Source organism: Dendrobates tinctorius, unplaced genomic scaffold, assembly GCF_039654945.1.
Source record: "Dendrobates tinctorius isolate UK_male_01 unplaced genomic scaffold, ASM3965494v1 ptg000127l, whole genome shotgun sequence".
In the NCBI taxonomy this organism is placed as follows: Eukaryota; Metazoa; Chordata; class Amphibia; order Anura; family Dendrobatidae; genus Dendrobates; species Dendrobates tinctorius.
Genome location: NW_027361795.1, coordinates 21809856 through 21881944, shown reverse-complemented (window position 1 = coordinate 21881944; position 72089 = coordinate 21809856).

Genomic DNA, 72089 nt, shown 5'->3' with positions numbered 1-72089 from the left:
GCTGCGTCGCTGCTGCATCGCTGTGGGATCTTTCTGTATGAAAGCTCACTAGCGATCATTTAGCGATGCACCAGCGATCCTGACCGGGTCGGATCACTGGTCGGATCACTGGTGCATCGCTAAATGTAAAAGGGCCTTAAGTCTCCTCTCAGTCTTCTCTTTTGCAAACTAAAGATTCCCAAATCCTGCAACCTTTCCTCATAAGACAGGGTTTGCAGACCGGTCACCATTCTGGTCGCTCTTTTCTGAACTTGCTCCAGTTTGTTGATGTCTTTTTTAAAATGTGGAGCCCAAAACTGGACACAGTATTCCAGATGAGGTCTGACCAAAGAGGAGTAGAGGGCAATAATGACTTCACGTGATCTAGACTGTATGCTTCTGTTAATACATTCTAGAATTGCAGTTGCCTTTTTTGCTGCTGCATCACACTGTTGACTCATATTGAGTCTGGGATCTATTAGTATACCCAAGTCTTTTTCACATGTGCTGTTGCTTAGCTCTATCCCTCCCATTCTGTATATGCTTTTTTCATTTTTATTGCCCAGATGTAGTTCTTTGCATTTTTCCCTGTTAAAAACCATTCTGTTAGTTGCTGCCCACTGCTCCAGTTTATTTATATCTTTTTGAATCCTCTCTCTCTTCTGTAGTATTAGCTATCCCTCCTAGCTTTGTGTCATCAGCAAATTTAATCAGTTTACCCTCAATTCCATCATCTAAATCGTTGATAAAGATGTTGAACAATACAGGGCCCAGGACAGAGCCCTGTGGTACTCCACTTGAGACATTCTTCCAACTGGATGTGCAGCCATTTACGACCACCCTTTGGGTCTGATCACTAACCCAGTTATGAATCCACCTAACAGTTGCCTTGTCCATTCCTTACTTAGTAATTCTTTCAATAAGTATTGTGTGAGATACTTTGTCAAATGCTTTGCTGAAGTCAAGATAGACTGTATCAATAGTATTGCCCTGTACCACCCAATCAGTGATTCTGTCATAGAATGAAATTAAGTTAGTCTGACATGACTTATTAGTTACAAACCCATGCTGACTCTCTTTAATCACTTCATTCTTATCCAGGTACTGTCGTACATGTTGTTTAATAATTTGTTCAAAGATCTTTCCTGGTATAGAAGTCAGACTCACCGGCCTATAGTTGCCTGTGTCCACCTTCTTCCCCTTTTTGAACATAGGAAAAACATTTGCTCTTCTCCAGTCTTCTGTGACTTCTCCTGTTCTCCACAAATTTTCAAAGATTATGAAGAGGGGTTCCAAAATTTCTTCTGCTATCTCCTTCAGTACTCTGGAGTGTAATTCATCTGGACCTGGAGACTTGAATTCATTTAGGTTAGCCAAGTGTTTCCTCACTAGCTTTCTGTCTATAGATATCCTGGATTCTTCTATTCCCTTAATAGGACAGTGAAGAATAGTTGATGTTACATTTCCTTTCTGAGAGAAAACAGATGCAAAATAGGAATTTAAAAGTTCAGCCTTCTCAACATCCTGTCTTACCATTTCATCATTTTCATCATGCAAAAATCCTATAGCATTTTTCAAGATTTCCCATTAGTCCATGAGCCGGGCCAGATATTGGTACTACCCGGAGTGACTAATTCTCTTTGGTGTTTTTAGGTAGATGCATGTCTGTAGTTTATGTTTTGATATGATAGCCCTTGCACATCAGTAGCTTAACCCCTTCAGGCCTATTTGTACCCAAATGCCTAGGCCATTTTTTGTAAATCTAACCTGTCACTTCATGCGGTAATAACTTTGGGATGCTATCACCTACCCAAGCCATTCCGAGATTGTTTTCTCGTGACATATTGTACTTCATGGTAGTGCTAATTGTGAGTCAATAGATTTTACCTTTCTGCATAAAAAATTACAAAATACACGAAAATTTGGGAAAAATTCGCTATTTTTGAACTTTGAAATTCTCTACTTTTTACAAAAATGCTGATACCCCCATAACAGTTATTAGTTTACATTCTCCACATGTCTACTTCACATTGGCATCATTTTGGAAATGAAATTTTATATTTTTCGGATGTGATAAGGCTCATAGTTTTATACGCAATTTTTAAAGTTTACGACTAAATTTCCAAAACCCATTTTTCCAAGAACCAAGTCAGTTCGGACGTCACTTTATGGGTCTTGTATAACAGAACCCACCCATACATTACCCCATTTTGCAAACTACACCCCTCAAGGTGTCCAAAACGGATTTTCAAAACTTTGTTAGCCCCTTAGGTTTTGCACAGGAATTCAAGCAAAATGACAGTGAAATATCAAAATTTCAATTTTTTGGCAGATATTCCATTGTAATCCAATTTTACCTGCAACCCAGCAAGGGTTAACAGCAAACCCAAACCCAAAATTGGTTACCCCAATTCCGCAGTTTATAGAAACACCCCACATGTACACGTAAACTAAATTATGGGCGCGCAAGAGGGCTCAGCACAGAAGGAGAGCTAGGCGGTTTTTGGGATAATAGATTACACTGGAAGAAATCCAGTGGGCCATGTCGTATTGGAGAGACCCTGAGGTACCCCCAGAGTGGAAACCGCCAAAAGGTTACCGCATTTTGGAAACTACACCCCCTAAGGAATGTTTTAGGGGGTATAGTAACCACTTTGACCCAACAAGCGCTCCATTGGAGTTTCATGCACTTGGTTGAGGAAATTGAAAAGTACGTTTTTTTACCTGAAAAAGTCGCTTTAGTCCCACATTTTTCATTTTGAAAAGGGGGACCAGGAAAAAGTACACCCCACTTTTTATTCCCCATTGTCTCCCGAACACAGCAATACCACAAGTGTTGTCTAAAACCACAGTATTGGCGCATATGGGAGGGGAGGGGGGGATGTGTAGTGTAGTGTTTTTGGTTTTTTTTAACTTTCTTTTACACTTTTTGCATGCCTGCCCAGACTTGCTGGGACTTGTGGTACCACAAGTTCCAGCGAGTGCAGGCAGGTCCGGCCAGCCTGCACAGTGCAGCGATCGTCCCTGTATGAGACCCTGTGCTGACAGGATCTCATACAGGCAGAGGCGACACTGTGTCGGCCCTGCTACATCGCTGTGCCGTACTAGTACTGCTCTTGTCCTTTGGTCCAGGACGAGAGAGCCGTACTCGTACGGCGCTCGGTGCCAAGGGTTTTAATGTTTTTCTTTGTGTTTGCAGGTGTTTACTTACATATCTAATGGCATGATGGAAGTACCAGCGAGGAAGAAAGCACGGATCGACTGTATCATACACTGCTCTAATGATGACAGTGATGATCTGGCGTCCCTACAGGATTTGGACTCCTGGAAAACATTGCTTAGGACTGCAGAGATCAGACAGCATGATTCCGTCCTGGAAGCAGCTAAGGGCCTTGAAGAACGAGAAATACCACACATACAATATCACCGTAAATGTCGTAGTCTCTTTACAATGAAGAAGTCACTGGATTCTATCCTTGCCAAGGGTGTCAATGTCGAAACAGCAAGCGAAATCCCCAGGAGGAGGCTACCGAGGGGTACCCCCAGTGATAGCAGGGTGTATGCCAAAGTATGTATGTTCTGCGAGAAGTCAAGCAAGTATCTCAAAGGAGAAAAAACAAGGGAGCCAATCGTCCAGTGTGTTGAGCTACGAGCAGATGAGATGATCCGCAGAGCAACGATAAGGAAAGGCACACAGAGAATCCTTGGTTTACTTAGCAGAGACCTTGTTGCTTCAGAGGGGCACTACCACAAGTCGTGCTACAAACTATTCACAAAAGATGATTCCCAAGTGGCCTGTAGGTCTGGTGCAGCAGAAAATCAGGAAGAAAGCAAGGAAGTACGCTACGGAGAGGCAGAGAGAGAAGCCCTTGAGGAACTCTTCTTGTATATAAGGACTGAATTGTTCCCAAACCCAGAAGTACTGCCTATGATAAACCTCACATCTAGGCTTCAGAGATGCATGATGTCCCGTGGTATCATCAAACTGAAACCATCGACAAAGAAACATGTTCGCCGAAAACTTGAAACAGAGTTTGGTGAATCACTCCGCTTTCTCTCCGATGAGAAAGGTAAGCTTCTAGTCTATCCATATAGCCTATCAATGGACGTCCTTGCCCAGCAAGCACACAGCATGACAAAAGATCTGCAAGAAGCAAGAGCCGCTAACTCCGGAGATGTCGTAACCAAAGCAGCAATGCAGCTGAGGAATGAGATCAAGAAGCAAGATGTGAGTCAGCCATGGCCTCCCGATACAGATCAGAATGTCATTCCGGCGTTAGTCACTCAATTCCTGCAAACCCTGCTTACAGGAGATGGTGAGTGCCAAACTCCCTCTGAAAGAGCTCAACGTCTTGCCACATCCTTCAGCAGTGACTTGGTTTTTGCTGTTACCAATGGAAAGACAAAGCCACCCAAGCACGTACTGCTGTCCTTTGCAATTAAGTCTTTGACCGGCAATACAGAACTGGTTCGAACTCTGAATCATCTTGGCCACTGTGTGTCATATTCAACGGCTGAGGAGATCGATACAGCCCTTTGTATCCAGAAGTTGGAATGTTCAACGGATGACATCCCAATGCCAGCAAATATCTACCCTGGTGTGTTCACAACCTTGGCCTGGGATAACATTGACAGACTTGAGGAGACACTAAGTGGAGCAGGTACATCTCATAGAGTCAATGGCATCGCTGTTCAGTCCAATGTTGCATGCTCTGTGACAAAAGTCCCGCCAGATGTAACCAGGTCGAAGAAAAGAAGCATAATTCCGACAGAATTAATGCTACCAATATACAATGTTGGGTGGCGGGGAGGGCCACCCAGGATTGAGACTGCGAATGTTAACACTACTGAGGAGGTCCAGGATTCAAAAACCAAGAACCATATCTGGCTTCTGGCTAGAATGTCAGACCATGAGGATCAGACCATTAGCAGTTGGACTGGGTTCAACATCCAAATCCGCAGCGACATTGTAGTGGCCCAGGACACTGTAAGCTACCTGCCCACTATCAATGCTCCTGCAACAGCCATGTCCACTGTGAATGAAGTCTTGGAGCAAACACATGCCATCATGCAGACCCTGAAGCTTAACAGAATTGTGTGCGTGTTTGATCAAGCACTCTATGCCAAAGCTGCCGAGGTTATCTGGAAACAGGAGAAGTTCAAGAACATTATAATTAGAATGGGTGTCTTAAACACAATCTGTAATCTCCTCTCCATCATAGGTAAGAGATTTCAGGATGCAGGCCTTAGAGATCTGTGTGTTGAATCCGGTGTCATCGCTGAAGGATCAGCGTCTGGAGTGATGGACGGCCGGAGGTACAACAGAGCAGTGAGACTACACAAGCTGGTCTATGAAGCACTTATGAGGCTTGCATGGAAAAACTTCCTTCCATGGCTAGAAGAAAACCATGCAAGGGACCTTCACCATCTGGATGAAACACTGAAGAACATCACAAACTTTCGCATCAGTGTGTCGCAGGGATCCTTCGAAAAGTTCTTGGATAATGAATCTTGCACACTTACGCTGAAGCTCTTTCAAGTTTATCTTGAGACCTTCAGAAATGAACAACTCTCAGCATTCTGGATGTCATACTTGGACATGGTCGAGACCATGCTGGCCCTGGTTTGAGCTTCAAGAGAAGGCAACTGGATGCTTCACCTAGGAGCAATCCGACAGATGATACCGTGGTGTTTTGCCTATGACAAGGTCAACTATGCCCGATACCTAACCTATTACTATGCTACGATGTCTCGGCTGCCCATAGACCACCCAGAGGTCCATGAATACTTCATGAAAGGTGGCTTTTCGGTCCAGATCGGTAGCAAGAATCCTTTTGGACGGATTCCTGTGGACCAGACCATCGAAGAAACAATCAACAAAGACACCCAGACACCAGGGGGCACAAAAGGCTTCAGCCTCAAAGTTGGAGCTGTCGCCAGATTCTACCTGACATCGGAGTACCGCAGCATGTACTTGAGGCAGCTGAGGGCCCTAGTAGGCCAACAATATACTGACTTCAGTCATTCAGACCTACAGGTGTCCAGGATTAGAAGAGATGAAGCAGATGTCCGATCTTTTGTTGAACTGCTGGAGACTGGTTGGTTGAACCCCTTCAACAAAGAGCATAATGGTGAACTTATCAGTTTATCAACAGCGACTGCAGCACCACCAGATGTAGCCAAAGACCTTCTAGGGGCATACAGTATAGGAGAGGATGCATATCACACATTCAAGGATGAGCGTTTGGGTACTGATACGCCAACTACACTGTTTCATGACAAGATGACGAAGAACAATCTTATAACGTTCTGTAACATCAGAATGAAGACACACAGACAAGGCCTTGGCAAGGAGGTAATTTTGAAGGCTGACAGGAACCTATTTGGCCAGATGATACTTGTAGCTGAGAACAGAAAGCTACAAATGAGTGATGTCTTGACTCATCCCCTGGGGCCATTGCCATGGGCACTTTCCAACGGTGATGGGTCTATCCGCAAGACCAACAAGGCTGCCCTAGCAAGGGAGTTGGAGAGGAATGCTCCTCCTGCAGAGGTGATCCCTGAGCCCTCTGCAACCATCATTGATGGGATGAGCCTGGTTCAGAAACTGAAGGGAAACGATGCAACATTTGCCCAGCTAGCAGGCACAGCAATGAGTCGCGCTATCCATGAGGGTGCTAAGAGCAAGCGCATTGATATTGTCTTTGACGTCTACAAGGAGACATCCATCAAAGATACAGAAAGAGTCAACAGATATGAAGGCACAGGGATCCATTTCAAGAACATTCAACATGGGCACAACATCCAGCAGTGGAGAAAGCTACTAAGTAATTCCTCCAACAAGGCAAGTCTCATAAAGTTTCTGGTAGAAGAATGGAAGGCGAAACACCACAGGGAGAAGCTTGAGGAGAAGGAGATGTATGTCACATGTGAGCAGCTCTGCTTTAAGATCACCAAAGAACAGTGGGAAGAGGCTGCTGACCTTAAGTCAAGTCAAGAAGAAGCAGACACACGCCTCCTTCTCCATGCTCTTCATGCAGCAGAATCTGGTTACAAATCTGTCATCATCACTTCAGAGGATACTGATGTCATGGTCCTGTGTCTGGGCATGTGCCACAAAATCCCATCCCACCTGTTCCAGAAATGCGGTACACAGAACCGGACAAGATTCCTGGATATCACCACTCTGAGCAGAACATTGGGAGGCAGCGTGTGTGATTCATTGATTGGTATGCATGCATTTACAGGCTGTGACACAGTCAGTGCATTCGCTGGCCGTGGGAAGATGACGACACTCAAGCAGTTGAAGATGAACAAGACATACCAGGATGCCTTTCAGGAAGTTGGTCGTTCATGGGAAGTGTCTCCCGAACTCTTTGAGAAGTTACAGGAAATCACCTGCCACATGTACCTGCCAACTACCCAAACAACTGAGGTAAACAGGCTCCGGTATCAGCTGTTCTGTGCCAGACGTGGAGTGGTAGAGTCAAGTCAACTCCCTCCTTGCCAAGACTGCCTTTTCATGCATGCACTGCGTGCAAACTACCAGGCTGCGATCTGGAGGAGAAGTCTGCAGAGCCAGCCATTTGTTGCAAACCCAACAGACTGCGGTTGGATGATAGATAATGACGGAAAGCTTGTTGTCAAGTGGATGCGAGGGGCGCCAGCACCAGAAGCTATTATCCAGCTACTGTCCTGCAAGTGTGTGCGGTCATGCGAACTTCCTCAGTGTACTTGCCTCAGCAATGGCCTGAAGTGCACGGACATGTGCAGGTTACAGACATGCCAGAACAAGGGTATTGAAGACGAGCCAGTAGAACAACAGTCAGATTCAGAGTCTGATGTTGAAGATATTATGGAGTAACGTTATATAATTATACATACACACACAATATATATATATATATATATATATATATATATATACACACACACACACACACACACCTACACACACACACACACACACACACATTAGTATGGACAAGCCCATGACATGTTCAGTGTGTATTTACATAACTTGGATTAAATTTTGTTACAAATACTACATGCATTGTATTGACATTTTGGCATTTCCCCTAAATCGACCTTTAATCATTATTTTTTGGAAATATAGGTAGGATCTATTCAAAAGGTGAAAAATACCATTAACCCCTTTGCGCCGGCCGCCGTAGCGGTACGGCGAATCGTACCCGGATCATATGCCGGGCGATCGCCACGGGTCGGGAGCCGGTTCCCGGTGCAAAGTGGTTACTGTACCTCCTAAAACATTCCTTAGGGGGTGTAGTTTCAAAAATGGGGTCACTTTTTTGGGGTTTCCACTGTGCGGGACCTCAGGGTGTCTCCAAATGTGACATGGCCCCATAGATTTCTTACAGTGAATTTTGCCGCAGCTTCGCTTACGAAGCCTGCCGTGCGCCAATACTGTGGTTTTAGACAACACTTGTGGTATTGCCGTGTTCGGGAGACAATGGGGAATAAAAAGTGGGGTGTACTTTTTCCTGGTCCCCCTTTTCAAAATGAAAAATGTGGGCCTAAAGCGACATTTTTCGGTAAAAAACGTACTTTTCAATTTCCTCAACCAAGTGCATGAAGCTCCAATGGAGCGCTTGTTGGGTCAAAGTGGTTACTATACCCCCTAAAACATTCCTTAGGGGGTGTAGTTTCCAAAATGCGGTAACCTTTTGGGGGTTTCCACTCTGGGGGTACCTCAGGGTCTCTCCAATACGACATGGCCCACTGGATTTCTTCCAGTGTAATCTATTATCCCAAAAACCGCCTAGCTCTCCTTCTGTGCTGAGCTCTCTTGCGCGCCCATAATTTAGTTTACGTGTACATGTGGGGTGTTTCTATAAACTGCGGAATTGGGGTAACCAATTTTGGGTTTGGGTTTGCTTTTAACCCTTGCTGGGTTGCAGGTAAAATTGGATTACAATGGAATATCTGCCAAAAAATTGAAATTTTGATATTTCACTGTCATTTTGCTTGAATTCCTGTGCAACACCTAAGGGGTTAACAAAGTTTTGAAAATCCGTTTTGGACACCTTGAGGGGTGCAGTTTGCAAAATGGGGTAATGTATGGGTGGGTTCTGTTGTACAAGACCCATAAAGTGACGTCCGAACTGACTTGGTCCTTGGAAAAATGGGTTTTGGAAATTTAGTCGTAAACTTTAAAAATTGCGTATAAAACTATGAGCCTTATCACATCCGAAAAATATAAAATTTCATTTCCAAAATGATGCCAATGTGAAGTAGACATGTGGAGAATGTAAACTAATAACTGTTATGGGGGGTATAAGCATTTTTGTAAAAAGTAGAGAATTTCAAGGTTCAAAAATAGCGAATTTTTCCCAAATTTTCGTGTATTTTGTAATTTTTTATGCAGAAAGGTAAAATCTGTTGACTCACGATTAGCACTACCATGAAGTACAATATGTCACGAGAAAACACTCTCAGAATGGCGTGGGTAGGTGATAGCATCCCAAAGTTATTACCGCATGAAGTGACAGGTCAGATTTACAAAAAATGGCCTAGGCATTTGGGTACAAATAGGTCTGAAGGGGTTAAGCTACTGATGTGCAAGGGCTATCATATCAAAACATAAACTACAGACATGCATCTACCTAAAAACACCAAAGAGAATTAGTCACTCCGGGTGGTACCAATATCGTCAAAATTGGCTCTTGGCTCATGGACTACATCCTTCCTGGACATTTTTGTCCTTAAGGATATCCAGCCATTGGATCCCTCCAATTCTCTTTCTGAATCCCTTAAAATCTGCCTTTGTGAAATCTAACCTTGACATTTGATTCTTCACAGGTTTTACTCCTCTAGTTATCCAAAACTCTAAAATAGCATGGTCGCTACCGCCTAGGGTCCCAGACACTTTTACCTCCTCAACCATTTCCTCCCCGTTTATAAGGATTAGATCCAAGGTAGCAGTTCCCCTTGTTTTCTCCCCTACCTTTTGGAAGATAAAGTTGTCAGCAAGAGAGAATAAGATTTTCCTTGACCTGTTAGTTTTTCCTGAGAGAGATTCCCAATAAATGTCTGGATAGTTAAAATCACCCATGACAACTATGTCATATTTTTTGGAGAACTTGGCCATTTGATGCATAAAGAGTTCATCCATATCTTCAGCTTGTACAGGCGGTCTGTAATAAATGCCTACAATGGTGTCCTTTCCATTGTTCTGTCCTTGTATTCTTACCCAAACAGTTTCCACAGAACTCCCAGTCTCTGAAGCTTCAATCTCTGTGCAGATATATGCGTTTCTAACATACAATGCGACACCTCCTTCTCATTTATCAAGTCTGTTTCTGGCAAATAAGTTGTATCCTTCTAGCCTTGTATTCCAATCATGTGTATTGTCCCACCAAGTTTCAGTGATTCCAATGACATCATATTTCTTTTCCTGCATTAGTAGTTCCAATTCTCCTTGTTTGTTGCCCATGCTTTGTGCATTAGTATAGAAACAGTTTAGTTTGTGATTGGTTTCTCTTTCTCCAGTATTTTTATTATTTAGATTTTTTTGTCTTTGTTCTTTCCTCCCACTTCTAATAGCAGAATTCTCAATAGCATTTGTCAGTTGTATGGCTTTTTATGGCCTTTTCCTTCCCTTCCAACATTGTTCTAGTTTAAAGCTCTCATGATGAGTGTAGCAAGGCGACTTCCAAATACATGTTTTCCAGTCTTCGTAAGGTGCACCTCATCTCTAGCAAGTAGTCCATCGTATAGGTAATTCACTCCGTGATCCAGAAATCCAAATCCTTGCTGACGGCACCATCGACGTAGCCAGTTGTTCACCTGCAGAATCTTATTCCATCTCCTTGTTCCATGGCCATCCCCTGGGAGGATGGAAGAGAAGACCACCTGCGCTCCCAGTTCTTTCACTTTCTTTCCTAAGCTTTCAAAGTCACTGCAGATGGTTTCCAGGTCATTTCTTGCTGTGTCATTTGTCTCCACATGTATTAGCAGGAATGGGTAGTCATCAGTAGGTCTGAAGAGTCCTGATATCCTGTCAGACACATCTTTAATTTTTGCACCTGGCAGACAGCAAAACTACCAGCCTTACCACCACCAGCATGATCAGGCACATGGCAGCAAAGCACTTTGTGGGCCCAACCCCAGGCTCCAGGAACAGTGTCTGCGGGTGACACCACTGCTTCTTCCACTGTTGTGCGTGCAAGCCAATCCCCTGTCCATGGTGCATGCGCAGATGCCTCCTGCCCTGCACCTGCCATTGCCCACAGTCAAATAGCACCATCATAAAACATGTCCACGTCCTTGTCCCAGCACAGCCTTCCGTTGTCCATACTCCAATCATTGGAACGTAAGCTGAAATACGCAGCCAATGCCCCACAGGCCACAGTACTAAATTCACACATTTCTCGTCAGCTTGCGCTCGAAATGTTGCCTTAAATGCTCGTGGAGACAGAAGCCTTTCGCAACCTGATGGCGGCAGCCATCCCAAGGTACTCGGTCCCCAGCCGACACTTTTTCTCCAGCTGTGCCATCCCGGCATTACACAAGCACGTGTCCCACAACATTACCCGTGCCCTCAACAATTCAGTTACTGTGAAAGTACACTGGAAAAGTGCTTGTGGCCAGGGTTAATACATCTCACTGACGGCACACTGGGTTAACATAGCGGAAGCCAGGACCCAGTCAGACCTTCGGATGGAGCACATCCTCCCGAGAACAAGGATTGCGGGCCCTACGTCCATCAGGGTTGCCCCTACATTGTATAGCTCCTGCACCTTCTCCTCCTCCTCCTCTTCAGCCTCCATCTCCGAAAGGAGCACATCAGTCACAAGCTGGAAGCACTGCAGCACTGCCAAAGCTAAGCGGCAACAGGCTGTGCTAATTTACATAGTAGACAAGCCGCACAATGCTGAAGAGTTGTTGACAGCTGAAAGAGCAGGTAGATGTGTGGCTGATACTGTTAAACCTCCAGCCAGGCATGGCTGTGTGTGACAATGGTAGGAACCTGGTAGCGGCTCTGAGGCGAAGCGAACTGACACACGTAACAGGCCTGGTCCATGTGCTTAACCTTGTTGTTCAACATTTTCTAAGAAGCTACCCAGATCTGCCAGATCTACTGGTGAAATTACACCACCTGTGTGCCCATTTTAGAAAGTCAACTACAGCTTCAGCCACCCTTGCTGTGCTTCAACAGCGATTGCAGATTACTGCTCACCGACCAGTGTGTGATGTCTCCATGCGTTGGAACTCTACACTGCATATGTTGGAAAGGATTTGTGAGCAGAAGAGGGCAGTTGTTGAATACCAGCATCAACAAGGCCATCATTATTCAAGTTTGACTCCACACATAAGACCTCAGGAGTGGACATGGATGTCAGACATATGTAACATCCTCCAAAACTTTGAGGAGCCAACCAAGATGGTAAGCGGCGAAGACATCATAATTAGCATCACCATCCTGCTTCTCTGCATTCTGAAAAGCTCCTGCTCACAATGAAAGAGGATGCATTGCAGGCGAAGCAGGGGAAGAGTCTTGAGGAGATCAATTGCATATTCCCAGTGCCTTCTGGGATAAGTGAAGAGTCTCCGCGAGCTCAACGATCACTGGGTTTTGGCCGTTGCAGCTGAAAAGAGGAAATCGGAGAAACCGCGCGCCGATAGGCGCGCGAATTTTGGCTCATCTTTCATCTTTTTAAGAAATCTCAAGATGGAAGAGGCCAGGAGCCATTTGGTGAGCTGCATTTCTTGCTACATGTTCACAGATTTACCAGTGGAAAAGCCAAACTTCACATGCCACAAATGCAAGCTTGTGACCCTGTTGGAGGAAAAGTTGCAAAATCTCGAAGAGAGGTTAGCTACGTTGAAGATCATTAAGGAAGGTGAAGAGTTCTTGGACAGAGCAGAATTATCTCTTCATGTTACAGAAAGAGAAGAAATTCGAAGTGCACCTGAAGAAACAGAGGAATGGAGACATGTGACCCAGAGAAGCAGGAGGATCAGGAGGCAGTCAGCACCCATACTGCTCAGAAACCAGTACCAGGCTCTCACGCAGGAAAACGATGAAGAAATACATCAGGATAAGACTTTGCCAACAAACAGCAACCTTGTACGCCTTCAGAGTCCTCCTGGATGGAGAAAGAAAAATGTTGTGAAGAAGAAACGGAGAGTGGTGGTCATGGGGGATTCCCTGTTGAGAGGAACAGAGGCCGCTATCTGCAGACCGGATATAACTTCAAGAGAAATGTGCTGTCTTCCAGGTGCAAAAATTAAAGATGTGTCTGACAGGATATCAGGACTCTTCAGACCTACAGATGACTACCCATTCCTGCTACTACATGTGGGGACAAATGACACCGCAAGAAACGACCTGGAAACCATCTGCAGAGACTTTGAAGACTTAGGCAAGAAAGTGAAAGAACTGGGAGCGCAGGTGATCTTCTCTTCCATCCTCCCAGTGGATGGCCATGGAACAAGGAGGTGGAATAAGATTCTGCAGGTGAACAACTGGCTACGTCGATGGTGCCGTCAGCAACAATTTGGATTTCTGGATCACGGAGTGAACTACTTATACGATGGACTACTTGCTAGAGATGGGGTGCACCTTACGAAGACTGGAAAGCAGGTATTTGGAAGTCGCCTTGCTACACTTGTAAGGAGAGCTTTAAACTAGAACAACATGGGAAGGGAAGCAAAAGACCAGAAAAAGCCATACACCTGACAAATGCTACTGAGAACTCTGCTATTAGAAGTGGAAAGGAAGAACAAAGACGAAAGAATCTAATTAAAAAAAATATTGGAGAAAGAGAAACCAATCACAAACTAAAATGTTTCTATACTAATGCACAAAGCATGGGCAACAAACAAGGAGAATTGGAACTACTAACACAGGAAAAGAAATATGATGTCATTGGAATCACTGAAACTTGGTGGGACAATACACATGATTGGAATACAAGACTAGAAGGATACAACTTATTTGCAAGAAACAGACTTGATAAACGAGGAGGGGGTGTCGCATTGTATGTTAGAAATGCGTATATCTGCACAGAGATTGAAGCTTCAGAGACTGGGAGTTCTGTGGAAACTGTTTGGGTAAGAATACAAGGACAGAACAATGGAAAGGACACCATTGTAGGCATTTACTACAGGCCGCCTGTGCAAGCTGAAGATATGGATGAACTCTTTATGCATCAAATGGCCAAGTTCTCCAAAAAATATGACATAGTTGTCATGGGAGATTTCAACTATCCAGACATTTGTTGGGAATCTCTCTCAGGCAAAACTAACAGGTCAAGGAAATTCTTATCCTCTCTTGCTGACAACTTTATCTTCCAAAAGGTAGGGGAGAAAACAAGGGGAACTGCTACCTTGGATCTAATCCTTATAAACAGGGAGGAAATGGTTGAGGAGGTAAAAGTGGCTGGGAACCTAGGAGGTAGCGACCATGCTATTTTAGAATTTTGGATAACTAGAGGCGGAAGACCTGTGAAGACTCAGACCTCAAGGTTAGATTTCAGAAAGGCAGATTTTAAGGGATTCAGAAAGAGAATTGGAGGGATCCAATGGCTGGATATCCTTAAAGACAAAAATGTCCAGGAAGGATGGGAAATCTTGAAAAATGAAATTCTCAAAGCACAGTTGTTAACAATTCCGAAAAGAGGGAAGAATAGGAAGCATTTAAGGAAACCAGGATGGATGAACACAGAACTTAAGCACATGCTAAAAAGGAAGCAAAAAATGTTTATAAAATGGAAAGAAGGAGGCATATCTAAAGAAGAATATAATGCTGTCTGCAGAACCTGCAAGGCACAAATCAGATTATCTAAAGCTGAAAATGAATTGAGGCTTGCAAGAGATGTCAAAAGCAATAATAAAGGATTTTGGGGATATGTCAAAAGTAAAAGAAAAGTCAAAGATGCTATAGGATTTTTACAGGATGAAAATGATGAAATGGTAAGACAGGATGTTGAGAAGGCTGAACTTTTCAATTCCTATTTTGCATCTGTTTTCTCTCAGAAAGGAAATGTAACATCAACTGTTATTCACTGTCCTATTAAGGGAATAGAAGAATCCAGGATATCTATAAACAGAAAGATAGTGAGGAAACACTTAGCTAACCTAAATGTATTCAAGTCTCCAGGTCCAGATGAATTACACCCCAGAGTACTGAAGGAGATAGCAGAAGAAATTTTTGAACCCCTCTCCATAATCTTTGAAAATTCTTGGAGAACAGGAGAAGTGCCAGAAGACTGGAGAAGAGCAAATGTTGTTCCTATCTTCAAAAAGGGGAAGAAGGTGGACCCAGGCAACTATAGGCCGGTGAGTCTGACTTCTATACCAGGAAAGATCTTTGAACAAATTATTAAACAACATGTATGTCAATACCTGGATAAGAATGAAGTGATTAAACAGAGTCAGCATGGGTTTGTAACTAATAAGTCATGTCAGACTAATTTAATTTCCTTCTATGATGGTATTACTGATTGGGTGGATCAAGGAAATGCTGTAGATATAGTATATCTTGACTTCAGCAAAGCATTTGACAAAGTCTCTCATACAATCCTTATTGAAAAAATGACTAAGTATGGAATGGACAAGGCAACTGTTAGGTGGATTCATAACTGGCTTAGTGATCGGACCCAAAGAGTGGTCGTAAATGGCTGCACATCCAGTTGGAAGAATGTCTCAAGTGGGGTACCACAGGGCTCTGTCCTGGGCCCTGTATTGTTCAACATCTTTATCAACGATTTAGATGAAGGAATTGAGGGTAAACTGATTAAATTTGCTGATGACACAAAGCTAGGAGGGATAGCTAATACTAGAGAAGAGAGAGAGAGGATTCAAAAAGATTTAAATAAACTGGAGAAGTGGGCAGCAACTAACAGAATGGTTTTTAACAGGGAGAAATGCAAAGTACTACATCTGGGCAATAAAAATGAAAAAAGCATATATAGAATGGGAGGAATAGGGCTAAGTGACAGCACATGTGAAAAAGACTTGGGTATACTAATAGATCACAGACTGAATATGAGTCAACAGTGTGATGCAGCAGCAAAAAAGGCAAATGCAATTCTAGGATGTATTAACAGAAGCATACAGTCTAGATCACGTGAAGTAATTATTTCCCTCTACTCCTCTTTGGTCAGACCTCATCTGGAATATTGTGTCCAATTTTGGGCACCACATTTTAAAAAAGACATCAACAAACTGGAGCAAGTTCAGAAAAGAGCGACCAGAATGGTGACCGGTCTGCAAACCCTGTCTTATGAGGAAAGGTTGCAGGATTTGGGAATGTTTAGTTTGCAAAAGAGAAGACTGAGAGGAGACTTAATAGCTGTCTACAAATATCTAAAGGGCTGTCACATTGTAGAAGGATCAACTTTATTCTCATTTGCACAAGGAAAGACTAGAAGCAATGGGATGAAGCTGAATGGGAGGAGACACAGATTAGATATTAGAAAAAACTTTTTGACAGTTAGAGTGATCAATGAGTGGAACAGGCTGCCACGAGAAGTGGTGAGTTCTCCTTCAATGGAAGTCCTCAAACAGAGGCTGGACAGACATCTAACTGGGATGATTTAGCGAATCCTGCTTTGAGCAGGGGGTTGGACCAGATGGCCCAGGAGGTCCCTTCCAACTCTACGATTCTATGATTCTATGGAGCAAGGAACCATATAGGGTGAGTACACACAGCCCAGCCTCAAATCATCCCAATGTGGATTGGTTGACTGAGAGGAAGAGGAGGAGGAGGAAGAACAGGAGTTACTTTCATACGCTATATACGGTAATACAAGCACAACCGTCATACCATCTGTTCAGCATGGAAGGCCTGAGGACAGGGAGGAAGAGGAGGAGGAGGAGGACACCTTAGTCATTCATCCTGTTGATGAGGACATGGAAGGCTTGCCTTTTACCAGTCTGGCACGCATGGCTGACTCTATGTTGCTCTGCCTTTCCCATGACCCTCGTATTGTAAAAATATTGGGTAACAGTCATTACTGGGTAGTAACACTTTTAGACCCATGTCTAGTGCAGTACCAGAGAGCCATTGTTGCAGAATTATTTAAAAAATTCCCATCTCAAAACGCTGGTAGCAGACATAACAGTTCGTTGGACAACCAAGGAGTACAGGCGAGAGAGACACAACTCCAATCCAGCAGAGGCAGGGGAACACTGGCAAAGTTCTGGGACAGTTTTCTCAGACTCTCCCATCGCCCTGGCCCTGAGGCACGGGACAATGTCATAAGGAATGGAATGTTTTATAAGATGCTGAGGGAGTACCTTGCTGACATTACCAATGTCCTCCGTGATTCCTCTGTGCCTTTTAATTATTGGCTATCCATGCTTGACACGTGGCATGAACTGGCTCTCTACGCCTTGGAGGTCATGGTCTGCCCTGCCGCTAGCGTTTTGTCAGAGCGCATTTTTAGTGCTGCTGGTGGAATTATCACAGATAAGCGCATTCGCCTGTCAATGGAAAATGTAGACAGGCTGACTCTTACAAAAATGAACAAGGGCTGGATTGGGCCAGACTTCTCGACACCACCAAATGATGACAGCAAAACATAACCTCCAATCTAGTGTCTTTTTGGGAGGTGTATTCTCATGCACCTCTTCACACCCACACATGGGTAAACGCTTCCTAATTTGGGCTATTTGGTGTCCTCCTCATCTATCTCCTCATCCTCACCATCCACCACCACTCGAACACCAGGGTGAACGTATTCCATCATGCTCCAGCCACTCTAGTTTTTGGCAAGAGTGTTATGATGCCCATCACCAATTTTAAAAAAATATGTACCTTCCAAGGGAAAAATGTTTGCCAGCCCATACACTTACTCCTTTAAATTGGGCCTATTTTTTAATGAGGCCTTCCTCCACGTCTCATCATCCACCAGTAGAGATGAGTGACTTTGCCTTTTTTAGGGTCGAGTCGGGTTTCATGAAACCCGACTTTCTCAAAAGTCGAGTCGAACAAAATCAGCCGACTATCATGAAAAGTCGGACGTCCGACTGAAACACGAAACCCAATGCAAGTCAATGGGGAAGCAAAGTCGTCAGGGAGTGGAGGACAGTAAACACACCTACAGTGCCCATTTCAATGCCAACGACATCAATTCTTATTACTTAAGCTTGTCAACATTAATTTACTTTATAATAATACACTGAAAACTCGGGGCTATTTGGCTAAAGTTGTGGGGGGTAGGGCTGGCTTCAGGTTTTCGTGTGCCCCGGGCGAAAGAGTGTCAGTGGACCCCTTTAACACATACCACAATTCATGATGCTCCGATACGGCAGAGAAATATTGGTATAGTGCAATGACAAATACTTCACTTCTTACATTACATGACTGATATCTATTTTAAATTGTACAATAGCTCAAAAACTGGACAGTATATTCCTCCATACAGTATTATGGCCACCACATAGTGCGCCATACAGAATAATGAGCCCCATATATTATTCCATACAGAATAATTGGTCCCATATAATGTTCCATACAGTATATGATGAGCTCCACATAATGCTACAGTATCTGATGGTCCCCATAGGATGCTCCAGTATATGATGGGCCCCATGGATGATGCTCCATTGATTGATGGGCCTATATTATGCTCCATATATAATGGGCCCCATATGATGCTGCAGTACATCATGGGCCCCATGGATGATGCTCCAGTGTATGATGGGCCTATACACTGTGTGCAGAATTATAAGGCAAATGAGTATTTTGATCACATCATCCTTTGCATACATGTTGTCCTACTCCAAGCTGTATAGGCTTGAAAGCCAACTGCAAATTATGTAAATCAGGTGATTTGCATCTCTGTAATGAGGAGGGGTGTGGTCTAATCACATCAACACCCTATATAAGGTGTGCTTAATTATTAGGTAACTTCCTTTCCTTTGGCAAAATGGGTCAGAAGAGAGATTTGACGGACTCTGAAAAGTCAAAAATTGTGAGATGTCTTGTAGAGGGTTGCATCAGTCTTGAAATTGCCAAACTTTTGAAGCGTGACTGATCACTGAACAAGCAAGCGATTCATGGCAAATAGCCAACAGGGTCACAAGAAGTGTGTTGATAAAAGGTGGAGGTGGGGTACTAGTATGGGCTGATATCATCAAAGATGAACTTGTGGGACCTTTTTGGGTTGAGGATGGAGTGAAGCTCAACTCCCAGACCTACTGGCAGATTCTGGAAGACACCTTCTTCAAGCAGTGGTAGCAGGAAGAATCATAGAATCATAGAATCGTAGAGTTGGAAGGGACCTCCTGGGCCATCTGGTCCAACCCCCTGCTCAAAGCAGGATTCGCTAAATCATCCTAGTCAGATGTCTGTCCAGCCTCTGTTTGAAGACTTCCATTGAAGGAGAACTCACCACTTCTCGTGGCAGCCTGTTCCACTCATTGATCACTCTAACTGTCAAAAAGTTTTTTCTAATATCTAATCTGTGTCTCCTCCCATTCAGTTTCATCCCATTGCTTCTAGTCTTTCCTTGTGCAAATGAGAATAAAGTTGATCCTTCTACAATGTGACAGCCCTTTAGATATTTGTAGACAGCTATTAAATCTCCTCTCAGTCTTCTCTTTTGCAAACTAAACATTCCCAAATCCTGCAACCTTTCCTCATAAGACAGGGTTTGCAGACCGGTCACCATTCTGGTCGCTCTTTTCTGAACTTGCTCCAGTTTGTTGATATCTTTTTTAAAATGTGGTGCCCAAAACTGGACACAATATTCCAGATGAGGTCTGACCAAAGAGGAGTAGAGGGAAATAATGACTTCACGTGATCTAGATTGTATGCTTCTGTTAATACATCCTAGAATTGCATTTGCCTTTTTTGCTGCTGCATCACACTGTTGACTCATATTCAGTCTGTGATCTATTAGTATACCCAAGTCTTTTTCACATGTGCTGTCACTTAGCCCTATTCCTCCCATTCTGTATATGGTTTTTCATTTTTATTGCCCAGATGTAGTACTTTTCATTTCTCCCTGTTAAAAACCATTCTGTTAGTTGCTGCCCACTTCTTCAGTTTATTTAAATCTTTTTGAATCCTCTCTCTCTCTTCTCTAGTATTAGCTATCCCTCCAGCTTTGTGTCATCAGCAAATTTAATCAGTTTACCCTCAATTCCTTCATCTAAATCATTGATAAAGATGTTGAACAATACAGGGCCCAGGACAGAGCCCTGTGGTACCCCACTTGAGACATTCTTCCAACTGGATGTGCAGCCATTTACGACCACTCTTTGGGTCCGATCACTAAGCCAGTTATGAATCCACCTAACAGTTGCCTTGTCCATTCCATACTTAGTCATTTTTTCAATAAGGATTGTGTGAGATACTTTGTCAAATGCTTTGCTGAAGTCAAGATATAGTATATCTACAGCATTTCCTTGATCCACCCAATCAGTGATACTGTCATAGAAGGAAATTAAGTTAGTCTTACATGACTTATTAGTTACAAACCCATGCTGACTCTGTTTAATCACTTCATTCTTATCCAGGTATTGACATACATGTTGTTTAATAATTTGTTCAAAGATCTTTCCTGGTATAGAAGTCAGACTCACCGGCCTATAGTTGCCTGGGTCCACCTTCTTCCCCTTTTTGAAGATAGGAACAACATTTGCTCTTCTCCAGTCTTCTGGCACTTTTGTTCTCCAAGAATTTTCAAAGATTATGGAGAGGGGTTCAAAAAGTTCTTCTGCTATCTCCTTCAGTACTCTGGGGTGTATTTCATCTGGACCTGGAGACTTGAATTCATTTAGGTTAGCTAAGTGTTTCCTCACTATCTTTCTGTTTATTGATATCCTGGATTCTTCTATTCCCTTAATAGGACAGTGAATAACAGTTGATGTTACATTTCCTTTCTGAGATAAAACAGATGCAAAATAGGAATTGAAAAGTTCAGCCTTCTCAACATCCTATCTTACCATTTCATCATTTTCATCCTGTAAAAATCCTATAGCATCTTTGACTTTTCTTTTACTTTTAACATATCCCCAAAATCCTTTATTATTGCTTTTGACATCTCTTGCAAGCCTCAGTTCATTTTCAGCTTCAGATAATCTGATTTGTGCCCTGCAGGTTCTGCAGACAGCATTATATTCTTCTTTAGATATGCCTCCCTCTTTCCATTTTATAAACATTTCTTTCTTCCTTTTTAGCATGTGCTTAAGTTCTGTGTTCATCCATCCTGGTTTCCTTAAATGCTTCCTATTCTTCCCTCTTTTCGGAATTGTTATCAACTGTGCTTTGAGAATTTCATTTTTCAAGATTTCCCATCCTTCCTGGACATTTTTGTCTTTAAGGATATCTAGCCATTGAATCCCTCCAATTCTCTTTCTGAATCCCTTAAAATCTGCCTTTCTGAAATCTAACTTTGACGTCTGAGTCTTCACAGGTCTTCCGCCTCTAGTTATCCAAAATTCTAAAATAGCATGGTTGCTACCTCCTAAGGTCCCAGCCACTTTTACCTCCTCAACCATTTCCTCCCTGTTTATAAGGATTAGATCCAAGGTAGCAGTTCCCCTTGTTTTCTCCCCTACCTTTTGGAAGATAAAGTTGTCAGCAAGAGAGGATAAGAATTTCCTTGACCTGTTAGTTTTGCCTGAGAGAGATTCCCAACAAATGTCTGGATAGTTGAAATCTCCCATGACAACTATGTCATATTTTTTGGAGAACTTGGCCATTTGATGCATAAAGAGTTCATCCATATCTTCAGCTTGCACAGGCGGCCTGTAGTAAATGCCTACAATGGTGTCCTTTCCATTGTTCTGTCCATGTATTCTTACCCAAACAGTTTCCACAGAACTCCCAGTCTCTGAAGCTTCAATCTCTTTCTCTTTCTCCAATATTTTTATTAATTAGATTCTTTTGTCTTTGTTCTTCCTTTCCACTTCTAATAGCAGAGTTGTCAATAGCATTTGTCAGGTGTATGGCTTTTTCTGGTCTTTTGCTTCCCTTCCCATGTTGTTCAAAGAAGTCGGTATCGTTTAAGAAAAACATGATTTTCATGCAGGCCAATGCTCCATCACATGCATCCAAATAATTCACAGCGTGGCTGCCCAGTAAAGGTCTAAAAGAAGGAAAAATAATGACATGGCCCCCTTGTTCACCTGATCTGAACCCCATAGAGAACCTGTGGTCCCTCATAAAATGTGAGATCTACATGGAGTCAAAACATTACACCTCTGGGGACAGTGTCAGGGAGGCTGTGGTGGCTGCTGCACGCAATGTTGATCGTAAACAGATCAAGCAACTGTTAGGGATGGTGGAACGCACTAAATAATAAATAATAGAAAGTGCATTCACCACCCGTGGTCCACCGTGCAGAAGGTGTTACACTGCAGCTAGTGTTATGATTGAGTCAGCGTAGGAGGCAAAAACAGAAATGCTAGCTAAGTCCAGAAAACCAGAGAAGTTGGCAGCTATCGGATTGCAGACCCCTGAACCTATCAACACAACTAGCAGTAGCCGTGGGGGGTTCCTACGATGCCCTAGACCCCTCGATCACAGCCAGAGAAATAGCTAGGCCTAAAGAAAGAAAGGGGAAAACTAAACTGCCCCAGAGCAGACCCCAAAGCAATAGGCAGCCCCCAACATATAATGACGGTGAAGCAAGATGAAAACACCAACACAGGCAGAAAGATAGACCGAGCAAAGACGGGGCCCAATCCATCTAGATAGAAAAGGACAGGAAGGCTGCTGTCTGCAATCCGTGAAAAACCCTATGAAAATAAGAGCCAACAGACTGACAGTGAAAAAGGCCCTGAAGACGCTAGGCTTCAAAAAGCTATGTCAGTACTCAGGAATATTCTGAAGACAGAGCTACAGGCAATAGGAGATTCAGCTCACCCCAGCAGGGAATGGCAGAATCCAGAAAAGCAAGGAAAACAAAAACAAAACACTAATGCAAACAGGCAAAGCAGAAAAACTTAGCTTAGAGGAGCAGGAATCAGACTGGTGTCCTAGAAGTCCACAGAGAAATCACCCACAGGGCAGAAGGGCGTCGGCAGCCTTATATCCAGTCCGTGACTCCACTCAGCCAGTCATCCTCATCAGGTTCAGGTGCCTGATAATCAGGCTCATTACCTTCCTTCACCAGAATAGGGAGTTCACCAGACCTCAGTGACGAAGGGGAAAATGAACTCACAACAGTACCTCCCCCTTGAGGAGGGGTCACCGAACCCTCAACCACGCCACCAGGGCGATCAGGGTGAGCCCGATGAAAGGCACGCACCAATCTTTTGGCATGAATATCAGAGGCAGAGACCCAGGAATTATCCTCCTGACCATAACCCTTCCACTTAACCAAATACTGGAGTCTCCGTCTAGCCAGACGGGAATCCAGTATTTTCTCTACCTCATATTCCATGTTACCTTCAACCAATACAGGGTCCGGAGGTGCCACCCCAGGAACAACTGGTTCAACAAACCTCTTCAACAAGGACTTATGGAACACATTATGGATGTTAAATGTGACAGGAAGAGCCAAACGGAAAGAGATCGAATTAATAATCTCCAAAATCTTGTAAGGTCCAATAAATTTAGGCTTAAACTTAGGAGAAGCCACCTTCATAGCAATATTTTTTGATGATAACCACACCATATCACCAGTCTTAAACTGGGGACCAATGGTCCTATGTCGATTGGAAAACCGCTGGGCCTTTTCCTGGGAAAGAGATAACTTATCCACCACTTGGTCCCAGATCTGGTGCATTCTCTCCACCACAGTGTCAACACCTGGGCAGGCAGAAGGCTCCACCTGCCCTGAAGAAAATCGAGGATGAAACCCAAAGTTACAAAAAAAAGGTGACATCAAAGTGGCAGAACAAGCTCTATTATTTAAAACAAATTCGGCCAAGGGCAAAAATGAAACCCAATCATCCTGATCAGCGGAAATAAAACATCTCAAATACGACTCCAAGGTCTGGTTTGTTCTCTCTGTCTGCCCATTGGTCTGAGGGTGAAAAGCAGAGGAGAAGGACAACTGAATTCCCAGCTTGGAACAGAAAGTCCTCCAAAATCTAGACACAAACTGAACTCCTCTGTCAGATACAATGTTCTCAGGAATCCCGTGTAAGCGAACCACCTGTTGCAAAAACAAGGGCACCAACTCAGAGGAAGATGGCAACTTAGGGAGTGGTACAAGATGAACCATCTTAGAGAACCTATCACAAATCACCCAAATAACAGTCATTCTTTGAGAGACCGGCATATCAGAGATGAAATCCATTGAAATATGGGTCCATGGCCTCCTGGGGACAGGCAAAGGCATCAACAACCCACTAGAACGAGAACAAGATTTAGACCGGGAGCAAGTCCCACAGGACTGCACAAAATTCCTGACATCATGAGACAAGGTGGGCCACCAAAAAGAGCGACTCACCAGATCTCTAGTACCAAAAATACCTGGATGACCAGCCAATGCAGAGCAATGAACTTCAGACATCACTCTCTTCTTCCACTGGTCAGGAACATACAACTTTCCACTGGGACAACGCTCAGGTTTGTACTCCTGGAACTCTTGCAGAGCAAGTCTCAAATCGGGCGAGATGGCAGAAAGAACTACCCCTTCGCCTAAGATGGTAGCAGGCTTGGTCACCACAGGAGAATCAGCAAAGAAACTCCTAGAGAGGGCGTCTGCCTTGACATTCTTACTTCCAGGAAGAAAAGAAACCACAAAATCAAAACGTGTAAAAAACAAGGCCCACCTAGCTTGTCTAGGGTTCAAACGTTTAGCCGACTCTAGATAAATCAAATTCTTGTGGTCAGTGAGGACAACAACTTGATGTTTAGCTCCCTCCAACCAATGTCTCCACTCCTCAAATGCCCATTTCATGGCCAACAGTTCCCGATTCCCCACATCATAGTTACGTTCAGATGGAGAGAACTTTCGGGAAAAGAAAGCACAGGGATTCATTTTAGCTGTTACAGGATCCTTTTGGGACAAAACAACTCCTGCACCAATCTCAGAAGCATCCACCTCTACCTAGAACGGGAGTGAGACATCAGGTTGCCGCAAAACCGGGGAGGAGGTAAATCTTCGCTTCAGCTCCTGAAAGGAAGCAACAGCCTCCGGAGACCAATTCAACACATCAGCACCCTTCTTAGTCAGATCAGTCAATGGCTTGGCAATACTAGAAAATTTTGCTATAAATTTCCGATAAAAATTAGCAAAACCCAAAAACTTCTGGAGGGCCTTCAAAGAAGTGGGCTGAACCCAATCATAAATGGCCTGTACCTTGGCCGGGTCCATTTCAATAGTTGACGGAGACAAAATAAATCCCAAAAATGAAATCCTCTGTACTCCAAAAAGGCATTTCGATCCTTTGACATACAGGGAATTCTCCCTCAAGATCCGGAACACAGTCCGAATATGTTCCACATGAGAATCCCAATCCTTGGAGAAGATCAAAATATCATCCAGATAGATAATCAAAAATTTATCGACAAAGTCTCGGAAAATATTGTTCATGAAGCACTGGAAGACAGAAGGGGCATTAGTGAGCCCAAAAGGCATCACCAGGTACTCAAAATGTCCCTCCGGAGTATTAAACGCCGTCTTCCATTCATCCCCCTGCTTAATGTGGATAAGATTATACGCCCCCTGAGGTCAAACTTGGTAAACCAGCAAGCACCTCTAACTCTAGAGAATAGATCCGAAATCAGGGGTAACGGATACTGATATTTAATAGTCATTTTATTGAGGGCACGATAATCAATACAAGGCCTTAAAGAACCATCCTTCTTGGCCACAAAAAAAAAAACGGCACCTAAGGGTGAAGAGGATGGTCTAATATGACCCTTCTCCAACGCCTCCTTAATATAGGACCGCATAGCCTCGTGCTCGGGTACAGATAAATTGAAGAGCCGACCCTTGGGAAATTTACACCCCGGGCTTAGTTCAATTGCACAGTCATAACTCCTATGAGGAGGCAAGGACGCAGACTCATTCTCACTAAATACATCATAAAAGTCCGCCAAATAGTCAGGAACATCATGCGACTGAGGAGAGGTGGAAAAAAACGGAGCCTCACTAAAGGTACACCGACAACCCCAACTCACCACAGACACAGACTTCCAATCCAAAACTGGATTATGAATTTGCAACCAGGGAAACCCCAGAACAACGGCATCATGCAGACCATGCAACACCAAAAATCTGCAATTTTCTTGATGGTCTGGGGCGACCCGCATGACCACCTGGGTCCAAAACTGAGGTTTATTTTTAGCCAAAGGAGTAGCATCAATCCCCCTCAAAGGGATAGGCGTCTGCAGAGGTGTCATCGGAAATCCACAACGTTTAGCAAAATCCAAGTCCATTAGGTTTAGCGCTGCTCCCGAATCCACAAAAGCCTTAGCGGAAAATGTGGACAGGGAGCAGATCAGAGTAATTGCCAGAAGAAACTTAGGTTGAACACCACCAACAGAAAACATGTGTGCAAAGCGTTTCTCTCGTTTAGGACAAACAGAAATAATATGCGAAGCATCTCCACAGAAAAAACACAGCTTATTACTAGAGTTGAGCGATACCGTCCGATACTTCAAAGTATCGGATCGGAATGGATCGGCCGATCTTAAAAAAAAGTATCGTTATTGCCGATTCCGATACCGGAAGTCCCATTCAAGTCTATGGGACTTCCGGTATCGGAATAAGAAAAACCCTGTTTTTGCCTTGTACAGCCTCTCTGGGGTCTGTACGGGCCTTTCGGGGGGCTGTGCCGGCCTGCCAGGGGGTCTGTGCAGGCTCCGGTGGTCTGTGCCGGCCTGCCGGGGGGCTGTGCCGGCCTGCCGGGGGGGCTGTGCAGGCTCCGGTGGGCTGTGCCGGCCTGCCGGGGGGCTGCGCAGGCTCCGGTGGGCTGTGCCGGCCTGCCGGGGGGCTGCGCAGGCTCCGGTGGGCTGTGCCGGCCTGCCGGGGGGCTGCGCAGGCTCCGGTGGGCTGTGCCGGCCTGCCGGGGGGCTGTGCCGGCCTGCCGGTGGTCTGTGCAGGCTCCGGTGGGCTGTGCCGGCCTGCTGGGGGGCTGTGCCGGCCTGCCGGGGGGCTGTGCAGGCTTCGGGGGTCTGTGCAGGCATCGTCCGATGGGACTACAAGTCCCATCGGGCGATGCCTGCTACCATGACAGTGATTGACACATTAGCCAATGATGGGACAGTAGTAGTCCCATCATCCGGCTAATGTGTTGAATGTAAAAAAAAAAAAAAAATTACATGCTACATACATGCTACATTCATACTACATACATGCTACATTCATACTACATATATACTACATGCAACATACATACTACATATATACTACATGCATGCAACATGCATACTACATATATACTACATGCATGCAACATGCATACTACATATATACTACATGCTACATACATACTACATATATATGCTACATATATACTACATGCATGCTACATACATACTGCATGCTACATACATACTACATATATACTACATGCATGCTACATACATACTACATATATACTACATACATACTACATGCATGCTACATGCTACATACATACCACATACATACTACATGTATACTACATACATACTACATGCTACATACATACTACATATATACTACATGCATGCTACATACATACTACATGCTACATATATACTACATGCTACATACATACTACATGCATGCTACATACATACTACATGCTACATACATACTACATATATACTACATGCATGCTACATACATACTACATGCTACATATATACTACATGCTACATACATACTACATGCATGCTACATATATACTACATGCTACATACATACTACATATATACTACATGCATGCTACATACATACTACATGCTACATATATACTACATGCTACATACATACTACATGCTACATACATACTACATATATACTACATGCATGCTACATACATACTACATGCTACATACATACTACATACATACTACATGCATGCTACATACATACTACATGCTACATACATACCACATACATACTACATATATACTACATGCATGCTACAGACATACTGCATGCTACATGCATGCTACATACATACTACATACATACATGCTACATACATACCACATATATACTACATACATACTACATACAATACATTCATACAATACATACATAGACATACAGTACATATAACATAGAGTAACATACTTACCAATACTTGTCACATTGTTCCCCGAAGCCATTGTCTTTTAAAGGAATAAATATTAACATAACAAACCACAAAAATACTCACCCACGATCCGAAGCAGTCCACGAGTGTGTCCCACGACGATCTTGGGTAGAGAACTGCAGCATCAGCTGATGCCGCCGTTCTCTACGGGCTGCAGGAATCCAATGACGGAAGGTAGGTATCCTTCCGCACTGTATTCCTCCGCCACTTAAAAAAAAAAAAGTCCCTAGTCTCACTTTATGCCATTGCTGCGTGGGAAATTCCCACACAGCAATGGCATAAAGTGAGACTAGGGACTTTTTTTTTTTAAGTGGCGGAGGAATACAGTGCGGAAGAATACCTACCTTCCGTCATTGGATTCCTGCAGCCCGTAGAGAACGGCGGCATCAGCTGATGCTGCAGTTCTCTACCCAAGATCGTCGTGGGACACACTCGTGGACTGCTTCGGATCGTGGGTGAGTATTTTTGTGGTTTGTTATGTTAATATTTATTCCTTTAAAAGACAATGGCTTCGGGGAACAATGTGACAAGTATTGGTAAGTATGTTACTCTATGTTATATGTACTGTATGTCTATGTATGTATTGTATGAATGTATTGTATGTAGTATGTATGTAGTATATATGTGGTATGTATGTAGCATGCATGTAGCATGCAGTATGTATGTAGCATGCATGTAGTATATATGTAGTATGTATGTGGTATGTATGTAGCATGTAGTATGTATGTAGCATGCATGTAGTATGTATGTAGTATGTATGTAGCATGCATGTAGTATGTATGTAGCATGTAGTATATATGTAGCATGTAGTATGTATGTAGCATGCATGTAGTATATATGTAGTATGTATGTAGCATGTAGTATGTATGTATGTAGCATGCATGTAGTATGTATGTAGTATGTATGTAGTATGTATGTAGCATGCATGTAGTATGTATGTAGTATGTATGTAGCATGTAGTATGTATGTAGCATGCATGTAGTATATATGTAGTATGTATGTAGCATGTAGTATGTATGTAGCATGCATGTAGTATGTATGTAGTATGTATGTAGTATGTATGTGGTATGTATGTAGCATGTAGCATGCATGTAGTATATGTGTTATGTATGTAGCATGCATGTAGTATGTATGTAGTATGCATGTAGTATGTATGTAGTATATATGTGGTATGTATGTAGTATGTATGTAGCATGCAGTATGTATGTAGCATGCAGTATGTATGTAGCATGCAGTATGTATGTAGCATGCATGTAGTATATATGTAGTATGTATGTAGCATGCATGTAGTATGTATGTAGCATGCATGTAGTATGTATGTAGCATGCATGTAGTATGTATGTAGTATGTATGTAGTATATATGTAGTATGTATGTAGCATGTAGTATGTATGTAGTATGTATGTAGCATGTAGTATATATGTAGTATGTATGTAGCATGTAGTATGTATGTAGCATGCATGTAGTATATATGTTATGTATGTAGCATGCATGTAGTATGTATGTAGTATGTATGTAGCATGCATGTAGTATGTATGCAGTATATATGTGGTATGTATGTAGTATGTATGTAGCATGCAGTATGTATGTAGCATACATGTAGTATATATGTAGTATGTATGTAGCATGTAGTATGTATGTAGCATGCATGTAGTATGTATGTAGTATGTATGTAGTATTTTTTTTTTTTTTTTTTTTAACATTTAACACATTAGCCGGATGATGGGACTACTACTGTCCCATCATTGGCTAATGTGTCAATCACTGTCATGGTAGCAGGCATCGCCAGATGGGACTTATAGTCCCATCGGACGATGCTTGCACAGACCCCCGGACATCAGCACAGCCCCCCGGCAGGCCAGCACAGCCCCCCGGCAGGCCGGTACAGACCCCCACAGGGTGCACAGACCACCGGCAGGCCGACACAGCCCCCCGGCAGGCCGGTACAGACCCCGGGCAGTCCACACAGCCCCCTGGCAGGCCGGCACAGCCCCCCGGCAGGCCGGTACAGACCCCGGGCAGTCCACACAGCCCCCCGGCAGGCCGGCAGAGACCCCCGGAAGGCCCGAAATGACGGCGCATCATGATGCGCACACACCGCGCATCATGATGACGTCAGGCTGTCAATCAACTTTGAACTTCCGATTCCGATGCCGACTTCCGATATTGAAAAAAATATCGGAAGTCTGTATCGGAATTCCGATACAGCAAGTATCGGCCGATACCCGATACTTGCGGTATCGGAATGCTCAACACTACTTATTACGCCTTCTGAACTCCTGACGTTGCGCCTTAGGCAAAACTCTATCACATTGCATAGGTTCAGACGTCTGTTCAACCGGTGGCAACACCTCTCGTGCAATGCTGCGTTCACGTAAACGCCGATCAACCTGAATGGCCAATGACATAGAATCGTCCAGACCAGAGGGAACAGGAAATCCCACCATAGTATCTTTTACGGCTTCTGACAAACCCTTCCGAAAGAGAGCAGCCAAGGCATTATCATTCCAGGTAGTAAGGACCGCCCACTTTCGGAACTTTTGACAGTACAACTCTGCAGAATCTCGACCCTGGTTCAATGCCAACAGGGTCTTTTCAGCCTGATCAATAGCATTAGGTTCGTCATACAACAACCCCAAAGCTTGAAAGAATGCGTTCACATTAGTCAGAATAGGATCATCTGGTTTCAAAGAAAACGCCCAATCCTGGGGATCGCCACGCAGCAAAGAGATGACAATTTTAACCTGCTGCGCGGAGCTCCCTGACGAGTTAGGCTTCAAGGCAAAAAATAATTTACAATTATTTTTGAAACTCAAAAATTTAGATCGATCCCCAAAAAATACATCAGGTGTAGGGATCTTTGGTTCAACAGCATGCGAACGAGCAAGGTAGGCGGAAATTCCCCGCACTTCCGCAGCGAGCTGCTCCACACGATCAGACAATTGCTTTATCTCCATTGAGAGAAATAAAAAAATCCCCCTACGGCCTCAGAGATATAGAGGAAAGAATATATGCACACCTTTTTTTTTTTAAACACAATTCTTTCCTGCTATTGAGTACCCTAGGATCTGCGGTATGGCGGGTGATTCTGTTATGATTGAGTCAGCGTAGGAGGCAAAAACAGAAATGCTAGCTAAGTCTAGAAAACCAGAGAAGTTGGCAGCTATCGGATTGCAGACCCCTGAACCTATCAACACAACTAGCAGTAGCCGTGGGGGGTTCCTACAATGCCCTAGACCCCTTGATCACAGCCGGAGAAATAGCTAGGCCTAAAGAAAGAAAGGGGAAAACTAAACTGCCCCAGAGCAGACCCCAAAGCAATAGGCAGCCCCCAACATATAATGACGGTGAAGCAAGATGAAAACACCAACACAGGCAGAAAGATAGACCGAGCAAAGACGGGGCCCAATCCAGCTAGATAGAAAAGGACAGGAAGGCTGCTGTCTGCAATCCGTGAAAAACCCTATGAAAATAAGAGCCAACAGACTGACAGTGAATAAGGCCCTGAAGACGCTAGGCTTCAAAAAGCTATGTCAGTACTCAGGAATATTCTGAAGACAGAGCTACAGGCAAAAGGAGATTCAGCTCACCCCAGCAGGGAATGGCAGAATCCAGAAAAGCAAGGAAAACAAAAACAAAACACTAATGCAAACAGGCAAAGCAGAAAAACTTAGCTTAGAGGAGCAGGAATCAGACTGGTGTCCTAGAAGTCCACAGAGAAATCACCCGCAGGGCAGAAGGGCGTCGGCAGCCTTATATCCAGTCCGTGACTCCACTCAGCCAGTCATCCTCATCAGGTTCAGGTGCCTGATAATCAGGCTCATTACCTTCCTTCACCAGAATAGGGAGTTCACCAGACCTCAGTGACGAAGGGGAAAATGAACTCACAACAAGCTAGGTAATGGCGGAACGCAATATGGCGGTATATCGCATGCGAGTTGAACGTCACCCAGTGTGTGCTGGGCATACTCTTGATTCACAGAGGCGCCAAAGCAATAAACATAAATACCGAGCCTGTTGGACTCACAGGTCTCAGCGGAATGCACGCACGGTATGTGGTCACAGGACTAGGGCCCAAGACACAGGGTGAATGTCCGTCTAGACCTACCGTGCGTGTGGCGTCACTACCGCGGACGCCGACAAGTGCTGCTAACTAAAAAAAAACACAAAAAATGAGCTTGGTTTTAATTGATACACATGCAGCATATAAATGTATGTTGACATTGGCCATAAAACATAAAACCTGCAAAAGACAAAGTGAGCAAAAACCCTGCTGTAACTAAATAAGTAAAAGCAAAACTGCTTCTAAATAATACAGAGTTTTTAGTAATACTGGTTTTGATCAAAGACCCAGTCCTTTTGTCTGCCCTTGTTCACACATGGAGGTCAACTTTGACACAAGGCAAGGTTTTTAATATTAGACAGTGTAGGACTATCCCGAACAGAGTTACCGTGTCGTGGTGGGATAGCTTTCATGCTACTTTTGATCAAAACCAGTATTACTAAAAACTCTGTATTATTTAGATGCACTTTTGCTTTTACTTATTTAGTTACAGCAGGGTTTTTGCTCACTTTGTCTTTTGCAGGTTTTAAGTGCTGCTAACTGCAGTGCGGCGACTGACACAGCTGCAATACGACAGTGCCCAGGAGGGGGCGCACTGTCGGACGCTAGTTCTGTGGAGATATGCACTGTGGCCTGTAGCGTGCCACTGACTGGCGCTGACTCTATGACTAAGTCCCTATCCACACACACATAATATCAGAGGGAGGGGAATCTTAATGAGTCATTCACAGGCTCATGCATCCGTCATCATTCACACAGGTAGCAACTCGAGTCTATATTAGCGCATAGCCGAGCAGCCATGCGAACCTTTTATAGCCTGGACCTTCCGGAAGCTTCCAGATCCCTGAGATGGACCAATCAGATCTGGAGAAGGACCTGTGCATGTGACTCCCGATCTCCAATGGGAGATCGTCTCGTGAGCATGCTCAGTGGAGCGACGGAAGGACTTAGCCTCTGGAGTGACTTGCTGCTGATCAGCCTGCGCTGCTATTGCTGGCCCAGAGGTAGCAGCAACAGCAAGACCCACAGAGCTGGTCTGAGCAGAGCATCTCGAGCGACGGGGTTGCTGAGCAAGCTCCTCTGCGGTCGATGGAGAATGGGAGACCACAGGATGTGAGGCTCTGGATCCCTGCTGTACAGTTGCAGGAACCTGATGCCTGACAGAATGTATGTATGGATAGATAGAAGGCTTTTGAGTGTCATTGTAAAGAAAGGTGGCTTTGTTGGTCCCCTTTTTTGTTTTGAATGTCAGAAATGTTTATTTCTACATTTTGTGCTGTTATATTGGTTTACCTGGTGAAAATAAACAAGTGAGATGGGTATATATTTGGTTTTTATTAAGTTGCCTAATAATTCTGCACAGTAATAGTTACCTGCACAAACAGATACTGTATCCTCCTAAGATAGCCAAATCTAAAAAAACACCACTCCAACTACCAAAAATATTAAAGTGGTTGTCCGGGCTTTTCACATAATCTCAGTACATATCTGGGCTGCAGAATTATGACAATAAGTAATTTACTTTCTGTCACTAGTTTGCACAGTTTTCTAGATATTCTGAACAGAACGTCCGGGGGGGGTGTTATGGCATAGAAATGAGAACTAGTCGTAACCTCCTACTATACTCCAAACATGCCCTCTATAGCAACAACCCCACCCTCCATAGCTACAGGCCCTCCCCGTCCACGTGTATTCTGGGACAGGCTGCTCCCATCAGTATTTGTGTCATTAGAGACACAGTGCTCACACATACACTGCACCAAATCTGCTGCTTTGTCACACAACAGATTACATCAGTGACTGCCATCCCCTGTGCAGATTAGAAGCTGCAGACCCCCATCAATGGCCATCACACAGTCTGTTCTCACTGCTGCCAGCAGCCTGGGACAGTGAGGGAAGGAATTACTGATAATGAGTTATGTATTGTAATCATGGAGTGGCCCAGAATACAGGACGATTTTCCCTCCTCACTGGTTTCACTTTCCATAGAACACTGTTCAGCGTGTGTCTGGGGGAGGAGCAGCTGCTCTCTGCAGGGAGGCTGCTAGAGGGGGAGGATTTGTTACTGTGTGATGAGGGCTTCTTCATGTGGACGGGGAGGGCCTGCAGCTATGGAGGGTGGGGTTGTTGCTATAGAGGGCATGTTTGGAGTAGAGTAGGAGGTTACGACTAGTTCTCATTTCAATGCCATAACACACACCCCTTCGGCATTCTGTTCAGAATATCTAGAAAACCATGCAAACTAGTGACAGAAAGTAAATTACTTATTGTCATAATTCTGCAGCCCAGATATGTACTGAGATTATGTGAAAAGCCCAGACAACCCCTTTAAGCTTTGATATTTATGAGTCTTTTCGGTTGATTGAGAACATAGTTGTTGTTCAATAATAAAAAGAATCCTCTCAAATACAACTTGCCTAGTAATAATTATGCAAACAAGTATCAACCTAGGGCCTTGTCAGATCACTCCCCTGTTATGGCAACATTTAATTGGGAAAATGGTGGGACAGGGGAACGGGCACCATGGTCGTTTAACGCATTCTGGTTACCTATTATTCAAGCAGATGCTAGGATCCCTGACTTGCTATAAGAATTTTTTGCTATTAATGAGGGTACAGCCCCCAGGGAAAAAATATGGGATGCGTCTAAAGCTTATCTGAGAGGAATGTTGATCTCGGAAGTGAATAGAGTTAGATCTAAGTCTAGAGAATATGAGGAACTTTTACAGAAGGAAGCTATCTCTGCTCAATTGCAATATTTGAAAACTCCATCGGATATACATTTTAACGCATTAAAAGATGCAGAAAAGCGATCAGCCCAACATAAGCTTTCAAATGCTGCAGATAAATGATACTCCCGGCGGCAGGTCTATTTCGGGGAGGAGGAGGCAACTGGACATCTACTAGCTGCCCTGATCAAGACTCAATCTGGCCCTGCAATGGTAGCGAAGATAAAAATCAAACAAAAATGGGGAACTAGAAAGATCTTCTGGGGCAATTCTAGAAACTTTTCGCGAGTTTTTTGTGAAATTATATAATTCGCAGGGCGGGTTCTCTGACGAGTTGTAACACCAGAAGCACCAAAAATAACCCCTAAAATTTAGCTTTTAATTCAATAACTAAAAACATTAGTGAAAATGACTAAAAGAAGGAGGGGTAGAGGACAAAAATGAAGGGTAATAAAGATACTATTTGAGTTCTCTTCAGTTATCACACAATATGGGCCACTAGCTAAATTGCCCTAGTTAGCCCTAGTTTAACCCTTCCTAGCCGCGGAGGTTGGCACCCTAGTTGTAGACGATATGGCGCCCCCGCTCAACGTCGGTATCCCTAATGGCCCCTACGTCTCCCTACATATACAAAAAGGGACACAAAAAAAGAAAAACACACACACACTTATAATACAGAAAAAATGAAGAGACATAAATGGTCTCGTAGATAATACTAAATTGCTATGAACTTATCTCGTAGTAATTCTGATGGTATGAAAACCCCAAAAGGAACTTATCTCGTAGTCAAAAGAATGATAAATGGGGTTAATATCAAGCAGCTTAGAGAAGGACTTACCTCGTAGTCACAAAAATGCTAATAAGCTGCAAATGGCAGACCCAATTACCAAATAGCAAAATTAGTAAAGACCGGCTACAAGAAAATTCAGTGAAAAGCACATATACTAATTTATTTGTCCGGAGCCCCGGACAAACATTAGAAAATGGTACAAAAATTATACATTAAAGGCAGTAAAAAAGCAGCCTATGTAGCACATGCGGCGGCCGTTACCTTGAAAGTGGGGGTAAGAATCACCCTATTTCACAGGAATACAAAATCCAGCTCAAATCCAATATCTGTGCATAGAACAAAACACACCAAAATGTGCTACCTCACAAAAATCATAAATGAAAATAAATGAAAAAATGAGGCTACCATATTCATCTCAGATTATACAGTGTGGTACACCGATATTCAATTGCATACAAAGTCTAGACCAACATAGCATAATTGCTCAATAGATTAAATCTGAATAGATAGTACCACAGAGGGATCTGCCAAAAATAATGTACAACATTATACTTATCAGCCACTTGATGCATATGGAAACCCGACGCGTTTCCCCCTCTTAGTCCGCTGAGGGTTCATCAGGGGTCAAAAAGTGGGGTCTCATTACCCCTGGCTGAGAGAGCAATACAGTGTGCGGCTTCACTCCAAGCGCGTTCACCGCCATTGTTTAAAGATTCTGTGCTGGTATAGAACGCCCACTTCCGGTCACAACAATCCAAGATGGTGGTCTAAACCGGAAGGGATCATATTGAGGACAGACAGTACTCAGACATGCTGTCCAGTGCAGCAGCCACCTGAATGACGTAAACACCGCGCACCATACTAAAAGGCACTGATAGAAACAAGAATTAACAAACTAGTGCCTGCAACCAAATGATTAGATAGAATAATACATCCTTTTCGCTGGAGATACCAGATTCCGCAAATAATATGCGGACAATCTTATAGTCTAAAAAGAGTGTAACTAATTATAGAATGAAATGCTAATTATGTGCACGTAACCATCCACATAGATTCAAAAAATAACCTCATTGTTCAGAGCACCTAGTTCTTCAACAAAATAGATGGAAAAAATCCTCAATGGCATGGAGTAGAATAAATGTATCCCTAGGTAGAATAAATAAAAAATAAATGAAAAAATACCAATAGTAATAATATACTGACCCAATCATCAAAAACACTGTAAAAAGCAGGCTGGGAAAATGTGAAACCCACTGATTATAGATAACTACTAAAATTTAGCTGTTCATTAAGGCCTTTTGGGCTCTGTGATTCAAGCCAAAAAATCCAGCGTGTCTCACGCTGTAGGATTCTATTATCCCAATCTCCCTGTCTGACTGCGGGCTGCACTCTCTCTATAACACGAAAATTAATATGTTTATCATCACCTCCATGTACCATATTGACATGACGGGCTAAAGGGGTATCTCTTTTGTGTCTAATATCCCCCAAATGTTCACCTATGCGGACACGTAATTCACGCTTTGTTTTGCCAACATAGTCAAGGGGGCAGGTACAAGTACACAGATATACAACTCCAGTGGTTTTGCAATTTGCAAAGCTTTTCATTTCATAAATCCTCTTTGCATAGGCACTGCAGAAAGTATGGGATACACAAATATATTTAAAAAAGCTGCAGTGTCCACACTTAAAAGTGCCTGTTGCTCTATTCCGCAGCCACGTTTCCTCTCTTTTCTGAGGTTCCAAATGGCTGCCTACCACCCGATCCTTTATTGACCTGACCTTCCTAAATGTAACTGATGGACCCGGAGTGATACAATCACATATGTCATTATCCATTTTCAGGATAGACCAATACTTCTCCAGAATGTTCATAACTTTACCGGATTGGTCATCGAAGGTCCCTATCAGTCTAGTAATTGTATTAGAGTCCTCCCTTGCCCTCGGAGCCAACAAGGACATCCTGCTTACTTATTTAGCGTGCTTATAGGCCGGTTCAATCACCCTTGTTGGTTATCCCCTGCTTCTAAACCTCCTCCATAGATCCCTCGACTGCAATTCAAAATCATTCCAATCAGAGCAGTTCCTCCGAACTCTGAGGAACTGACCCCTTGGTATACCTCATTTAAGAGGGGGGGGGATGATGACTTTCCCAGCTCAAGAGACTATTGGTCGAGATTGGTTTTCGGTGCAGGTTTGTTTTAAGCAAGCTATCTGAAGAAATAGAAATATTAACATCCAGGAATGTGATCTGATCTCCACCTACCTCATGGGTGAAGAAAAGACCCAACTCATTCTTATTAAGGGTATCAACAAAGGACCTGAATGATTCTCCACACCCTGCCCAGAGGACGAGGATGTCGTCGATGTACTGGCGATGCGGCTGTCTAGAGTAATATCTAGTATTATTCATCCAGATCAAACTGGTTTTATGCCAGAGAAATCAACTGCAATTAATATCCGGCGGTTGTATCTAAATTTACAGATCCCATCAAAGGGCTGTTGCATCTTTGGATGCTGCTAAAGTATTTGACAGTGTCGAATGGCCATATCTGTGGGCTATATTAGCCAAGATGGGTTCCCATAAAAATTTTATTGCCTGGATACAGCTACGGTATTCGAGTCCAGAGGCCAAAAGTAGAATTAATGGGGAGATCTCAAATACAATTAACTTACACAGAGGGACCAGACAGGGGTGCCCCCTGTCTCCCCTACTGCTTTCTCTGGCAATTGAGCCCTTGGCAGTAGTAATTTGGGCGACACCTGAAATTAAGGGGTTTGGGTTTGAGTCTTTGCAAGAAAAAATAGCATTGTATGCTGATGACATGCTCTTGTTTTTGGGAGAGTGGCCGTCTTCTCTGAGGGTGGCAATGGAAGTCTTTGGATCCTTCGCAGTGATCTCTGGCTTATGCTTTAACTGGGAGAAATCTTCAATTATGCGGGTGGGAGATGCTCCCGAGAACTTCTTGTAATTGGCCGGACGATTAAATGTAGTCAAAGAGTTTAAATACTTGGTAATTCATATTGGGTATAATATACAAGATTTTGAGCGTTTAAATATTACCCCGCTACTTGCTACATTTCATCCAAAAATAAAGGACTGGTGCAAGTTACCACTGAGTATGGTGGTAAGGGCTAACCTGGTAAAAATGGTTCTCATGCCACAAGCTTTGCATGCCCTCCACAATGCGCCCATTTGGATTCCTGGTCCAATCTTTTATCAGATAAGTAGAATATTTAGAGAGCTTATCTGGAAGAGGAGTGATCCTAGAATTCGGTTGGAGGTTTTGTGTACATCTAAAGAACTGGGGGCATTAGCGGTTCCTGACCCGTTTCTGTATTATCTTGCAGTGCAGTTGCAGCATTTCAGAGGATGGGGTGAGGAGGATTCCTTCATGCGAAGTTCCTCGGGATGTATACTTACATGCGTAGTGGGAAAGGACTTACTGGTGCAGGCGCTAGACTCAGGGTGGTTCCGTCAGGGTAAGCTATCAGTAGTCCGATATTGAAGTGCATGGAAAAGGCATGGAACACGGCCAAAGAAATATTGGGCATACAGGGAGTCACGGCGTATTCCCTGATCTGGAGAAACTTGACAAGTACAGAGCTAAATAAATTAGAGGGGTTTGAGCTATGGGAGAGGAGAGGGCTTAAACTAGTATCACAGCTTTATTCTGAAGGGGAGTTGCAATCCTTTGAGGATCTCAAACAGACATTTTCCATCCCTAATAAAAGATTTTTTCTATATCTCCAGCTGAGACATGCTTGTGAAGCACAACAGCGGCTCGCTCCACTAGGTAATACAGCTAAAACTCTGCTGTTGGATAGAGTAGTGATGGGAGGAGGATCAAGAGGTATTATATCTATGATATGTGCAACCATGTTGGAAAAGAGAGTGGCAACTTTGGAGACGCTGAAGAATAAGTGGCCAGTTGACGTAGGTGATTTAACAGATGATGAATGGGAGGATGCATTGCAAGAAGTCACGAAAGTCTTGGTTAGCGAGGCGCAGAGGGTGTCGCATCTTTATTTGCTTCATCGAGTTTATCGAACCCCTGTACAGCTGTTGAAAATGGGCTATGCTAGAGAGGCAGATTGTTGGAAATGTGGAACGCCCAATGCAGATCTGATACACATGACCTGGAACTGTCCTCGGTTACGTAGGTTTTGGGGAGGTGTGAATGATTTACTTAATACTGTCTATCAATGTCAAATGGTATAAGACCCCAAAATGGCTCTTCTGGGGCAGGTGGAGACTTTGCTGCTTTTGGAAGAGCACCAGCTGGCTGTCTCACGAATATAATATCAAGCTCATAAAAGGGTGGCGGCTCACTGGAAGGGATCATCTGTACCCACAATCACATAAGTTACCGCTGCAGTTAATAATAATATAGATATGGAAAAATAAGTGTATCAAAACAGAAGAACAACTAAGAAATGGGAAGATATGTGGGCCCCTTGGTTGGACACACCCGGGTTGGCGCCTCCGAGAGTAACATGGATGAGAGCGTTGAGGAGGATATAACCCAAAAATTGTAGCTGTGAGAGACCAAATACATCGGGAGAGACAAGAGGTAGTTTTTCAGGTGAGGGTGTGCGGTGAGTTGGGAGGGATTTTTATGGGATTCTATTCTGTTTATGTAATACACTATTTGTGAAATATCCTGTATATGACTATCTGTTTTTTCAATTTTTGAAAATGTTTACTAAAAACTTACCTGACATAAAAATTTTTAATATGCAAATAGTGTATAATGCGCCATAAATAATGGGCCACAGATGATGCTCCAGTGTATAATGGGCCCTATCTATAATGCTCAAGTGTATGATGGGCCCCATGTATAATTCTCCATTGTATAATGCTCCCCATATATTGCTCCAAACATTAAAAAAAATTATACACCTCTCCTCGCTGGGCACTGCTCGACTCTAGACTCCTCTGCGTCGCCATATTCAAGCTCTCTGCACTTGGACAGTTCAGGCAGATGACGTACAGACGTGACATCATTGCGCTATCTGATCTGAATGTCACTGTCAGGAAACAGGGAAGAGGTCACAGCGGTGGAGCAGGGAGAGGTAAGTATTGCAAGTGCTGGTGCCCTGAGCAAGCAGGGGTGGCCCACTCGTTGGCGATGGCAGTGGCACAGGGCCTCTCATAGTGCGACGGTGTCTGTGACGGCGAGTGGGCCCCCCAACCGTCAGAGGCTTTGGTGTACTATGAGGGGCCCTGTGCAAGTGCCGTCGGCCATGAGTGGGCCCCCCCACCTGCTCAGGGGTCCGAAACTTACCCGGGTCCGCCAGGTACTGACGCCGGCCCGGGAGGGGGCAGTACAGGCCAGTTAGGGAGGTGGAAAAACTGGCATATGTTGAGGTGTAGGCTGGACGTTCAGCAGCTGCAAATTGAGGAATTGCAGAAGTCGGAGGAAGAGGAGGACAAAGTGAGCCATTTTGCTGTCAACCTATGTGTCATCAGGGGAAGGTGGTACAAAATCCTTTGAAACCCAGGCATGGTTAATTTTAATGAAGGTGAGATCACCAACATTTTGGGTCGACAGCCGGGTCCTTCTTTCTGTCAGGATTGATACAGCAGCACTGAAGACTCTTTGTGATAGCACACTACCAGCAGGGTAAGCGAGCTCCTGTAATGCATATTGTGCCAATTCAGGCCAGGTGTCCAGTTTAGAGGCCCAGTAGTTAAAGGGGAATGAACTGTGAGGGAGAACATCGATAAGGGAGGAGAGGTAATTTTGAACCATATTTGACAACTGCTGTCTCCTGTCTGTTGCAATCGATTCAGTATTAACAGTCTTGTGAGCGGTCATCGAGAAATCAGTCCACAACCTAGTCATGAAACCCCTGTCTTCAACGCCAGTTCGGCTGTGTGCACCACGAACACCTCTTCCATTTGGCCCAGTACGGCTCGTGGTAGAACCTGCCCCTCTGCTGTGTGCTGGGAATGCCTCTAACAAACGGTTTACCAGAGTTGCTTGTTTGTTCGCCAATATTAGCTCTAGGTTCTCCTGTGGCATGATGTTCTGTAATTTGCCTTTATAGCGTGGATGGCTCGAGAATGCTGGCCAACCCGTACTTGTCATCCTTCATAATTTTGACAATGCGGGGGTCCCTTTTTAGTATCCGCAAGAGATAATCACACATGTGGGCCAATGTTCCAGGTGTCAATGATGCACTGACAGCGTTGGGTGGAGGAGCACTTTCTGCCAAATCCACATCCCTCCAGTCACGAACAAACCCCGTACCTGACCTTGGCAAGCCAACATTTTCTCTTGCCCCCCGAGAAGCATCCTCCTCCCCAAAATAATCATCCCCCTCATCTTCCTCCTCCTCTTCCTCTTCCTCCACCTTGTCCAGGACAGTTCCCGGAGTAGACAATGGATGACTGTTAGCAAGGCTTAACCTCTTCATTTCCGAGCACCACAGGTGGCATCACGTATCATCCACCTATAAACTTTATTCAGACACGTTTCACCCCTTTTGCGCGGACACCCATGGCCACGGACCGGGTCACCGCCGCCGTGACACATCCTTCCGTGACACCGTCCCAGTGCCGAGTAACCCCACTGCCCTGGCGGGCGATCCATTTCTGTTGTGAGGTGCACCTTTCCACTCACTGATTGTTTGAGTGCATGGACAATGCGGTCTTTCACATGCAGGTGGAGGGCAGGGATGGCTTTTCTAGAAAAGAAGTGCCGACTGGGTAGGTCATAGCGTGGAACAGCGTAGGCCATGAGCTCTCGGAACGCTTCGCTTTCAACCAAACGGTAGGGCATCTTCTCTAATGAGATCAGTTTGGCAATGTAGGCGTTCAAAGCCAGTGTACGCAGATGAGAGGATGAGTACTTTCTTGTCCTACTCAGAGTGTCTGGTAGGGTGAGCTGAACTTGAGAGCTGCATATGGGGGAACTAGCGGTGGACCTGACGGACTGACGGGGTTGGTGATGGTGATGGTGGCGGTGGTGGTGATGGCCTAGATTCAGTCTTTCGTTGCAAAAATATTCTGCTTCCCTGACTGCTTTGGCCTTGCGACGACACCTCAATATTTCTTGCTGTTGGTGTGCTTACCGGTGGGTTTACAGTGGGGGAAGCGATGGAGCGTTGCTGGCTACCTTCAGTCAGAGGAGGTGCACATGTGCTACCTGAGGTTTTGTAGTCCATCCATGCTTGCAAGTGCATGGTGGTTAAATGTCTAAGCATGCAACTGGTATTCAAATTTCGGAGATTTTTCCCTCGGCTAAAGGTCCTTCCACTCTTCTTACAGATAACCTTTGCCGCATCAATAGGATTTTGGTCGAAAAAGTGCCACACTGCACTCCTCCTACTATGGTATAAATTTTCAGGGCTTGCACGCTGTGCTAATTTGACCATCTGGCCAAGCTGTCCAGCAACTCTTTGTTTTTTACCATGTTCTTGGACAGATACGGGCCTGTCAGATAACCGCTGCTTCGATGACGATGCCTGCTGTGGATCCTTCTCATCTTCTGACCTATTGCCAGCGGCACCCTCTTCCCCCAATGGATGACAATCCGGGTCAACAACTTGGTCATAATTACCTCCTTTTCAATTTCATCTGCACCTTCCTCTGTGTCACCGTGTAAGGTGGTATGCGGGAAGGGGCACCTGAGTTTCATCAGGGTCAGGTTCTGGCTCAGTAGATTGCGAGAGCAATGTAGTGCTCTGGGTCAATGTACCAGCAGAATCATCTAGCAGTGGCTGTGCATCAGTGCACTCCATGTAAAATTCATCTTGGACTTGGGAATTCAGGATTTGACTTGATAACCCAGGCATTTTATGTCAAAAGAGTTCCATGGAGTAATCTGAAATGTGGCCTGCCGCATCCTTCACTTTTGGTGGGGGTGAAGGACACAAGGAAAGGTGTCTACTCCCAGAAAAGGGAACCTTACAGGCCTTCTTGAGCCAGACAATGACGCTGGGTCAACATCTCCTTCCTTAGCTGCTATTGTGCTTTTGGCATAACAAGCAGATGTACCACCACCACCATCAGTACCAGCTGCCCCCCGCCCATGTCCACGGCCTCTTGCACCATACTTCCTCATGTTTGTGAAAATGTACCAAAAATACCAGCAGATATATGGTACTATATGAGGAGCGTACATCTGTATAAGGTGTAGTGAAAATTTTAAATCTCCATATATATTTCCTTATTCACAGACGCCCTCCCAGTATGTACAGTATTTGACCGTAATCCAACCAGCCAATATACGGTACTGTATCAGAAGCGGACAGCTGTATAAAGTGTAGGGGAAATTTAAAATCTCCTTTTATATATTCCCTTACTCACACCCACATGCTCTCCCAATATGTATTTGACCGTAATCCAACCAGCAGATATATGGTACAGTATCAGAAGCAGACAGCTGTATAAAGTGTAGGGGAAATTTTAAATCTCCTTTTATATATTCCCTTACTCACACCCAGATGCTCTCCCAGTATGTATTTGACCGTAATCCAACCAGCAGATATATGGTACTGTATTAGAAGCAGACAGCTGTATAAAGTGTAGGGGAAATTTTAAATCTCCTTTTATATATTCCCTTACTCACACCCAGATGCTCTCCCAGTATGTATTTGTATTTCACCGTAATTCAACCAGCAGATATACGGTACTGTATCAGAAGCGGACAGCTGTATAAAGTGTAGGGGAAATTTTAAATCTCCTTTTATATATTCCCTTACTCACACCCAGATGCTCCCCCAGTATGTATTTGACCGTAATCCAATCAGCAGATATACGGTACTGTATCAGAAGCAGACAGCTGCATAAAGTGTAGGGGAAATTTAAAATCCTGTTCAGTATGTGGCCTGTATGCTTTTTTTTACAGCAAAATAGTGTACAGAAATAGGGTAAGACAAAGGAAAAACAGTTGAATGGAGACCTCAAAAGCAACAATTTTTACCCGACAGATAGAAGAGGCGTCTGTCAGAGATACCACACTGTTAAATATGGGGCCTGTATTTTTTTGCCTTTACGTAAAATAGTGTATAGACCTAGGGTAAGACACAGCTTAAAAAGATGAATGTAGGCCTGAAATGCCACAATTTGTAGCCCACAGATAGATGAGGCTTCTGACTGAGATACCACACTGTTCAATATGTGCCCTGTGTTTCTGGTTTTTTTTTACAGCAAAATAGTGTACAGAAATAGGGTAAGACACAGCAAAAACAGTTGAATGGAGCTTTCAAATGACACAATTTTTAGCCCACAGATAGAAGAGGTGTCTGATGGAGGTACTACACTGCTCAATATGTGGCTTGTATTTTTGTTTTTTTGAGAGCAAAATAATGTATAGATATAGGGTAAGACACAGCAAAAACAGTTGAATGGAGTCCTCAAATGCCACAATTTGTAGCCCACAGATAGATGAGGCGTCTGATGGAGACACCCCACTGTTCAATATGTGGCCTGTATTTTTGTTTTTTTTACAGCAAAATAGTGTATAGAAATAGGGTAAAACACAACAAAAACAGTTGAATGGAGCACTCAAATGCCACAATTTTTAGCCCACAGATAGATGAAGCGTCTGATGGAGATACCACACTGTTCAATATGCGGCCTGTAGTTTTGAGTTTTTTACAGCAAAATAGTGTATAGAAATAGGGTAAAACACGGCAAAAAGAGTTGAATGGAGCCCTCAAATGTCACAATTTGTAGCCCACAGATAGAAGAGGCATCTGTTGGAGATATTACACTGTTAAATATGTGGCCTATATATTTTTTAGTTTTTACCGCAAAATACTGTAGAGAACTACGGTAAAACACTGCAAAATAAGGTGAATGTAGGCCTGAAATGTCACAATTTGTAGCCCACAGATACATGAGGCATCTGACAGAGATAGCACACTGTTAAATATGTGGCCTGCATTTTTGCTTTTTTTTTACAGCAAAATAGTGTTTAGAAATAGGGTAAAACACAGCAAAAACAGTTGAATGGAGCCCTCAAATGCCAGAATTTTTAGCCTACAGATAGAAGAGGCGTCTTGCGGAGATACCACACTGTTAAATATGTGGCCTATAGTATTTTTTTTTACTGCAAAATATTTTATAGAAATAGGGTAAGATGCAGCAAAAGCAGCTGAATGGAGCCCTCAAATGCCACAATTTTTAGGCTAAGTTCACACTTGCGTTTGAGTGCTCTGTGTAGGGCTGCGTACTTCTTCCCTTCAGATCTGCATAGATGTGCATGCGTCCTGCGTACCTATCTTTAACATTGGGTACGCAGGGACATGCGTTGTATGCGGATGTGTCCACGTGGGTCATTTTGACGGGCCCGCCAACCGCATGGGAACGCAACATGGTTGTACACCGTTGATTTTACCATATAGTACTGGAAAATGGGAAAAAAAACTGAAGTGGGGTAAAATTGAAATAAAAAAGTGCAATTCTACAATTTTTTTTTGGGAGGGTTTTTTTTTATCATGTTTATTAAATGCTAAAACTGACCTGCCATCAAGATTCCCCGGGACATTACAAGATCACAGATACCAAACATGTATATGTTGTTTTATTTAAGTGGTGAAAAAAATTTCCAAGGTTTGCAAGAGAAAAAAAAAGGTTGCCATTTTCCGAGACCCATAGTGTCTCCACTTTTCATATTCTGGAGCTGGGTGAGGGCTTATTTTTCGCAGGTCAAGCTGACATTTTTATTGATACCATTTTGGTGTTGATATGATGTTTTCATATTGTAATGTTGCAGCAACCATCCTGGTGTTTTGATTTTTTTTCACGTTACGCCGTTTACCAATCGGATTAATTCTTTTTATATTTTGATAGATTGGGCGATTCTGAAAGCAGCGATACCAAAGATGTATTTTTTTTACTGTTTTATTTTGAAAGGAGCAAATGTGGGGTGATTTAAACTTTTATATTTTTAAAAACATTATTATTTTTAAAAACATTATTTTTTTACTTTTCACTTTCTTGCTTTCTTGGGAGACTAGAAACTACGATCATCTGTCGCCCTTGGTATAAATAGCAGGGCTTCATCCTTGAACGAGCATTTGAGCTTTTCCTCCTTTCTATAGGTTGTAAAGTTATTTTATCTGTATTTGGATTTTAATTTGTGTGTCTTTTTCTTTATATTTGAGCTAGTATATTGTCATCTTATCATCTTATACCATCTATTATTCAACCCCCTGGTCTGTGAAATGTGAGACCATTAAAACTGAATTCTGGTGAAGTACCAATTGGAACCTGATGATTGAATCATCATTTCCTGAATGGGATTTATGGACTTGCAAAGCATACTGTTATTATCATAATGTTTGAATATATGCATTGATGTGCCTCAATATATATATATTTTGATTATTTATATTTATGTTTTATTTGTTTTCTTTTCCATTTTATTGTATTTTTCTATTTATACATGGATTCCAAGAATTCCCATGTATATGTGTGTTGATTCATTTTAATTGTGGGGCAAGTAAAATATTTGGTATTTCATAATATTTTATATGGGCTGTTAAGGGTTAATTGGCAATCATCACTTGGACCCCACTAGTCTATATATCATAGATCAATTGACACACATTATGTGTTCGGGGCATGTCATACATTTCATTTTCCATACTATTTGCAAGATGGGTATGCGCATTTATCTTTAGGATCCACTTGCCCGATCGTTTGCCCTCTTCCATCATGGCCACTGCAGCGTGTGCGCATGCTCTCTGTGACCAGGTCCAGGATGCATCTCTTCAGCTTCCAGGAAGTGACGTGGCTGGTTATTGATGTCACAAGGGATTTCCCTCTGACCGGCCTTGTCACATGGGAGGCTGAGCGATTGGTGTCCATACAAGCCCGGGGACTCAGCGTGCACGCGCCGTTAATGGCGCTGTTTTATGCCTGACTCCTATGACTCACATTTATAAGGATTCAGGGGTGACACACAGAGCCACAGCCCCTCGAGGAAGCCCACGCGAAACGCATGTCGGGGCTGCTCAGGACACACACTGGCAGGGGAGATGGATAAGCAGGACTCTGTTTGAACTTTGTTCTTTGTCCTAAGGGTAGTGATATGTGGCTAAGGGGTTTACTTCCCCATATTATGCCACCTCTACCCCTCTTTGGACATTAAACATGCTGCTTGCACCTTATATGCACTATGCACTTTCACATTACTGCATTGAGGGTTATTGAGGCAGAGGTTTTATGATCATTGTCTATTTGCCCAGCCAGTTATTTGTTCTGAGCTAGGGTCTAGTGTCCTTCGCACAATAGCTATCCATGTGCCTTGTTTTTGATAAGAAGTTTTTATCATGATTTGTGTGATTTTTGTGTAATATCAGTTTTTCAAATAAGTTTTGTTACTCTTTTTGGAGTTAATTTGTTTTGGACATTTACTCTGTGTGTTTGTGTAGGTTTCATCCTTGCTTATATGTAGCTAAAATGTTCATCTGCTATGAGCGCCGTTCATAGCGCGGCGCTCATAACAATCCGGAAATGACAACTACAGGGGTCTCCTGCAGACCCCGCATTTTTGTGGTCATGTTACACGGGCACCGATGGGTAGGGTTTGTGACGCGCTTCTGGTGCGAGCATGTTACATGCTACTGCCAGAGATTAAGAGCAGCATTTAACATGTTAACAGCCGTGGGTGAATCGCGATTCCACCCGCAGCTGTTAAGGGCACATGTCACCTGATAAAATCAGCTGACATGTGCAGGAAAACATGCAGGCTCAGTACCGGAGTCGACATGGAGTGCAGAGACACAACCTTTGATGTATATACACGTCAAAGGTGGTTAAGGATCCCTCATGTTATAAAAAATTAATGTATAACCCTCTTATCTCATTCTAGACCTCTTTAAATAAAATCTTACAGAAAATGTATCAAGATGGGTGATTTCCACAGACTTATTGTAAGCACTTACTATACCAGATCCCATTGTTCCAACATTATACTTCTTACTGAATATTCATAAAAATGCTGCCAGTCCCCCAAGTAGGCAAATAGTCTCCGCTGTTGGTGGTCTAGTGGAGAACATTTGCAAATATATTGACGTTTTTCTTAAAAACGTGGTGTAGAGTTTACTTTCATATTTGCAGGATACTACTGACTTGCTTTGCAGGATTGATGGATTGCACAATGAGGAAAACATGCTTTTAATCACATGCAATATAGATTCTCTCTATACAAGCATTAGACATCACGATGGCCTATGAGCAGTGTCTTTCTTCCTTCAAATGTGTAATCATGAAAAAGATCATGCATACTTTATAATCCAATTACTAGAATTTATTATTCATATTTTTTTTAGCTCTAATGGCTCCTTCTACCTGCAGCTCCATGGGACGGCAATGTAGATAGTGTTCTGCCTATTCATGTGCAGCAAGAAATTTCTTAAGTGTTGTTCCAGCTATGGCCATTAGATGTCATAGTTGTCCTCTTTTCCTATTCATGGATTTAGAAGCCTTTCCCTTTAATAGATGTTGTGTTTAGAACCGCCCCTTCATCTTTCCCGGGCTAGGAAAGTTGTAGACATTTTCTCCCCGGATCTCTGAGCTACACACACGTGTCCTGCTCTCTGCAAATCACTGCTTCTGTCAAGTGGATTCCGGTGAGGGTTTAATACAGTTATGTGTTGTGCTATGTATCTGTGCTGGCTAGCCGTAATGCATCCCCCGTGATATGTGCAATGTATTTCCAGCTCGTTGTAATGCTCTTGCACTGCATGTAGTTAGATGCATCCCCGTTCAGGTAGTGCAATGCTGGCAGCTTAAGTTTCTTCACTGCAATGTGTGTTGTATTACTAAACCTCTGTAATAATGCCTGCAACTGATATAATAGCACTCTGTATTATTGCCTTTACTGATGTAATAGCACCCTGTATTACTGCTGTTGTTGTTATTTGCCAGTACTGATATACTGTGCTATTTTCTTTGTAGTTTTTACCCAATCTCATCCACTATTGTGTTCACCAATCTCCTCCACTATATCATGCGTTATCATCTACCATTGTTGTTCACATCATCTCAATAAATATAGACTTAAGCACCCATACAGCCTTTTTACTGGGAGTGGATGAAGGGTTTAGCCGTATGCTGGAATCCACACAGCGTCATACGTGGAAGAAGGCAGAACAGTAAAAACGGAACGCTGGCCGCAGGCAGTGAATGTGTAGACTGTATGGGACTGCTACCATCCAGACTGCTCTGCATACGGGTACTACAGCAGCCACCATACAGCCGCAGGGGACAAGAGCCCAGGACTCAGTAAAAATGGACCACTGGTTGCACACGGTGATTACACAGGCTGTACGGGTCCACTATCACCAAGACTGCACTGCGGGACCACTGTCACCAAGACTGCACCGCATACGGGTATTACGGCTGCCGCCATACAGCTGCAGCAGACATGAGTCCAGGGTTCAGTAAAAATGGAATTGCTGGTCGCACGCTGTGATTACACAGGATATATGGGACCGCTATCACCCAGACTGCATCGCATATGGGTATTACAGCAGCCACCATACAGTCGCAGGGAATAAGAGCCCAGGGCTCAGTGAAGAGCCACCGGTCGCACGCGGTGATTGGGTATCACAGCAGCCACCATACAGCCACAGAACGAGAGTACAGCCCGCCAACAGGTGCTACACCATTCCCGCCACTCTGAAGTCCGCTTATACATAGACTCAGTTTCTCGCCAGTAGACTCAGCAGCACGCAGCTAAATGCACAATGTCTCAAAACAGCACATCTTCACTCAAAACGAGGTCACAAGCAAGATCTAGCAGATCGTCAATAGCAGAGTTCGCTGCTGTCGCTCATGCCGAAGCTGCCAAAGCGAGATCCTCCTTCAACGAATGAGAGATGCATCTAAAGCTGAGACAAGCAGATCAACATATGGAAACTGCACGCCTGCAAGCCGAAACCTCATGTTTGCAGGCAGAGAGCGAGGCAGAAACTGCACGCCTGCAAGCTAAAACCGCACGTTTGCAGGCAGAGTGAGAGGCGAAAACTGCACACCTGCAATAGGAATCTGCATGTTTGCAAGCAGAGCTAGAAAGACTTGCGGCAGACAGAGAGACAGCAGCTGCAATAGCTAAGACTGAATATTTGGAAGCTAAGAAGAATCCTGATTATGAGAGACGCAGCAACATTTTCGGACCAGACCTAGAGCGGCAAGATCCAGTGCAGCGCGTCGCAGAGTACGTCTGTCAACATGCCAGAGTGGATGACAGCCCTGACGCACCACATCGATCAGCCTATGCCGATTACCAGTGACCCAACCCCGAACTTCACTACTATAGACGAGGAAACGTCCAGCACAGGGATGTCAACAACAGCTACCGTTCCACTGAGAAGAAGGTACAGCTCCCACCCCACCTTAAAGAGCCACCTTCTTCACCGAGAAGGTACTGCACAGACTATCCGAAGACAGAAGCTACTTACAGGTATGATGATACATCACACACTAGACATGACTATAACACACCGACTCGTGCCAGCACTGACGGAGCCACCATGGGCTTTGCAAAGTTCTTTGCCCACCGAGAACTGGTTACAAAAGGACTTGTAAAGCTCACTGACAAACCCGAGAATTATAGGACATGGCGAGCCTCGTTCTGGAACGCCATTCATGGTCTGGACATTTCTTGCAGTGAGGAGTTAGATCTCCTATTAACGTGGCTCCGAAGTGAGTCGGTCGAGCATGCCAAAAAACTAAGACATTACTATAAAGCATCCACACACAGGTCTACGTAAAGTGTGGGAAAGACTTGATGAATGCTATGGGTCAGTAGAAGTCACAGAGAATGCCTTATACAAAAGAAAAATATTCAGAATTGAGAGTCCTCAGTGGTTGATACCTTTTAATGGCTAACTGAAAAGATGGTAACACATTGCAAGCTTTCGAGACTACTCAGGTCTCTTCTTCAGGGTAGACTAATACAAAATCTGAAGAGTCACATATTTATGCACAACACAAACAGAAAAAATCTGGACTCCTTATCTATGTACTGGTCCAATATTTATGTTTCTCCCTCTCCCATATGGATAGTTCTGCTTCACGTCACTTGTCTTATCCATTGCATTTTTTCTGTGTTGTATTGTGCATAAATATGTGACTCTTCAGATTTTGTATTAGTTAGCCTGAAGAAGAGACCTGAGTAGTCTCGAAAGCTTGCAATGTGTTACCATCTTTTCAGTTAGCCATTAAAAGGTATCAACCACTGAGGACTCTCAATTCTGAATATTTTTCTATCTACTGGCTAACACGGTACAAAAATATACATCTTTCCCTTATACAAAAGAATTGTTGATTTTCCTAAGACAGGACCTAAAGGTTATCAAAAGCTTAGAGAATTGAGTGATTTATTGATAGAGATGCAGGTGGCCCAGAAGGAAGGAGACTTGCCTGGATTGGCATTCTTAGACACCGATAGGGGTGTCAATCCAATAATACAAAAACTTCCTTACAACCTACAAGAAAAGTGGGTTACATATGCTTCAAGATATAAGCAAAATTATAATGTACCATTTGTTAGGGTTGTGGATCGCACTAAATATAAAATATAATAAAGTACAATCGCAACCCGGAGTCCACCGTGCAGAGATGGTAAACTGCTGCTCGGCAATGGAGGACACTAACTGAACACCGGCGGGGTACCCGCTGACCCGGTATGCACAGGAGTGAACTCTGTTACAGCACAGAGCTGCAGAAAGAGACACAGTAGCCTGTTACCTCACAGGCTACGGCTTAGGGAACCGCTACTGTGGCGCCAGGGATTAACCCTAGAGAAACGCTGTGCACTGTTAGCAGTCACAGGGTGCAGCCGACAGTTGTGTTACCGCACTGCGTGCTTACAGTGCTGCCCTGGCGGATGACACTAGCCAGCCTAAGCTTAGTGCTGGAAAGCGCAGTAACTGTGCACAGCACCGCTGAGACGGACACTGCGGCGTATGCTGTACAGAGGTGTCTCGTGCAGATGACACTCTCTGGCATAACGTGGGAGAGGAGCTGGAAGCACTGCAGTGCTATGCAGTGCCACCGCTCGGCGCTAACTCCACCAACTACCTACCCAAAGCATGGGTGCTGGACAGGCTAGGATACACAACACATGCGTACCAAGGGTAGGGGTTTTATAATAAGTCATTCACCAGTTTCATGCATCCATCATCACACATGCCACAACTTAATACTATAAGAGTCTATAGTAGAGCATCGTTGTGGGGCCATGCAACTCTTTTATAGCAGAGTCCTTCCGGGACTAGAGTTGAGCGAAACGGGTCGAAAAAATTCAAAAGTCGCCGACTTTTGGCAAAGTCGGGTTTCATGAAACGAAACCCGACCCTAGGATGAAGTCGGCCACGAGGTCGGCGACTTACGCGCCAAAGTCGCGTTTCAAAAGTTTGTTTTGCGCTCTTTTTCAGACAATCAGGATCCACGGACACTGTGGGCAACGTGATGACATAGGCACGGGTCACCACCATCTTTCAGAAGGGCATGCAAGTGATTGGCTTGCTTTGGTGGGCGTCACAGGGGGTATAAAAGGGCGTGCACGCCGACCGCCATCTTACTTCTGCCGATCTTAGCATAGGGAGAGGTTGCTGCTGATTCTGTAGGGAGAGCGTTAGGCAGGGAAGAAGACAAAAAAACTGCTTCTGCTGCTAGCAATTTGGCCTGCACAACACACCAGTCACTGTGTGTGCAGTGCAAGGGGAGGCTATATAGTGGTGCATCAGTGGTGTTGGTTGTTGGGCTGCCTTCTAAGGCTTCCTGACAGGCTGGCATTGCTGTTTACCCACTGCTCCGCAAACTGCTTTTTTAAAAGCAATCCAATCTCCCTTATCCTTTAGTCACTTTGGTCACAGCTGCGCCATCGAGCCTGTCACATAGCGCTCAGATATTCATTGGGCCTCAAACTGCTTAAGCAATCCCAATTTTTTTTTTTGTCCTGCTGAGAAGAAAAAAAAACTGCTTCTGCTGCTGATAGCAATTTGGCCTGCACAACACACCAGTCACTGTGTGTGCAGTGCAAGGGGAGGCTATATAGTGGTGTATCAGTGGTGTTGGTTGTTGGGCTGCCTTTTAAGGCTTCCTGACAGGCTGGCATTGCTGTTTACCCACTGCTCCGCAAACTGCTTTTTCAAAAGCAATCCAATCTCCCTTATCCTCTAGTCACTTTGGTCACAGCTGTGCCATCGAGCCTGTCACATAGCGCTCAGATATTCATTGGGCCTCACACAATCCAAAAGTGTCCAGTGTCCAAAAGTGTGTGCAGATATTCAAAATCTCCCTTATCCTCTAGTCACTTTTGTCACAGCAGTGCCATCGAGCCTGTCACATAGCGCTGAGATATCAGTGGGCCTCACACAATCCAAAAGTGTCCAGTGTCCAAAAGTGTGTGCAAATATTCAAAATCTCCCTTATCCTCTAGTCACTTAGGTCACAGCAGTGCCATCGAGCCTGTCACATAGCGCTGAGATAACAGTGGGCCTCACACAATCCAAAAGTGTCCACTGTCCAAAAGTGTGTGCAGATATTCAAAATCTCCCTTATCCTCTAGTCACTTTTGTCACAGCAGTGCCATCGAGCCTGTCACATAGCGCTCAGATATCAGTGGGCCTCACACAATCCAAAAGTGTCCAGTGTCCAAAAGTGTGTGCAGATATTCAAAATCTCCCTTATCCTCTAGTCACTTTTGTCACAGCAGTGCCATCGAGCCTGTCACATAGCGCTGAGATATCAGTGGGCCTCACACAATCCAAAAGTGTCCAGTGTCCAAAAGTGTGTGCAGATATTCAAAATCTCCCTTATCCTCTAGTCACTTTTGTCACAGCAGTGCCATCGAGCCTGTCACATAGCGCTGAGATATCAGTGGGCCTCACACAATCCAAAAGTGTCCAGTGTCCAAAAGTGTGTGCAGATATTCAAAATCTCCCTTATCCTCTAGTCACTTTTGTCACAGCAGTGCCATCGAGCCTGTCACATAGCGCTGAGATATCAGTGGGCCTCACACAATCCAAAAGTGTCCAGTGTCCAAAAGTGTGTGCAGATATTCAAAATCTCCCTTATCCTCTAGTCACTTAGGTCACAGCAGTGCCATCGAGCCTGTCACATAGCGCTGAGATATCAGTGGGCCTCACACAATCCAAAAGTGTCCAGTGTCCAAAAGTGTGTGCAGATATTCAAAATCTCCCTTATCCTCTAGTCACTTAGGTCACAGCAGTGCCATCGAGCCTGTCACATAGCGCTGAGATAACAGTGGGCCTCACACAATCCAAAAGTGTCCACTGTCCAAAAGTGTGTGCAGATATTCAAAATCTCCCTTATCCTCTAGTCACTTTTGTCACAGCAGTGCCATCGAGCCTGTCACATAGCGCTCAGATATCAGTGGGCCTCACACAATCCAAAAGTGTCCAGTGTCCAAAAGTGTGTGCAGATATTCAAAATCTCCCCTGTCCTATAGACACCTTGTACCTTGTTTTACATTACTATATAGTTTGTTGGATTTTGTCTACATTTCTACCAAAAATGAGGAAGGCTGGTGGAAGAGGCCGTGGAATTGGGCGGGGGTTGGCAGCTGGTAATGATGGTGTTGGTGGTGGATCTGATGGTAGTGGCAAGAGAAAAATAGGACCGAATGCAGGAGGTGCTGACCCTGAGTCATCGTCTGGCTACATAAGGCCTCGAATGCTTAGTTTTCTAGGAGTTGGCAAACCGCTTTTAAAGCCAGAGCATCAGGAAAAAGTTTTGTCTTACATTGCTGACTCAGCCTCCAGCTCTATCGCCTCCTCTTCTTCAGTTGTAAAAAGTAAAAGCACTGAGTCGTCATTGGAGGCTCATGTTCATGAACCACACCTTTCCTTGTGTCCTTCACCCCAACCAAGATTGAAGGATGACGCAGGCCATACTACTGATTACTCCATGGAGCTGTTTTCACATACCATGCCTGGATTATCAAGTGAAATGGTGAATTACCCAGGCCAAGATGAATCTGACATGGAGTGCACTGATGCACAGCCGCTGATGGATGATTCTGCTGGTACATTCACTCAGAGCACTACATTGTCCTCGCAGTGTACAGAGCCAGATTCTGACCCTGATGAGACTCAGGTGCCCCTTCCCGCACACTATACCACCATACACGGTGACACAGAGGAAGGTGCACATGACATAGAAGAGGAGGTGATGGATGACCCAGTTGTTGACCCAGATTGGCATCCATTGGGGGAAGAGGGTGCTGCTTCCAATAGCTCAGATGAGGAGCATCCACAGCAGACATCGACATCGCAACAGCTGTTATCTGGCAGGCCCGGAGCACTCCAAAGACAGGTTCCAAACATCAAAAGAGTTGCTGGACAGCTTGTCCAGAGGGTCAAAAGATCACAGCTTGCTAGGCCGCAAAATGTCTGCCAAAGTAGGAAGAGTGCAGTGTGGCACTTTTTTGAACAAAATCCTCATGATCAGGCCAAGGTTATCTGTAAGAAGTGCGCAAAGACCTATAGCCGAGGGAAAAATCTGAAAAATTTGAATACCAGTTGCATGCTTAGACATTTAACCAGCATGCACTTGCAAGCGTGGACACAACACCAAACCTCAAGTGCCACATGTGCAACTGATCACAACGAAGGTAGTCAGCAACGCTACATTGTTTCCCCCACTGTAAGCCCACCGGTTAGCACAGCAGCAAATGTTGAGGTGTCGTTGCAAGACCACAGCAGTCAGGGAATCCCACTGTTATATCAACGAAAGACTGATTCTAGGCCATCAGAAAGAACACCAACTCCATCACCATCATCAACCCTCTCTCAGTCCGCCCTGTCCACCGCTACTTCCACCATATGCAGCTCTCAAGTCCAGCTCACCCTCCCAGACACTATGAGTAGGTCAAGAAAGTACTCAGTCTCTCATCCGCGTACACTGGGTTTGAACGCCCACATTGCCAAACTAATCTCGTTTGAGATGATGCCCTTTCGGTTGATGGAAAGCACAGCTTTCCGCGAACTCATGGCCTATGCAGTACCACGCTATGACCTACCCAGTCGCCACTTCTTCTCTCGCAAAGCCATCCCAGCCCTCCACCATCATGTGAAAGACCGCATTGTCCATGCACTCAAGCAGTCAGTGAGCGGAAAGGTGCACCTCACAACTGATGCATGGTCCAGTCGGCATGGCCAGGGCCGTTACGTGTCCATCACTGCGCACTGGGTTAATGTGGTGGATGCAGGGTCCACAGGGGACAGCGGTGGTGGGACAGTGCTGCCTAGCCCACGGTATAGGAAACAGTTGGCTGTAGGCGTTCGACCCTCCTCCTCCTCCTCCTCCTCCAGAAGCGAAAGCTCGTCCACAGAGCGCAGTCGTACGAGCACTCCATCTGCAGCTGCCACTGTTGCACACGATGTGTCCCCCTATCGAGCAGCTAGTGGAAAGCGTCAGCAGGCTGTGTTGCAGATGATGTGTTTGGGCGACAGACACACCGCCGAGGTGCTGGCCGAGTACTTGAAGCGACAAACTGAGTCATGGCTGGGCAGTGTACATCTTGAGGCAGGCAAGGTAGTTAGTGATAACGGCCGTAATTTTGTGGCAGCCATAGCCCTTTCAAAACTCAGCCACATACCTTGCTTGGCTCACACCTTGAACCTGGTGGTGCAGTGCTTCCTCAAAAATTATCCGGAGTTAACAGCCCTGCTCCATAAGGTGCGAAGACTGTGCGCGCACATCCGCCGGTCGCCTGTACACTCCGTTCGTATGCAGAAGCTGCAGCGATTGCTCCACCTTCCCAACCACCGCCTCATTATCGACATTGCAACAAGGTGGAACTCCACCCTGCACATGGTGGAGCGGCTGTGCGAGCAGAGGCAGGCCATAATGCATTTGTGGGAGGATACACGGCCAGGCACTTTGAGAGCAGACATGGAGTTGACAGGTGTGCAGTGGTCGAAGCTGAAAGACCTTTGTAAAGTCCTTCAGTGTTTTGAGGAATGCACACGGCTGGTAAGCGCAGACGACGCCATCCTAAGCATGAGCATCCCACTTATGCGTCTGCTCATGCAAACTTTGACGCACCTTAAGGAGCAGGCGTCTGCAGCCAATGTTGATGAGGAGGAAGAGGAGGAGGGAATCCTTGATGACATTCAGCCATTGTCTGCTCAGGGACCTCTCCTGGACGAGGTGGAGGAAGAAGAGGAGGAGGAGGATGATGATGGGGATGATTACTTAGGGGAGGAGGATGCATCTCGTGGGGCAAGTGAAAATGTTGGCTTGGCAAGGTCTGTTACAGGGTTTGTGCGTGACTGGAGGGATGTGGATTTGCCAGAAAGTGCTCCTCCACCCAGCACTCGCAGTGCATCATTGACACCGGGAACATTGGCCCACATGGCAGATTATGCCTTGCGGATCCTAAAAAGGGACCCCCGCATTGCCAAAATGATGAACGATGACGACTACTGGTTGGCCAGCATCCTGGATCCACGGTATAAAGGCAAATTACAAAACATCATGCCACAGGAGAACCTTGACCTAATATTGGCTAATAAACAAGCAACTCTGGTAAATCGGTTGCTTGAGGCATTCCCAGCACACAGCAGCGGTGATGGTTCTCACACGAGCCGTACGGGCCGGGGGCAGCTTGGCAGAGGTGTTCGTGGTGCACACAGCAGAAGTGGCGTTGGAGACAGGGGTTTCATGACAATGTTGTGGACTGATTTTTCAAATACCGCTCACACAACTGGTAATACTGCATCGATGGAAAGTGACAGGAGACAGCAGTTGTCAACTATGGTTACAAACTACTTTTCCTCCCATATCGATGTTCTCCCACACAGGTCATTCCCCTTTGACTATTGGGCCGCTAAACTGGACACCTGGCCTGAATTGGCCCAATATGTCTTACAGGAGCTCGCTTGCCCAGCTGCAAGTGTGCTATCGGAAAGAGTCTTCAGTGCAGCTGGATCAATCCTGACAGAAAAAAGGACCCGTCTGTCAACCCAAAATGTGGACGATCTAACCTTCATTAAAATGAACCACGCATGGGTTTCCAAGGATTTTGTCCCACCTTCCCCTGATGACACATAGGGTGACAGAAAAATGGCTTGCTTTAGTCCACCTCTTCCTGGTACTTCACCTATTTCGCCTTTTGCATCAGCTGAATGTCCAACATCAACATAAGCCACTTTCTAAAACTCCCTAACTGTGCTGCCTCCCCCCCCATGGCCGGGGTCACCACCTAGCGCACGACACCGTGCGAGTGCCGTTGCCCTGGACAGGTGGGTAGGCCGACTCTTGGGCGCGGGCACTGGCACAGGGTCCCTCATAGTGCAATCAAGTGTCTCTGACGGTGGTGGTGCACACACGCCGTCAGACACACCGCTGTACTATGAGGGGCCCAGTGCCAGTACCGACGCCCACGAGTGGGCCCCCCTTGCTTGGGCAGGGCCACAGCATTTGCAATCTTTACCTCTCCCTGCTCCTCCGCTGTGTAATCTGGGCCGTCAAATCCATACTGTGCCTGACACCGTCTGAGCCTGCCTCCTGATGTATAGACATATATTTTGAATGTGTACGCTATCCATACATGTTATCCGGGGATACGGTACCCTTTCTAACCTTTGTGCAATCACGTGCAATCCATACTGGGCCTAACACCGTCTGAGCCTGCCTCATGCTGTATAGACATATATTTTGAATGTGTACGCTATCCATAAATGTTATCCGGTGATACGGTACCCTTTCTAACCTTTGTGCAATCACGTGCAATCCATACTGGGCCTAACACCGTCTGAGCCTGCCTCCTGAGACATATATTTTGAATGTGTACGCTATCCATACATGTTATCCAGGGATACGGTACCCTTTCTAACCTTTGTGCAATCACGTGCAATCCATACTGGGCCTAACACCGTCTGAGCCTGCCTCATGCTGTATAGACATATATTTTGAATGTGTACGCTATCCATACATGTTATCCGGTGATACGGTACCCTTTCTAACCTTTGTGCAATCACGTGCAATCCATACTGGGCCTAACACCATCTGAGCCTGCGTCCTGAGACATATATTTTGAATGTGTACGCTATCCATACATGTTATCCAGGGATACGGTACCCTTTCTAACCTTTGTGCAATCACGTGCAATCCATACTGGGCCTAACACCATCTGAGCCTGCCTCATGCTGTATAGACATATATTTTGAATGTGTACGCTATCCATACATGTTATCCGGGGATACGGTACCCTTTCTAACCTTTGTGCAATCACGTGCATTCCATACTGGGCCTAACACCGTCTGAGCCTGCCTCCTGAGACATATATTTTGAATGTGTACGCTATCCATACATGTTATCCGGGGATACGGTACCCTTTCTAACCTTTGTGCAATCACGTGCAATCCATACTGGGCCTAACACCGTCTGAGCCTGCCTCATGCTGTATAGACATATATTTTGAATGTGTACGCTATCCATGCATGTTATCCGGTGATACGGTACCCTTTGTAACCTTTGTGCAATCACGTGCAATCCCAACTGGGCCTAACACCGTCTGAGCCTGCCTCATGCTGTATAGACATATATTTTGAATGTATACGCTATCCATACATGTTATCCGGTGATACGGTACCCTTTCTAACCTTTGTGCAATCACGTGCAATCCATACTAGGCCTAACACCGTCTGAGCCTGCCTCATGCTGTATAGACATATATTTTGAATGTGTACGCTATCCATACATGTTATCTGGGGATACGGTACCCTTTCTCACCTTTGTGCAATCACGTGCAATCCATACTGGGCCTAACACCGTCTGAGCCTGCCTCCTGAGACATATATTTTGAATGTGTACGCTATCCATACATGTTATCCAGGGATACGGTACCCTTTCTAACCTTTGTGCAATCACGTGCAATCCATACTGTGCCTAACACCGTCTGAGCCTGCCTCATGCTGTATAGACATATATTTTGAATGTGTACGCTATCCATACATGTTATCCGGTGATACGGTACCCTTTCTAACCTTTGTGCAATCACGTGCAATCCATACTGGGCCTAACACCGTCTGAGCCTGCCTCCTGAGACATATATTTTGAATGTGTACGCTATCCATACATGTTATCTGGGGATACGGTACCCTTTCTAACCTTTGTGCAATCACGTGCAATCCATACTGGGCCTAACACCGTCTGAGCCTGCCTCATGCTGTATAGACATATATTTTGAATGTGTACGCTATCCATACATGTTATCCGGTGATACGGTACCCTTTCTAACCTTTGTGCAATCACGTGCAATCCATACTTGGCCTAACACCGTCTGAGCCTGCCTCCTGAGACATATATTTTGAATGTGTACGCTATCCATACATGTTATCCAGGGATACGGTACCCTTTCTAACCTTTGTGCAATCACGTGCAATCCATACTGGGCCTAACACCGTCTGAGCCTGCCTCATGCTGTATAGACATATATTTTGAATGTGTACGCTATCCATACATGTTATCCGGGGATACGGTACCCTTTATAACCTTTGTGCAATCACGTGCAATCCATACTGGGCCTAACTCCGTCTGAGCCTGCCTCCTGAGACATATATTTTGAATGTGTACGCTATCCATACATGTTATCCGGGGATACGGTACCCTTTCTAACCTTTGTGCAATCACGTGCAATCCATACTATGCCTAACACCGTCTGAGCCTGCCTCATGCTGTATAGACATATATTTTGAATGTGTATGCTATCCATACATGTTATCCGGTGATACGGTACCCTTTCTAACCTTTGTGCAATCACGTGCAATCCATACTGGGCCTAACACCGTCTGAGCCTGCCTCATGCTGTATAGACATATATTTTGAATGTGTACGCTATCCATACATGTTATCCGGGGATACGGTACCCTTTCTAACCTTTGTGCAATCACGTGCAATCCATACTGGGCCTAACACCGTCTGAGCCTGCCTCCTGAGACATATATTTTGAATGTGTACGCTATCCATACATGTTATCTGGGGATGCGGTACCCTTTCTAACCTTTGTGCAATCACGTGCAATCCATACTGGGCCTAACACCGTCTGAGCCTGCCTCATGCTGTATAGACATATATTTTGAATGTGTACGCTATCCATACATGTTATCCGGTGATACGGTACCCTTTCTAACCTTTGTGCAATCACGTGCAATCCATACTGGGCCTAACACCGTCTGAGCCTGCCTCCTGAGACATATATTTTGAATGTGTACGCTATCCATACATGTTATCCAGGGATACGGTACCCTTTCTAACCTTTGTGCAATCACGTGCAATCCATACTGGGCCTAACACCGTCTGAGCCTGCCTCATGCTGTATAGACATATATTTTGAATGTGTACGCTATCCATACATGTTATCCGGTGATACGGTACCCTTTCTAACCTTTGTGCAATCACGTGCAATCCATACTGGGCCTAACACCATCTGAGCCTGCGTCCTGAGACATATATTTTGAATGTGTACGCTATCCATACATGTTATCCAGGGATACGGTACCCTTTCTAACCTTTGTGCAATCACGTGCAATCCATACTGGGCCTAACACCATCTGAGCCTGCCTCATGCTGTATAGACATATATTTTGAATGTGTACGCTATCCATACATGTTATCCGGGGATACGGTACCCTTTCTAACCTTTGTGCAATCACGTGCATTCCATACTGGGCCTAATACCGTCTGAGCCTGCCTCCTGAGACATATATTTTGAATGTGTACGCTATCCATACATGTTATCCGGGGATACGGTACCCTTTCTAACCTTTGTGCAATCACGTGCAATCCATACTGGGCCTAACACCGTCTGAGCCTGCCTCATGCTGTATAGACATATATTTTGAATGTGTACGCTATCCATGCATGTTATCCGGTGATACGGTACCCTTTGTAACCTTTGTGCAATCACGTGCAATCCCAACTGGGCCTAACACCGTCTGAGCCTGCCTCATGCTGTATAGACATATATTTTGAATGTATACGCTATCCATACATGTTATCCGGTGATACGGTACCCTTTCTAACCTTTGTGCAATCACGTGCAATCCATACTGGGCCTAACACCGTCTGAGCCTGCCTCATGCTGTATAGACATATATTTTGAATGTGTACGCTATCCATACATGTTATCTGGGGATACGGTACCCTTTCTCACCTTTGTGCAATCACGTGCAATCCATACTGGGCCTAACACCGTCTGAGCCTGCCTCCTGAGACATATATTTTGAATGTGTACGCTATCCATACATGTTATCCAGGGATACGGTACCCTTTCTAACCTTTGTGCAATCACGTGCAATCCATACTGTGCCTAACACCGTCTGAGCCTGCCTCATGCTGTATAGACATATATTTTGAATGTGTACGCTATCCATACATGTTATCCGGTGATACGGTACCCTTTCTAACCTTTGTGCAATCACGTGCAATCCATACTGGGCCTAACACCGTCTGAGCCTGCCTCCTGAGACATATATTTTGAATGTGTACGCTATCCATACATGTTATCTGGGGATACGGTACCCTTTCTAACCTTTGTGCAATCACGTGCAATCCATACTGGGCCTAACACCGTCTGAGCCTGCCTCATGCTGTATAGACATATATTTTGAATGTGTACGCTATCCATACATGTTATCCGGTGATACGGTACCCTTTCTAACCTTTGTGCAATCACGTGCAATCCATACTTGGCCTAACACCGTCTGAGCCTGCCTCCTGAGACATATATTTTGAATGTGTACGCTATCCATACATGTTATCCAGGGATACGGTACCCTTTCTAACCTTTGTGCAATCACGTGCAATCCATACTGGGCCTAACACCGTCTGAGCCTGCCTCATGCTGTATAGACATATATTTTGAATGTGTACGCTATCCATACATGTTATCCGGGGATACGGTACCCTTTATAACCTTTGTGCAATCACGTGCAATCCATACTGGGCCTAACTCCGTCTGAGCCTGCCTCCTGAGACATATATTTTGAATGTGTACGCTATCCATACATGTTATCCGGGGATACGGTACCCTTTCTAACCTTTGTGCAATCACGTGCAATCCATACTATGCCTAACACCGTCTGAGCCTCCCTCATGCTGTATAGACATATATTTTGAATGTGTATGCTATCCATACATGTTATCCGGTGATACGGTACCCTTTCTAACCTTTGTGCAATCACGTGCAATCCATACTGGGCCTAACACCGTCTGAGCCTGCCTCATGCTGTATAGACATATATTTTGAATGTGTACGCTATCCATACATGTTATCCGGGGATACGGTACCCTTTCTAACCTTTGTGCAATCACGTGCAATCCATACTGGGCATAACACCGTCTGAGCCTGCCTCCTGAGACATATATTTTGAATGTGTACGCTATCCATACATGTTATCTGGGGATGCGGTACCCTTTCTAACCTTTGTGCAATCACGTGCAATCCATACTGGGCCTAACACCGTCTGAGCCTGCCTCATGCTGTATAGACATATATTTTGAATGTGTACGCTATCCATACATGTTATCCGGTGATACGGTACCCTTTCTAACCTTTGTGCAATCACGTGCAATCCATACTGGGCCTAACACCGTCTGAGCCTGCCTCCTGAGACATATATTTTGAATGTGTACGCTATCCATACATGTTATCCAGGGATGCGGTACCCTTTCTAACCTTTGTGCAATCACGTGCAATCCATACTGGGCCTAACACCGTCTGAGCCTGCCTCATGCTGTATAGACATATATTTTGAATGTGTACGCTATCCATACATGTTATCCGGGGATACGGTACCCTTTCTAACCTTTGTGCAATCACGTGCAATCCATACTGGGCCTAATACCGTCTGAGCCTGCCTCCTGAGACATATATTTTGAATGTGTACGCTATACATACATGTTATCTGGGGATACGGTACCCTTTCTAACCTTTGTGCAATCACGTGCAATCCATACTGGGCCTAACACCGTCTGAGCCTGCCTCATGCTGTATAGACATATATTTTGAATGTGTACGCTATCCATACATGTTATCCGGTGATACGGTACCCTTTCTAACCTTTGTGCAATCACGTGCAATCCATACTGGGCCTAACACCGTCTGAGCCTGCCTCCTGAGACATATATTTTGAATGTGTACGCTATCCATACATGTTATCCAGGGATACGGTACCCTAACCTTTGTGCAATCACGTGCAATCCATACTGGGCCTAACACCGTCTGAGCCTGCCTCATGCTGTATAGACATATATTTTGAATGTGTACGCTATCCATACATGTTATCCGGTGATACGGTACCCTTTCTAACCTTTGTGCAATCACGTGCAATCCATACTGGGCCTAACACCGTCTGAGCCTGCCTCCTGAGACATATATTTTGAATGTGTACGCTATCCATACATGTTATCTGGGGATACGGTACCCTTTCTCACCTTTGTGCAATCACGTGCAATCCATACTGGGCCTAACACCGTCTGAGCCTGCCTCCTGAGACATATATTTTGAATGTGTACGCTATCCATACATGTTATCCAGGGATACGGTACCCTTTCTAACCTTTGTGCAATCACGTGCAATCCATACTGGGCCTAACACCGTCTGAGCCTGCCTCATGCTGTATAGACATATATTTTGAATGTGTTCGCTATCCATACATGTTATCCGGTGATACGGTACCCTTTCTAACCTTTGTGCAATCACGTGCAATCCATACTGGGCCTAACACCGTCTGAGCCTGCCTCCTGAGACATATATTTTGAATGTGTCCGCTATCCATACATGTTATCTGGGGATACGGTACCCTTTCTCACCTTTGTGCAATCACGTGTAATCCATACTGGGCGTGAGAACGGCTGGCGAGCTGTTAAGCAAGCTACAGCACCTGTCCAGACAAGTACAGGGATTCCCTAGCGAGGAGACTTATTTGATTGTTTTCAATGTTGGGACAGCAATTTTTGGGGAGCACTATACTCTGGAGAATGATAGATGGGGCCCACCATACACTGGAACATTCCAAAGGTGGACATCAGACACTGGAGCAGCATTTACAGGGCCCATTATACACTAGAGCATTAGAAATGGGGCCCATTATGTTTGGAGCATTATTTGGGCCCATAAGACAGTGGAGCTTCATCCATGGGGACCAACATATACTGTAGCATTATGTGGAGCTCATCATATACTGTTTCAAACATTATATGGGACCAATGATTCTGTATGGAGAAATAGATGGGCCTCGTCATGAGATGTAAAAAGTGAGGTATTTTTCATTGGACTATACCACTATTTCTCTGCCATATCGGAGCATGATGAGTTGTGGTATGTGTTAAAGGGGCGCTCTTTCGCCCAGGGCACATGAAAACCTGGAGCCAGCCCTCCCCCCCCCACAGTTTGTAGCCAAATAACCCCCATTTTTCAGGGCGTAACTTGTATTATGAAGTTAATTAAGGTTGACAAGCTTAAGAAAGAAGAATTGATGCTTTTGGCATTCAAATGGGCACTGTAGGTGTGTTTCCTGTCCTCCTCTCACTGCCGACTTTTATTCCCCATTGACTTACATTGGGTTTCGTGTTTCGGGACGACCCCGACTTTTCCCTATAATCGGACGATCTTGCTCGACCCGACTTTTGGAAAAGTCGGGTTTCACGAAACGAAACGCGACCCTAAAAAACCAAAAGTCGCTCAACTCTATCCGGGACCTTCCTAGTGGTCCAATGGGAGCAGCATAAGGACCTGAGCATGTGACCTCAGACCTCCAATGAGATGACTTCCCACGGGTATGTTCAGTGGGCCGAAAGAAGGACTTAGTTCCAAGAGCTGCTTGCTGTTGGCTATCGCAGGTTACTATAGCTGAACCCTGATTGACAGCAGTAACCAAGCCAACGGGAACGACGTCTTTGCTGAGCAGGCTCCTCTGCGGCTGGAGAGGAAAGGGAGACCGCAGAAGGCAAGGCTCGAGATTCCTCCTGTGCCAAGGCAGGAACCCAACGCCTAACACCGTTCCCTCCTTTCTATTTGTAGATTTTGTCAGCCAACAAGCTAAGATCAGGAATGACCCTAATTTTGACTTTAATCTGTCATGTTCCACTGCCCATGGTGTCAAACCCAGTAAGACACCTGTGGCAGTCCACAAAACTAACATTGTTTCCACAGGTCCTCCTCACAGTGCGGATAAACCCCCTCCAGACGAGAACAAGCCCCAGGATGTCAGTAAACAGTGTCCTCTACACAAGAAACCACATCCTCTACTAAAATGCAGAGCCTTCAGGGAGAAGTCTTTAGAGGATCGCAATGGTTTTCTCTAGGAGAACAACATCTGCTTCAAATGTTGTGCCACAACCTCTCTCTTCGCCAGGAACTGTGAAGCTAGCGTGAAATGTGCAGAATGCAGCAGCACGGATTACAATACAGCCATGCACCCTGGATCACCTCCATGAGTGTTGTCACAAGCAGAGGAGCACAATGGGAAGCAGAAGGACACTGACGAAGACACCCCTGAGGTCAGCTCTAAATGTACGGAGATCTGAAAGGGACTCACAGGAGGAAGGTCCTGTTAAAAAATTTGCCTTGTACGAGTCTATCCTGCAGGCCACAAGGACAAAGCCTTCAAGATATAAGCAATCCTGGATGACCAAAGTAACAGGTCTCTAGCCAGGTCCATCTTCTTTGACAACTTCAGCATTGTAGGCCCTGGTTCTCCCTACACCCTGAGGACCTGTTCAAGTACCTTTGAGACAGCAGGGAGGAAAGCAACCGGATACAAGGTGGAGTCCATAGATGGCCAAACCTGCCTATCGCTACCGACCATCCTGGAGGGCAACCAGATTCCTGACAACAGGTCAGAGATACCTTCACCCCCATCTGAAGTGTATAGCCCACCTGATACCTGAGTCAGATCCAGAAGCCCCAATAGCTCTACTCCAGGGAAGAGATAAACTACGAGTCCACAAGACTAGAGAAAGTATAAAGGGCTCCAGGAACGCTCCATACACACAGAGGCTCGACCATTAATGGGTCATTATAGGAGACGTCTGTCTAGGAGGAGCACACAAGCCGGCTGTCATGATACCAGTGCTGGTGGATTGGCACTTCTGGGGTTAATGGTTTGATCTCAGTGCAGACTCTTACCTGCACACCTGGGACTTATTATGGTGGCCTCTCATTGGTTCTGGGAAAGCTTCTTATTGCCCCAGGAAGCTCCCATCCCCCGTCAGTTATACTTTCGCCCTTGGCATTGTGTGGTGACCCCTGAGTGTGTTTGTGCTGTGTTCTGGTTGCTTGATACACTGTGTACGACTCGGTCTGTTCTCTGGATATTGCTTGTTGGATTCTGCTTGGTACCTTCTATGTCTCTTTTGTTTTGACCCCTGCTTGGCCCCGACTATCTGTTCTGTCTCATCCCTGGTACTTTACTGCTATCTCTGTGTATGACCTCCGTTTTGCCTGACTCTGAGTATTTCTGTATAGTGTCCTGCCATCTCTGAAAGCAGGATGCTAAGCCCCGCACCTTGCAGTCACATGTCCGTAGGTCCTTCACTGCTTACTAAACTTCAGCGTCCACAGGTCCTGTGTATCTGTACTTTCCGGCTGTACCTGACCCCGGGCCCCCCTACAGTGCGGGTGAGTCCCTGCTCAGCATAGGCTGCATGCCGGCGCTGGCAGGATCCTGACACCAGCCTCAGTCAACAGTATGCTTACCAGCACACTAGAAAATGGATGTCCATCTCTCTTCCGGCCATGTCATAATAGTCTGCTGGTAAAGGAATTGCCAAACAGCACTCCCCTACCTTGCCCTTTTTCAGTACCTATGAACGAAGACCATGCCTGTGATAGAGAACAAGACCACATGGGATGTACAGTCTTCCACAGGACAAAGAAAGACGACAAGGTAGCGATGTCTATAGAAGATAGGATGTTCTTGGACATCATGTATAGACAAATAGTCAAAGACAAATCGAACAGTTGGGTTGCACCTTTACCATTTCGACCTCAGAGAAGGTACCTACCAAAGAACAGGGATTTGTTCTACAGCCGATTCATCTCCCTCAGGCACAAGCTTCAGAAGTCACCTGAGACGAAGGAACCCTTCTTTACCTTTATGGGGAAGATATTCCAAAACAACCACGCAGAGATTGCACCTGCACTCCGGCCCTCAGAGGAGTGTTGGTACCTGCCCATCTTCAGAGTATACCATCCTAAGAAGCCAGGGCAAATAAGAATGGTATTCGACTCAAGCGCCAAATGCGAAGATGTTTCATTGAATGATGTCCTACTGTCGGGTCCAGACCTCAACAACAGACTTCTGGAAGTTCTACTCTCTTTCCGCAAAGATACGGTGGCATTTATGGCTGACATACAACAGATGTCCCACTGTTTTCTTGTCAAAGAGGAACACAGAAACTACTTGAGGTTCTTCTGGTACGGTGACAGCAATCTGGACAAAGACATCACAGAATACCGGATGAGGGTGCACATCTTCGGGAACAGCCCTTCCCCAGCAGTCGCTATCTATTGCCTCTGAAATTCTGCCAAAAAGGGCAAAGAAAAGTATGGGTCAGATGTCAGATTCTTCTACGTAGATGACTGTTTGAAGTGCACACCAACAAATGAGGCTGCAAACAGTCTACTAAAAAGGGCTCAAGAAATGCTCGCTCAGTCTAACTTAAGGTTACACAAGATTTCCTCCAACAGCCGAGAGCTGATGGAAGTAGAGTTGAGCGAAACGGGTCGAAAAAATTCAAAAGTCGCAGACTTTTGGCAAAGTCGGGTTTCATGAAACGAAACCCGACCCTAGGATGAGGTCGGCCACGAGGTCGGCGACTTACGCGCCAAAGTCGCGTTTCAAAAGTTTGTTTTGCGCTCTTTTTCAGCCAATCAGGATCCACGGACACTGTGGGCAACGTGATGACATAGGCACGAGTCACCACCATCTTTCAGAAGGGCATGCAAGTGATTGGCTTGCTTTGGTGGGCGTCACAGGGGGTATAAAAGGGCGTGCACGCCGACCGCCATCTTACTTCTGCCGATCTTAGCATAGGGAGAGGTTGCTGCTGATTCTGTAGGGAGAGCGTTAGGCAGGGAAGAAGACAAAAAAACTGCTTCTGCTGCTAGCGATTTGGCCTGCACAACACACCAGTCACTGTGTGTGCAGTGCAAGGGGAGGCTATATAGTGGTGTATCAGTGGTGTTGGTTGTTGGGCTGCCTTCTAAGGCTTCCTGACAGGCTGGCATTGCTGTTTACCCACTGCTCCGCAAACTGCTTTTTTAAAAGCAATCCAATCTCCCTTATCCTCTAGTCACTTTGGTCACAGCTGTGCCATCGAGCCTGTCACATAGCGCTCAGATATTCATTGGGCCTCACACAATCCAAAAGTGTCCAGTGTCCAAAAGTGTGTGCAGATATTCAAAATCTCCCTTATCCTCTAGTCACTTTTGTCACAGCAGTGCCATCGAGCCTGTCACATAGCGCTGAGATATCAGTGGGCCTCACACAATCCAAAAGTGTCCAGTGTCCAAAAGTGTGTGCAGATATTCAAAATCTCCCTTATCCTCTAGTCACTTTTGTCACAGCAGTGCCATCGAGCCTGTCACATAGCGCTCAGATATCAGTGGGCCTCACGCAATCCAAAAGTGTCCAGTGTCCAAAAGTGTGTGCAGATATTCAAAATCTCCCTTATCCTCTAGTCACTTTTGTCACAGCAGTGCCATCGAGCCTGTCACATAGCGCTCAGATATCAGTGGGCCTCACACAATCCAAAAGTGTCCAGTGTCCAAATGTGTGTGCAGATATTCAAAATCTCCCGTCCTATAGACACCTTGTACCTTGTTTTACATTACTATATAGTTTGTTGGATTTTGTCTACATTTCTACCAAAAATGAGGAAGGCTGGTGGAAGAGGCCGTGGAATTGGGCGGGGGTTGGCAGCTGGTAATGATGGTGTTGGTGGTGGATCTGATGGTAGTGGCAAGAGCAAAATAGGACCGAATGCAGGAGGTGCTGACCCTGCGTCATCGTCTGGCTACATAAGACCTCAAACGCTTAGTTTTCTAGGAGTTGGCAAACCGCTTTTAAAGCCAGAGCATCAGGAAAAAGTTTTGTCTTACATTGCTGACTCAGCCTCCAGCTCTATCGCCTCCTCTTCTTCAGTTGTAAAAAGTAAAAGCACTGAGTCATCATTGGAGGCTCATGTTCATGAACCACACCTTTCCTTGTGTCCTTCACCCCAACCAAGATTGAAGAATGACGCAGGCCATACTACTGATTACTCCATGGAGCTGTTTTCACATACCATGCCTGGATTATCAAGTGAAATGGTGAATTACCCAGGCCAAGATGAATCTGACATGGAGTGCACTGATGCACAGCCGCTGATGGATGATTCTGCTGGTACATTCACTCAGAGCACTACATTGTCCTCGCAGTGTACAGAGCCAGATTCTGACCCTGATGAGACTCAGGTGCCCCTTCCCGCACACTATACCACCATACACGGTGACACAGAGGAAGGTGCACATGACATAGAAGAGGAGGTGATGGATGACCCAGTTGTTGACCCAGATTGGCATCCATTGGGGGAAGAGGGTGCTGCTTCCAATAGCTCAGATGAGGAGCATCCACAGCAGACATCGACATCGCAACAGCTGTTATCTGGCAGGCCCGGAGCACTCCAAAGACAGGTTCCAAACATCAAAAGAGTTGCTGGACAGCTTGTCCAGAGGGTCAAAAGATCACAGCGTGCTAGGCCGCAAAATGTCTGCCAAAGTAGGAAGAGTGCAGTGTGGCACTTTTTTGAACAAAATCCTCATGATCAGGCCAAGGTTATCTGTAAGAAGTGCGCAAAGACCTTTAGCCAAGGGAAAAATCTGAAAAATTTGAATACCAGTTGCATGCTTAGACATTTAACCAGCATGCACTTGCAAGCGTGGACACAACACCAAACCTCAAGTGCCACATGTGCAACTGATCACAACGAAGGTAGTCAGCAACGCTACATTGTTTCCCCCACTGTAAGCCCACCGGTTAGCACAGCAGCAAATGTTGAGGTGTCGTTGCAAGACCACAGCAGTCAGGGAATCCCACTGTTATATCAACGAAAGACTGATTCTAGGCCATCAGAAAGAACACCAACTCCATCACCATCATCAACCCTCTCTCAGTCCGCCCTGTCCACCGCTACTTCCACCATATGCAGCTCTCAAGTCCAGCTCACCCTCCCAGACACTATGAGTAGGTCAAGAAAGTACTCAGTCTCTCATCCGCGTACACTGGGTTTGAACGCCCACATTGCCAAACCAATCTCGTTTGAGATGATGCCCTTTCGGTTGGTGGAAAGCA